Raw genomic sequence first — 72,089 nt, 5'->3', positions numbered from 1 at the left:
TCCAGGAGCTCCCTATGCTATTCGCCTGAGTTTAAGAGGCCAGGTAGACAGGCTCCTCTTCTACTCATGTTATTCCCTCAAGGGGATTGGACCATTCATTAAAAATCTCTTGGGAAAAGAGAGGCATACACCAGTAGATTAAACACTTGACTTATTTTTTCTTCTCCCTTCTTTCTGTTGATTCTCTCCTTATTTTCCCAAGGTCTGCCTTCCCCAGCTCCTTACACCTGGGTTCACTGATGCTCACACACAGACTTAGCCCATCCCTTACTTGCACATGTTCTTGAGTCAAACCTGATTGACACTGGATATACTTACATGCTCTATCTCTCTATTCAAGGACTTGTCTTCGAGTTCATCTTTGGGCAGCGCTGATCCTTAGAAGGATGTCCCAGGGCTGCTCCACCTGTTCCCACCTGAAACCAGAGTCACACCACCTCCATTTTGCTAATGGAGTCCCTATGCTTGGTCTCTGCTATGCCTCATCCTAGGACTTGAGCTTCCACTTGAGTTTCTGATCCTTGGTCGTTTGGGTAACTCCAGTCCCTCAGTGAGAATTGGGGATGTTTCTGACTCTTGACAGTTCCCTTCCTGCCCTCTGACCAGAACTTACCCCAGAAAAAAAAGAAAAAACTATTGGCAATTTTTGGATTTCTCCGTCTGTGTTCTATTTATATAACCCAGAGCCATGCCTTTTCACCTTCTGGAAATATCCAATCGTACCAAAGACCCACAGGAACAACCACTTTTCTGAATCACGTTGAGAAAATGCCAAGCCCATTAGCCACTGGGCCACATCTGGTTTGTTGACCTGATGGATAGCCTTCCCTCAGGATCTGGTGGATGGGTGGTTCTCAGCCGGTTCTCACTGCTCCATCTCACTCCAGAAAGCTGCCATGCCTCACCCACAGATCCAGAGATGTGACTTTTTGTTTGTTTGTTTGTTTCAAGAGCATGGAATTTTAAGTAGCCCAGCCAGCCAAAACACAGGCAGGAGCACACATTGAAATACAGAGGAAACAATTCCATGCCATATGGGTGATGATACTGAAACACATTCAGAAATATATTTAATGCCTCAGATGCTCTTGAGTGTTTTTTTAAACACTTACACTTGACTGAAATGACTTTATGCTTTTGTGTTTCTGTGTTCTCGCTGGCTGTTGTCTATAGATACATGAGTCATGACTTCTAAAAGCTATGCAACGGTGTTTTGAAACACATTTACCACATTGGCTATTACTAATTTGGATTATGCTTCATGATTTTCCAAGAACCTCCTTAGACCTTAGTAGATTTCATTAACAGGGATATACTGCTTTGAAGCAGTCAATGAGGGGTTCTGTTTCAATGTTGTGGCCACTGAAGAAACAGTTTGGAGATTTTAATTTGGGTTACCAGACATGGAAAACAAGGAGCATTATTATGCTAAGTTAGAATGGCAGTGCTTAGAAACGTCAGCAAGCATTAGAATCTTGTTGAAACTGGAAAGCTTGTCAAAACAAACTGTTCTTCCAGTTTCTGATTTAGGAAGTCCGAGGTGAGGCCTGGTAATCTGCATCTCTGGCAGGTGCCTGGGTGATATAGGTGCATGCTGGTCCAAGAACTATATTTTGAGAACTCCTGCCCTGGAGCATCAGTTCTTGACCTGTGTGGATGAGCAAAATAGCTGGAAAACTCTTAAAGCATATCAGTGAGATAGGAAGCATAAACAAAAATGGCAAGTATTTATGTAATTAAGACCAGTTAGAAATAAAGTAAATACCCAATAGCAGGGAAATAGATAACTAAATGTTGGTATATTCATATAGTGAACTACCAAGAGGAAGTGGAAAATGAAGTAGAGCTGTATCCGTCAACGTGGATAAATATTACAAATACAAGATCGAGTGAAAAAAGGAAATTGTACGAAAACGACTCTAGCACATCATTTGTTTAAGGCTCAGCTGTATACAAAATAACGCTATATTTCACTACATACAGTGTAAAAATAGTATAAAGATACGCACATGGGGAATAGAACCCTGAAATGATGAGCACTAGTGAATCTGAACGACGGTGGAAGGATGGGGTGACCCTGCCACTACAGCGTGATGTAGGGGAGGGGCTTCTAATGTATGTGTCAGCCTCTGTTTCTTTAACTAGTGGGTTCCCAAGGATATGCTAGAGCATTCTCCAAACTTTTTTTTTTTTTTTTTACAAAATGAAAGATGATGAATTACACCTCCCCACATTCCCAAAAGGGGATACTTGTTTTTTATAAGCTTCACCTGTGATTCTTATACACAGATTACTTATATACCCATCCTGAAACACATCCCATAGTTTTGACCCCATTCAGGACCACTCTGACCATCCATTTTACCAACCAGATTTGGTAATGGTTACTCTCGGGAATAGGCTTAGGTTTTTGGAAGTAGTCTAACAACAAATTTTTGCCACAATGAAGAAAGTCAAATTAAAGTATTAGCAGTTCCGAAGATGTTTTGCAAAAGGGAGGTAGCTGGGATGCAAACATGGACTATGAGCGAGATGGCTCCGAAGAGACAATATAAACATAGAGAACCTAGGGGGCTTGTTGCCAAACTGGTTGAATTTGTTTTTGATCAGTACTTGAATATAGGTAAAGTTGCCAAACGATACATTGAAAGTGAGAAACCATTCCCATAGCTTCTTTGTTTCTAAGATGTTAATAAAAACCACTCTATAAAACTCCTTAAATTTGGCCCGCCAAATGCACATCACACTTCTAGAATGACTTCCTTCTAATACCAGTTCGGGTCATTTTCAGAATTCTGCTAAGCGTGAAAGCACAGAGGCTTTCTTCTGCAGCAACATGCCCCCTTTCAAGGTTCCCCCTGATGAGGGGTGCTGCCATCAGAAGAAGCCATAAATGTGTGCTATTGGCTTATGTGGGTGGCAGACGTTGAGGATCCTGGTACTGGAGACAGAACAGTGCAGATCCATGGAATGCAACAGACACAGAAAACAATGCTGTCTGGAATGACTGGGAAGGCAAGCTGAGGGCTTCTCAGGGTGTGGCTCTGGTGGAAAAAAATTAGAAAACAGATGTTACTGGTGTGTGCTGGATTTCCTTCAGTAGAGAAGGATGGGAGGGTTTGTTCCATTATTATTATTATTGTTGTTGTTGTTACTATGCTTCTCAGGTTCCTGCCTTATCACTGCTGTGTATATTGAGTGTATGGAGGGTAGATAACTTTCTTTTTGCCTCCTGACTTACCATACCACGAAGAACTTTGTAAAAACTGTATGGAAGTGCCTGTTCTTCATTCCCATGTTTTGCACTGGATGGTATAGCAGGCAAGAGCTAAGGAGGGGGTGGGTATTTGCATGTGTGGAAGAAAGAGGGTGCGTGGATATTGGTGGCCCAAAGAAACAACAGTGGCAAGATGACTCATTGCCACCAACACCTGCTCTCCCAGGAATGAGAGTGTGACTGGGAGATGGCTGCCCAGTCCCCAGGGGCATCATGACATCTGGCCATGGACTATTTGTGAAGTCTGAAGGGGTCTAAAGGGGATTGTGTTTCTCCCACACCCACTGGTTGGCTCACAGGGTCTCTGAGGCCTGGTAGGATAGGGAAACCACAAGATAAAGGGAGCCCGAATCACCATCGGGATGGCTCCTGACCAACAGGAACGCCTGTGCTGGACCAGCGCTTAAATAAGAAATACATTCCTTTTGTGTGAAGTCACTGATAATATAAAAGTTTATTTGCTACAGCAGGTAACATAGTAAGTAATGCGGTCAGAGAAAATTTCAATAGGCTTGTTTAATGGCTACCACAGGAAGGGCAGATAGAACCCAGTTCTAACTGGTACCAAATTTAAAGACAGGAAGAGAATAATTCTTCTCTAAGATGTTTGCTTTGGAAACTTACTCTGCAGTCCTTACTTTGGGCCCCAGCTGATTGTCTTTTCAATGAAAAATCAGCTTTGCTGGGAGACGATGTGATGTCACCCTCTCATTTAAGTGCCCTGCCATGCAGATTTTTACTGAGCACTTGAGTGAACCAGAAGAGCTTTGTGTCTTGCATCAGGGAGCTCCCTATTTTTTTTTTTTCCCTTGGAAGAAACAAGAAAATGCATTCCATTTGCCACTGGTCATGCTGTGATGACAGATAATTAGAAACTTTAATCAATCTTGTTTTGTCAGCATGACTTTCATATCAAAAAGAGACCGCGTTTTAAAATCAACCCACAAATAAATATAAAATTTAGTGCTGTGAAGCATCAATAATGAAGTATAATGATGTTAAGTAATGATATCTCACAGCCCTTCCCCAAACCTCTTGTGTGTATCAAATTCTTGTCTTCCACACCTCTCTGCATTTGCATCTGCACAGAATTTTCATTCATTTATTTGCCCTTCGAATCTTAGGGATCACTGCCCCACGTCTCGTGGACATGGGTGGACGAGAGTCTCTATGGCATAGCCTTCTCTTCCTCAGGTCACATACCCCGTCCCAGCATTTAGCATGTTAGAGCACGTTTCTGAGTCAGACAAGCCTACAATTCTGTTTCTACCATTTTCCAGCGTTGTGATCTCATCTCATTAAGTGGAATCTGTTTCACTACCTGTAAATTATGGATACATTTACCAACCTTCTGAAGCCGTTGTCACAATGAAGGGAGGTAATGCACTCGTGGCACCCAGAGTTCCTAGCCTGCGATCTGATACAGAATGCTGAGGATGTGCTCTTGAAAATGGGAAATCTGTTCTGCTTCACTTTCTAACAGAAAGTAGATTCTCCAGCTCGATGACTAGAATTCATCAGGAATATGCTCGGCACCTCTCCCCTCGCCCCGCAAAGAGTTTGCAGAGGGGCACAGAAGCAAGCCGTGACACCCATGTGTGAAAGGAAGTGCAGCCCCGGGTAGCTTGCCTACACACCTCTTCACCACTTGACTTAAAAAGTTGTTACGTCTGGATCCTACCCTTTCCAAGAGGAGAGGGCAATCCTTCCTTGGGAGACCGTGAGAGATTGAGAGGTGAGAAGGCTCGCGGTCAAGAAAGATGCTCTGCACGTGGCTGCCTGCAGACTGTCTCTGGAGGCTTGTTCCTCTGCCAGGAATTCTGGAGAGGTTCTGGCAGAGAGGCTGGGGCTGGCAGTCCTGAGCATGTGTCATTTCTGGTGTGATGAGGCATGAAGCTCAGTGAAGGGTAGAGCTAGAAGCCAAGGAGTGCTCAGGTTTCACATACTGTTTTAATTTTGTTTGGTTCCACTTGTGATGACATCCGAAGGCTGCACGGCTCCTTTCTGTTTTCTCTGTCTCTTAATTCTCTGTGGTATCACCGCTTGCTTGCAGCTCCCTCACTGCTGACCCAAACCGTGCCCCACTTTTCAGACCCAGTTAACGTCTTCCTTCTTGCCCAAAGTGTTTCTTGGTCAAATCTGCTCCCGAAGTGATGCTTTTTTTTTTTTTTTAATTGAAGTGCCCTTGACATAAGATATAATATCCATTTCAGGTGCACAGCACAGTGAGTTGACACATACATTATAAAGTGATCACCACATGAATCTAAAAATGATGCTTTTTAAAAAACTTTCGTCTATTTACAACATAAGCATGAAGTTTCTATTTCAGCCAGTGCATAATTTAAGGTTATTTTCTCAATGTTTTATTTCTATTTTTCTTCATTTTCCAGCAAAATGGTATGTTTATCCACGCAAGCATTTACCCATTTAGCCACCTGATCAGCTGATATTGACAAAGGACTCACCACGTGTCAGCTTTGCGCTAATTGCTTTCACCTGTTATTTTATGTTCTTCCACAAAAAACACCAGGAGGGAGCTTTTACCCCAGCTTCACAGATTTGTTCTTTGAGCCTTAGATTTCCCAATACTTCGTCCACAAGTCTATAGCCTAAATCACACAGCTAATAAGTCGGATGTCTGGATTTTAAGCTCTGGTCTAACTGTCTATACCACAGTGAATGCTCTTGAGTTTGACTATGTTTGCTGCCTGTTTTGTATTCATCAGCGTCTCCAGTTAGGTGCTTCACGTGTAATTAAAACTTAATAAATCTTGATCAAGTCTTTGAAAAGGACATTGTAGGGACACTTTCTAAGATTGCTTCTTAATTTTTTCCCATAGTTCAAAAAAGCTGAGTAGAATTTAAGATAAGGGATTTAAGACTATGCTGTGGAACTTTGTTAATTCCATGACAGCTTTTATGATAAATACAACTGGGGGTTCACTGAGCTGTTTGTGGTTTGCTTGTATAAACTGGTGCAGGGTTTGGCCTAAACTGGTAAGAAGAAGGACAATGACAGCAGAGTCTTCATCCAGGCCATGCTGGTGCTTTTTGGAGAATTAGACATTATTCAGAAATCACTATCCATAGGTTCAATGACCAGAAAGCCTGCTTAGTAGATGGAGTAAACTTCAGGAATCCCCCAAATGTTTACAGCTGAATGTTTTCTAGCCACACAAGCTTGATTTTTAATTCAGTCAAGGGGCCTGTAACCAGGGATGCTTCCATCACTGCAGAGCGACCCAGATCATGCCCTGCTTGGGAGGCCATGGGGTCTTCGTGGTGGCCTATTGATCATCAATGCACCAAAGGCCTATGTAAGTCTCGAATGATGGCTAGGGCTCAGCACCTGAATCCCTCAAACTTTTCCTGCCACCCTCCCCCAATCGCACTCTATGATGCATCTGAATGAAATACATACCCAGAGAATCCCTGGATGGCTCAGCGGTTTAGCACCTGCCTTCAGCTCAGGGCATGGTCCTGGAGTCTTGGGATCAAATCTCATGCCGGGCTCCCTACACGGAGCCTGCTTCTCCCTCTGCCTGTGTCTCTGCCTCTCTCTCTGTGTCTCTCATGAATAAATAAATAAAATCTTTTTTTAGAAAAAGAAATACATACCCAGAGTGAAGGGCTCAGCAAAATCATATTCTTTGACACCCAGAGGATTTTGATCAGAACCTCAGGGCAATCTCCAGGTGAACTAGACTGGGTCATATGGAGAGACTTTCTTTTTGGCCTCACAGCAGACTCAAGATACAGAGTCACGGCGGGCTGGACAGCCTCTTCCACCTCTTTCCCTCTAAGTGCACACCACTCAACTTTTGGCCCTCTGTATTCTATCTAACAATTGAAGATGGGTCAATTGAAGGAAACACTAGCAAATCACTAGAGAAAAGAATGGAGTGTTTGTCCTCATGCTGAGAGCAGAGCAGACCACTCATCCTTCCTAGAGTGAAACCCTCTCAATCTTTCTTCCATACAGAGAGAGAGTGAGAGTGAGAGGGAGGGCAAGAGCAAGTGAGAGAGAGAGATTGATTGATTGACTGAATGAAAGAACCCCCCCAAAAAAAGCCCAGAAGACACAGAACCCCAAAAACCTCAGGGTGGGCGATTCCTGAGACCTGAATATAATCCCCTTTCCTTTTAGGCTTATGGAAGTAAGGGAGAGAAAATGAAAACCAAGAAAAAAAGAGAAGGAAAACCTATATCTCTAGCCTAATGTCCCAGTGAATGTCCCTCTACCTGACCAATGCACTTGAGAACTTGTGCTTAGAGGACAGGGTGTGTATGAGCAGGCAGAGAGAGGTGATGGGCTACACTTAGGATCCAGTCACAGGTGCTACTTTTAACCAGGTAAATGTGGCAGCAGCAAAGGTGTCATTAAAATCCAGCTTGGAGTCAGAGCTGCATTCATGAGAAGATCTGTACAGAGGGCTAAGGGTGCTTCTCTTGTTTAAAGGAAAAAATTAGCTCATCCATTCGACAGTGTGTAGGGCTCTATTCTAGGCATTGGGAAGAATCTTGGGATGGTGGGAGCACATAAAATATACTTGGGGATAACACAGCTATAGTTCAAAGAAGAGAGAAAGCATCATCAAAAAAAGAAAGGAGAAACATCAAATGTTGTGGGTCTAGCAAGACTGACAAAGAAGAAAATTAAGAAGATGCAAATCAGGAAAAAAAAGTGGGGGATATTAATTAAAAGGATAATGAAGGGATAGCCTGAACAACTCTATACCCATAAATACTATGATGTGGATGAAATGGACCAATTCCTCAAAAAATCTCAAACTACCAAAACTCACCCAAGATATACATGATAAATTGAATTTTAATTATTCAAGAAATTGAATTCATAGTTAAAAATATCTGGAAAAAGAAATCTCCAGGACTGGGTAGTTTCACCAGCTGATATTACCAAAAATGTAAAGAAATAGTATCCATTTGATACAATCCCTTCTAGAAACAAGAGAAGAGGGAATACTTGCCGAATCATTTTATGAAGCAAGGATTACCATGATACAAAACCAGACAAAGTTGGTATTAAAAAAGAAAACTGAAAACCAATATCCTTCATGAGTATAGTTGTAAAAAATCTCCTAAAATGTTAGTGAATCAAACTTAGCAATTTATAAAAGAAAATGTACAACAAAATCAAGTTGAGTTTCTCTAGGAGTGCAAAGCTGGTTCACCACTCAAAATCCATCAATGTAATAAAAAGAATCCACATGGTCAATATCAATCAATGCAGAAAAAGCATGTGATAAAATAAAACATTAATTTATTATAACATTTCTCAGCAAACTAAGAACAGAAGGGAGCTTCCTCAAACTGAAAAAGAGCATCTATGAAAAATTATAGAACATCCTAGTTAATGGTGAAAGATTAAATGTTTCCCTGCAAGGTCAAGAATAAGGCAAAGATGTCCACTTTCACCAATATTCCACCATACTGGAAGTTCCAGCCAATGCAATAAGGCAAGAAAAAGAAATTAAAGGTATATATATTGGAAATAAATAAATAAAACTGTCTCTATTCACAGACGACATGATTTTCTACACATAAAATCCTAAGGATTTTACTTACAAGAAACCTCCTGAAACTAATAAATGGGTTAAACACAGTCAAGGGATGCAAGATCTACTGAAATTCCAATAAAGATCCGAGCGAGAATTTTTTTTTTTTTGTAGATATAGACGAGTTTATTCCAACTTATATGGAAAGGCAAAGGATTCCAAATAACTCAAACAATTCTGAAAAAGAAGAATTAAGTGGAAAGAATCATAATACTCAATTAAAAAATTTGCCATAAACGTACAGTAATCAAAATAGTATATTATTGGTGGAGAGCTAGCCACATAGATCAATGGAAGAGAATAGAGAGTCTAGAAATAAATGCACACAAATATGTCCGATTGATTTTTTGATAAATATTCAAAGGAATCCAGTAAGAAAGGATAATATTTTCAATAAATGATTTTGGGACAACTGGACATCTACGTACAAAGAGATACATCTCAATCTAAACTCTATACCTCACAAAGGGGAGGGATAATTAATTTAAAGTACAATGTAAAACTGTAATACTTTTGGAGGAAAACATAATAGAACATCTTTGTGACATGTGTTGGGCAAGAATTCATGGTCATGAAACCAAAGCATGACCCATCAGAGGAAAAAAAAAGGTACATGTGGTTTCACTAAACTTAAAACTTTTCTCTGTACAAAATATCATGTGAAAAGACAAGCTACAGACTGGAAGAAAATATTTGTAAGTCAAAAATCTGACAAATGATTTATATCCAGAATACATAAAGACTCTCAAAATTCAATGGTTAAAAAGAACAACAAAAGTAAATTTAAAAACTCCCCCCAAACCAAAAAGACACACAGTTAGAAAATGGGTAAGAGACTTGAACAGTCACTTCATTAAGAAGGATATGTGGAAACCAAATAAGCATATGAAATGATGTCCAAGATCATTATGCATTAAGGAAATGCAAATTAAAATCATGATGAGCTATCACCATTTACCTATCAGAATCACTAATTTTATCTATCTATCTATCTATCTATCTATCTATCTATCTATCTATCTATCTGAGAGAGTGGGCATTTGTGTGCAAGTGGGGTGGGGAGGGGTAGAAGGAGAGGGGGTGGGAATACCAATCAGTCTCCATGCTTAGCACAGAGCTCCACTTGGGGCTTGATCCATGACCCCAAGACCACGACCTGAGCCACAATCAAGAGTTGGATGCTCAACAAACTGAGCCCCTCAGATGCCCCAGAATGGCTCATTTTCAAAAAGGGAAATAAATGGTAATATCGATTCCTCATATGGGAAACAACTGGAACTCTCACACAATACTGGTAGAAATAGGAAATGGCACAGATGCTCTGGAAAACATTGGCAACTCCTTATCAAGTTAAATATACAGTCATCATGTGACCTAACAATCTCACTTCCAGATTGACCTAGAGAAATGAAAGCGTATGCTCATACAAAAACCTGCACATGAATGTTTGTAGTAGAGCTACTACTCATCATTGCCTCAAATGAAACAACACAAATATGTTTCCATGAGTAAATGGATAAGCTGTGCTATGTCCACACAATAAATACTACTATGCGGAAAAAGGAATGAACTATTCACACAACTTGAATGTATATCAAATGCATTATGCTGAGTGAAAGAAGTCAGTCTCAAAAATTCATATATGATGTGAATCCATCTGAATGATCATGATGGTTAGTTTTATGCGTCAACCTGACTGGGCCACAGGGTGCCCAGGTATTTGATCCAACATTGTTCTGGGTGTTTCTATGAGGATATTTTTGGATGATATTAGCATCTAAATTGGTAGACTGGGTAAAGCAAATTATCCTCCCTGAAGCAGGTGGGCCTCATCCAATCAGTGGAAGGCCTGAATAGAACAAAAAGGCTGATCCTCCCTGAGTAAGGGAGAGTTCCTCCTGCCTGTCTGCTTTCCAACTAGGATAGACATTTTCCTGTCTTTGGACTCAAACTAAACATCGGCTCTTCCTGAACCTGCTGGTCTTTGGACTAGAACTACACCATTGGCAGTCCTGGGTCTCTAGCTAGCTGACTCTACAAATTTGGGGACTTGCCAGCCTCCACAATTCCATGAGTCAATTCCCTATAATAGATCTCGTTCTTTATATATGTACCTACACATATACACAAACACGTATACATATGTTCATGACTCTTATGGGATAGCATGAGGGATTTTTGTGGGAGACAGAACTGTTTGTATACCGTTTGTGGTGGTGGTTACATGAATCTATACACGTGTTAAAACTCAGGGGTGCCTGGGGGCTCAGTTGGTTATGTGTCTGCCTTCGGCTTAGGTCATGATCTCAGCATCCTGGGATCCAGCCCCTATTGGGCTCCCTGCTCAGTGGGGAGTCTGCTTCTTCCTTTGCCCATTTCTGCCTCTGCCTCTGCCCCTGCTTGTGCTCGCTCTCGTTCACTCTCTCAAATAAATAAATAAAAATCTTAAAAAAATTCATAGATCTGTACAACCCTTTACCCTGGGAAGCCAATTTTACTGAATATTACTTTAAAAATAAAAATGCATTGGGAATGCAAAGTAGGGAGAGAACAGGAAATGGGTTGAAAGCCAGGAGGAATAGAGTATCAGGCAATAACAGGAGAAGAGGCAGGTGGTTGATACTTGGAGGGGCCAGGATAAGGTAGCAGAAGGAACCAGAAAGAACGGGGGGGGGGGGGGGGGGAGGAGAGGCAGTATTCAAGGGGGCTGTTGTTGTGGAGATGCAGACGGGGAAGAGGAGGGAAGCCAGTGAGGCAGGTCAGTGCCCAATTATAATGGGCCCTGAATGTCTGAGTGAGACATCCCTGTGCTGGTTCTTTGGGGGATTTGCAGTTGCCAAATAATTTTGAGCAGTGATTCCACACCAGAAATCCAGGAGGATGGAATTCCAGGGGATTTTAAGCTTCCCAAAAGCCTCCTAAGGGGAGAAAGAGACACCAAGAAAAGGGTTTCTTAGATATTCATTTGTCAAATTCTTAAGTTTACAAACGAGACCCTCTATAAAATATCATACCCACCAGGGAAATAACTCTGGGATTGATCTAAATCCGTGAGTCTCAAAGTATTTATGTAAACATCTGTCTCAGTCAGGGTCCCGGCAGGAAACAGATGGCACACTCCAAAGGAGAAGCTGAAGAGATTTCAGGGACAGGGCTATTTACACAGATGTGGGCTGGGTGAATGGAACCAGTGGGAGGCAGTCAAGTGCCTGGGGAGGCTGGCAGGAAGCTGTCATCACCCCGGCCTGAAGGCTGGGGAGAAGGCAGTGCTTCTAGAACCCTGCAAGTGCTGATGCAGGAGGCAGAATCATCCCCTGGGAGTGTGGCCTTGGGCGGAGGACCCTGCGCTGCCCCCCGCCCACCTCGCAGGGTAGGAGCTGGGGGCTCCAGGCTCTGGCCTCTGGCTCCTCTTGCCCTGCAGCCTCTTGCCGGTGCTCCCTGTCGCTTTAGCTCAGGGGAGCCAGAGGGCCACTGCTGAAGTCCAGAGAGGCCGTCTCCGCGCTCGGGGGTGGGAGGGGGGAGAAAGACGAAGAGTGTATCTAGGGGCAGGGGCAGGGAATAGCCATTACACTGCCATCACCCATTCGGGTTGGGGTCCCAGGGTCCTGGGACCTCAGTTTACCTCCCAGCTGCAGGGAGGAAGGAGGAAGCTGGGGTGTGGAGCGGGACGACCCAGTTAGACACCAACTGGCGCTGTTCTTGATCGAGGACTCAGATGGGCTGTTCTACCCTGATCAGAAAGTTCTTCCTCCAGGGACACTTGGCTGGCTCAGATGGTTGAGCATCTGACTCTTGATTTTGGCTCAGGTCATGATCTCAGGGATGTGAGATGGAGACACCCCCCCCCACCTCGCCCCTGCCCCACCGCCCCACCGCCCCATCAGAGGCACTGGGCTTGGAGCCTGCTTAAGATTCTGTTTCTTCCTTTCCCTCCGCACCCCCTTACTAAAAAAAAAAAGAAAGAAAGAAAGAAAGAAAGAAAGACATTTCCTCCTCTGTGACCTTCTTTAGCAGAGTCAGGTGCTTTCAACACAATTTCCTGGATCTATGAAAGCGCTCATTGTTTCACTAATTGCTTGTTTATCATCTGGTGTCTAGTTACACATGCCAGGCCGCACAGAGGCCCTTCGCACACACGGAGGGGACGGAGGTGGGTCAAGTTCAGGACTCCAAGTCCTGGAGTCCAGATTCTGCTGGGAGATTTCCAGGGAGAAGGGCTCACATTTGGAAGATGGCCCTTGAGGCATTGCCTGGGGACCCAGGCTTGCTGGCTCCTCTCGCTGCATTTGTCTCTCCTCATTCCCATCCATCAGGGATAAGGAGAGCAGCCTGCACTAATGGGATGGAGTAGCAACCACAAAGAAATAGGAGTCATGAGAAATTATGAAGAGAGAGCCCTGGGGACCGGGACGCCTCTTGCCACATCTTTCCTAATTAGCAGCAGAGGTCCTTGGGGGACCCTGGGAGACCAGCTAACGACCGTTAGCTCCACAAAAGAACATTGCCATCACTGTCACTGTCCCAGGGTTGCTCCTTTAGTCCTCATGGGATGCCTGTTTCCTTGGCAGGTTTTGATTTGGGCACAGACTTGATTGGGTGCCACGGAGAATGCCCCAAAGCTATGCCCCCAAACTGTGCTGTGACTGATGAAACTCATAGACATTCAGAATTGGAAAAAACCTCAGAAAGCCTCTGCTCCAATTTAATTCAGTCTACTGACAGGGAACTGAGGCCGAGGTGGACTTAGTTGTCTTTATTGAGCACTTACTAAGAGCCCAGCTCTGCCGAGTACTCTGCAGGTAGGACCTGCCGTAGTGGGGGACAGAAGCTGTCACCACAAGGCATACCTGCAAGAGCTGATGCAGTGGGAGGGAGGAAACACTAGGAGCCTGGCCCTGGGTGGAGGAACCAGCACTGCCCAATGCTCAGGGCTAGAGTGAGTACTCCAATGACAGGGACAAATCCACTCTTGCCTACTAAGACACGTGTCCCCAAAAGGGCCATGTCACCGAATTTGAAGGCAGAGGCCCTGGGACAAGTGTGAAACATCACTAGGCATTCCAGACTGGCTTCTCTGCAAAGCCCTGCCCAGACAGCCAGGCCTTGCTGAGTTGGGGCAATAGTGGAAGCACCTGCTCGCTGGCAGTGTGGCTGATTCCAAGACATCCCGGTGGGGTTGGAAGTTATTAATTCCCTCTCAGGTCCTCCTGCAGCTGTGTGGGATGCTGTATGATGACATTTACCTTGAATCTCTCTCTGGGTCTCTTAATACCAGTGTGATGCCTTGTCACAGAGGCCTGTCTTCATCCTTCTCTCGGATTGTCCAATTCTATCAAAGATAGGCAGCATTGCCCTCCACCATGAACTTCCTACCCACCCACCCACCCACCCACCCACTGATTCATTCCTCTGTTTGTTCCATTCCAAATATTTATTGAGTGTCTACTACATGCCAGGCACTTTGGACAAGAGATGACTTGTCTTTCTCAAACTAGCTTATCAGCAAGGCAAAGTTTCTTGTAAGGATATCAGGGTGTGTCACCAAAGCAAGGGGGAAGGTGCAAGAAGCAAGGCATTAGAACCACCTTCCATCTCTGCTTCTTTCCATATGCTGGCTTTGTTCTTCCGTTTCTCACAAATGGTGGGAGATCATATTTTGCAGATCCAGCCACCCAAAGGGAGTCTTTCTCTTGGGTCAAAAGCCATATACCTGGAAAGGAAACTAACTGGTTCAAAGACTGTGTACCCACATCTGGTTCACTCAGCTATGATGAGGGGATCCAGGTCATGTTAAATAAGGTGTCCGGGGGGCCAGGGAAGCCATCCGTGGGTTGGAATGATAAAGCAGTCCCTGGAAACCGGGGGTCTCAGCCGACAGCCCATTGGGGTCCCCTCCTAGTCACTGCCTTTGAGGAGCTCCCCCAAGAAGTGAGGAGGAAGTCCATAAATGCTGTGCGGGGAGGGGATCTGGAAAGGAAACTTCTTAGAGCTCAGGACCCAAGTCAGTTTGACAGGCACACGGAAGGCTCCATGGAGTACATGCCACTGGAGCTGCATCTTGAACACAGAAAGGTGTGTGTGTGTGTGTGTGTGTGTGTGCATTCGAGTGTGTGTGTGTGTGTGGGCATGGAAGTTTTGGATAGGGAGGCTCTTTAGGCAGAGGGAAAATGTGCTGAAAATAAAGCAGCCTAGAGAGCCATGGCCCTTTGGGGAACTATAGTTTTTGGAGCTGCTGAAGCATAAAATGCAAGGCAGTGAAGATTGGGAGGGTCCAGGGAAGTCAGCAAAGACTCATGCACGAAGGACCTCATGTGCTTATATGTCACACTCAGCAGGTTAGCTTTTCTCCTGTGAGTGATGAATAGCCAGCAAAGAATCTGGGGTAAGGGGGAAACATGATCTAATTTTCTCTTTGGGAAGCTTGCTCTATTTGGGGAACATATAGGGAACTGAAACTAGAGCTGGGAAGTCAGGAAAGGTGGGTTGGTCCTGCTCCTCCGGGAAGCAGAAGTGGAGACAGGATTACACGTGCAAGGATTTTCTAGTAAAAACACCTGTGAGTTTTGGGGGAAGCAGCTGGAGAAGCCTAGGGGAACCATCAGACCCTGAGCAAAGGAGGGAGGGAAGGAAGGTGGATGACAGCGTCCTAGATTGTTTAGTCTTAGGAAGGTTTGGAAGGTTTGGTAAAGCTACCAAGAAGTCCTCGAGTTGGCCATTGGAGGACTATGTATCTCCTCCCAGGAATAGGCCTGAGTATTTACCCATCACCTCTCTTTGGACAAGGGGTTTCCGGGTAGGATTGCTACACATGTAGGCATCGGTGGGGAGCATGGATTAGGCAACAGATTTTGGAGCATTTGAGCAGCCAAGGTCCTTGGTCGGTGACAGTCCTTGCAAGGCACATTTTCATGGCTGTCACTCAAGTATAAAACAATAATCTGAGGAGATTATTTAATTAGACATAAACTAGGTCACCCGCAGTGCAGCAAAAGGATATGAAAGGACTGTTACATACCATTGTGCATGTTGTGTACTGCACAACTTTATGGGTGTGGCCCAGCCTGCCCAAAGGTGTGCAGCACCTTAAAGCAACATTATATCTCATTTCTATATCATGAGTGTCTGGCCCAGTACTTGATACATCGGAATCATTTACCCAAGGCACCAAGGCATTTACCCAAGGCATATAAACAAATAGAACTCCTGCCCTCAGGGAACTCACTGTCCAAAGAGGGTTGTTGGGTAAATACACAAAATATAAAGTGGCCAGTGCTTATTCCAACAGCAAGAGGGGTTCTGAAATTCATGCAGTGGGCTAATGGATGATGGTTGACTAGAATTATATACCCTCTCTCCTGAGCCAATTGGACAACTCCCAGGCCTTGGATCAATCCACATTTGAAAAACTAAGCCAGAAGTCGAATTCTTCAAGCAACTTTGAGGTGGCAGGCATACGCATTAATGATCCCACAAATACTCCTTAGTACCCACCATGTTCTAGGTGCTGATCTTAGGTGATTGGGGTTTAGCACTGAAAGAGATAGATAAAGCCTTGCCCTCCTGGGGGAGGGGGATAGAAGGGATAAATAAAGAACAGAAGAATGGGGCAGCCCCAGTGGCCCAGTGGTTTAGCGCCGCCTTCAGCCCAGGGTGTGGTCCTGGAGTCCCAGGATCGAGTCCCACGTCAGGTTCCCTGCGTGGAGTCTGCTTCTCTCTCTGCCTGTGTCTCTGCCTCTCTCTCTCTCTGTCTCTCTCTGTCTCTCTCTCTCTCTGTCTCTCTGTGTCTGTCATGAGTGAATAAATAAAATCTTAAAAAAAAAAAGAACAGAAGAATGCAGTGCTAGCTAAATGATTGGAGGGAAGAAGGAGAAATGAAGGAGGTGAGGAATGCATATGCATGCGGGCATGTGCTGGGGGTGTATGGGGTCCAGGTGGGGAGAAGTGTGCAGGCTTAAGTAGGGTTGTTACAGAAGCTAAGGGGATATTCGTGTCCAGATCTCAATGAGGTGAGGGACTAGATGATGCTGAAACTGATGGTAGAGAGGGAATACTTCTCTGGAGAGGGGGTAGTAAACACAGAGTGTGCAGTGAGCTTGTTTTAGGATGTGCACAGAACAGGTGTAGAGAGAGGGTCAGAGACAGAGAGGAGATGAAGGAAGGGGGAGGAGGAGGGAGAGAAGGTCAGAGGTAAAGAGATGGGAGAGGACTGGTGGTCTCGGAAGTCTTAGTCGGGACTTCAGATTTTGCTTTGACTGCTAAAGGGATGCTTTGGAAGATTTTGAACACAGAGTGACTCAAGCTGTCCCACTTTTGGAGGATCATTCTGGCTGCTGGCTTGAAATAAGACAGCAGGGAGGCAGGGCCAGCGGCGGCGAGACCCACCTCTGGCGACATTAGAAGTTTGTATTCAGAGTGAAGACTCTGAGCCCCGCCAGATTCTGGAGTGCCTTTTGAAACACCAACACGTGATTAAATGCCATGAAGAATGGTTGGGTGGCAAATGCATTTAAAAAAGGGGCGGATGATTTGAAAATTGGTCATTAACTTCTTGCACCTGTCCACTGTCAAGACCTGGGAGGCTGTTTGGTGACAGGAGATTTCGCATTCCCCCAGCGCGCTCGGGGTAGCTGCAAGCCGCCGGCTCCCTAGTTGATTATCACAAACTATGTTTAACCATACGGTCAAAATCTTTGTTTAATTTTGGTTCTCAAACATTCTGTTCTTGCAAAGAAACAAATGCTTGCAGGAGAAGCTGGCTTCAAAGGCGCCCGGTGAAGAAGTTGTGGGCTGCGAAGTATCGCTGTTGACACACAGCTTTTCCATTTACTTATCACCTTTCCAGCTGCTGCCGCTGGAAACCCTCTCTGCTCCCGAGTTGGAGAGTGATGTTACAGCCTTATCTGTAGAAAAACTAACCGGAGGGATGTTCTTATTCGCAGCAGCATGAAAACATCGTTAGAACTTCACCTCTCTTGGGGCACCCGGGGGGCTCAGCACTTTAGCGCCTGCCTTCGGCTCAGGGTGTGATCCCGGGGTCCTGGGGTCGAGTCCCGCATAGGGCTCCCTGCATAGAGCCTGCTTCTCCCTCTGCCTGTGTCTCTGCCTCTCTCTGTGTGTCTCTCATGAATAAATAAATAAAATCTTAAAAAAAAGAAGAAAGAAAGAACTTCACCGCTCTTGTTACCAGAAAGAAAAAGTGGAAGCGGGAAGTCCTAAGGAGCTGGAATGAAGATTCTCCCTAGGTTGGCAAAGAAGTTCAAAAGTGAGCCATTTCACGATCGCTGACAGTTTAACACAGGGGCATCTGCCCGCGTCTCCGGTGAGGGGCTGGGGACACGTCGCCGGGAGGAAGCTCCATCACCATGATGCTCTAGAGCTTTGGACCTGCCTCAAAGGGTCTGGCGCTCAGCAGAGGGCCTGGGGGTGAACTCAAAGGGAGTGTTGGGCTGAATAAGGCCCTGGGGTTGACATCACCTCAGTCAGTGGCCCGGATAGCTGGCATTGGAGATGCTCCGGCGGATCTTGGTCGTCCCAAGGGGAAGGAATTCCAGAGAGGCTCGAGTTTGTTGCCTACCATCCCAGCACTGGGAGCCCCCAGGGAGAGTGTTTCTAGAATGACACAGAGCTCCTCCTTGCCTCCAGTTGCCGTGTAGGGCTGGAGTGCTGTGTCTGCTGCGCAGGGTGCCGCGGGCCACCTGCAGGCCTGGCCTTTTGCTTCATTTCAGTCCACTGATTGGCAGCCTGTCTGCTTCCATGACTTGGCCACTGGCATGCCTCCTGCTCACTCCTTTCAGTTTCATGGGTTGGCCCCTGGTCCTGTCCCTTGATCCTGGCCATCGTCACCCCTGCGCAGGTCAACTGGAACAGCCGTCCCCAGTGTAAGCATGGTCTTCCTTCATTACCCAGTGGGGATCACTCAGACCATGGTTTATACTCTGAATGGTCTACCCCAAGCATTTCAAGAACATGGCAACCGGGCAGCAGTCAGGTAGCGTCGCTCGGGGAGGCAGCTGAGTTGCGTCAGTACACCCTGTGTTTGGAAGGTGACTGGGGCGAACCATTCTCCCGATTCCCAGCAACGTGAGCAGAGGCAAGGCACTTTTCTGAGCATCTGTCCCAATGCTTGTACATCAGAGTTGTCCTAACAATCCCATGCGGTGGAAACTATGGAAGGGTCATCGCCCATAAATGTTTTTTTTCTGTGCCTATGATCAGAGCTTGCTAACTGGACCACCAGGCTGGTTGACTCATCCAGGTCAGCTCCCGGGCCTTGCCTTCCTGTGGGGATCTGTGCTACCTCCTCTTGTCCTCTGACCTCGTGGGCTTAACAGTAAGGGGCTTTATTTCATGCAAATAAATGAAAATCGGGGTCGTTCTGACGCAGGAATGATGCCTTTTCCTTGTTCGGGGTTTTGCATGTTTTCAGGAATATGCTGGATGGGCTCTGGCCCAGGCGAGCACATGCCCCGGGACTGTCGGGCGCTGTCCAGTGACCCCATCCCAGTTCCACACCCTCATACCCGAGTTGCTATCTGTGGGAAGAGACAGATGACCAGGCTCTCTCGGAGGCATCCAGTTGCCTCCCTGTGGAGACAGTGCCAACACTCAATAGAAGGTATGCTCTGTTTATTACTCTCAGTGGCCTCATCCTTGTTCCATCTCATCAGTAGCCTCCAATACAGACCTCATAATGGTAGGTTTTGTACATTCCTTGTACATTCCTTCCACACGACTGTCAGCATATTGGGCATCTATATTCACTAATTTGAAACAGACACTATTCTTGAGTGCCTTTTTGCTATGAGCAGAAGCTCAGCGTGCAAAAAAGAAATGTAAAAATGAAGCTTTTGTAAAAGATGCTCTGTCCCCCGTTCCCCTCAAACTGGGACAGAATGGAAAAGAATAAGCCATAATGACCTGTGTAGTGTTGGTCAACCTGACCTGCAAAATCTGTCTACGTTTGCCTGGAAATGATGGCTTTCTGCGACCGTGTTTAATTCCTATGCTTTACCACTTCCTTTATGGTAGTGAAAGTGCAGAGCCCATCTCAGGGATGAGTTTTGCCTCGCAGGTACTCACGTGCAATTTTCTCTTGACATCCTTGGGAATTCCCTGCCATCTGGCTGAAAGCACGCTTTTGCCCTTTGCTGGCTAGCTACTCCTCACAGTAATGATCCCATTTTCCTGAGTGAATTTAATTACAAAACAGTAAGTAATTGCCCAAGTTGGTGATACATAAAGATAAAGGGCTGGTGGCTCTCTGGGGCTTTACCCCAGACTGAGGGCTTTGTGTATGGGATTATAGGGTTATGACCCTTCTATTCTGTGATTGGTCAAAAACCCTTTTTACAAGTCTTTTTGCCTATCCCTAATCCAGTCCTGGGGGTGGGGGGTAGGAATCTGGTGATGAGGATCTGGAGCCTGGGATGGGAGTGCTCACCATAACATTCCATTTGCAGAAGGAGGAGTAGAGTGAAGATTCTCAAGGTCCATGAGAGGAGCATGGGGACAAGGTCATGTTGATTCAAGTCCTTCAGTGACCCTAGATCCCTAGGAATCACAATGACTGGGATCCAGGACTATCTCTGGTTAGCTGGATTGTTTTTTTATAACCTATTTTTTTTAATCTATGAGCTGTATTTATTAGGTCATTATAGTCATTATATAATTTGATCATATATCTTTTACAACATACTTATATTACTATGATCATATTTATGATCTCGTTCCAGCTAACTGCCCTCCTATACATGGTGGATTTTCTGAAAAGACCAGTGTCCAACTCTTAAGGTTTTCTTTTGCATCATTGGTCAGGGGGTACCAAACACATACAGAATGTTTGCTCTGCATTTACCAGTCCCTCCGTCATCCTGTCAGTGGTGAGTAATGCGGACTCTGCTTCTCCCAGTCACTGTCCACTCTGGAAGAGTACCATGGGCTCCATGAATAAGTGTTGGTTGTACAAAATTGTCCTGAGAAACCCCAGTTCTGGATAAGAGAGTGGACTAGACATGTGGCTGTGGAGAGGAGGCTTTAGTTTTGGACTAAAGAAGGAGGGAGTGGTCCAATAGCCAAGAGGAAATAAATGGAGCTGGATGGGTAGGATGGGGTGAGAGAGCTGAGAGAGTGGGTGGGTGGGCAAATCCAGAGTTTCTGTTTGTGTTTGTGAGTGTGTCTTTGCCCCTGTGGGTGTCTGGGTGGGGGGTAGTTGGGGTGGGGGCTGAAAGCAGAATGCAGAGGTACAGCGAGGAATGGTAACAAGCAACGTATGAGAATCTGGAGTGGTGTTAGCACCCTCTGGGGGGGGGGGTCTGTGGCCTGTTTTTTGTTTTCTCTTCCTGTAACACTGAGCCAGCTTGGCTTTGCACCCATCTGTGTCAATGAGGGAGCCATGGGAAGGTCATTAACACTCAGATGTCTGACACTGAAATATTTGGAATCCCATAGCCTGCTGGGGCGGGCAGATTTCAGGGGTTGCTTCTTCTCAGGAACCCAGCTGCTCACTCTCTCTTTTTTTTTTTCTCACTCTCTTTCTGGAAAACAGAACAAGATGAGGGCTTAGAGAAGAGAAAGAAGGATTTACTTAGATTTGAAGAGGGATTTCCTGGCTGTGAAAACATAAAGGGAAATATGATCTTCAGGATAGGATGCCTGTGAGAGGTCTGAAATCTTCCTTCCTTCCTGTAATTCTGAACAAGGGGGCAAGAGGCTCCCCTCCTTCACTGTGTTGTTTCTGGAGACAGACACAGTCCACATATTTGTCCCATGGCCATCCCAACCTCCAGTTAGATGAAGAACATTGATGCCAAGAAGAATCAGGGATCATTTTCTTTCTTACCTTTACTGTAGATATGTTGTGTAAAACCGGTCATTGGAATATTTTATTCAATGTTGGAAATAATGATGGCTAGCTTAGAGTTACTCCTGCTTGAACTTCTGAGAAAGAAGAAAGAAAAAAAGGGAAGAAAAAGAAAGAAAGAAAGAAAGAAAGAAAGAAAGAAAGAAAGAAAGAAAGAAAGAAAGAAAGAAAGAAAGATAGGTACCTGGGTGGCTCAGTGGTTTAGCATCTATCTGCCTTCTGCTTAGGGTTTGATCCCAGGGTCCTGGGATCAAGTCCCATATCAGGCTCCACACAGGGAGCCTGCTTCTCCCTTTGCCTGTGTCTCTTCCTCTCTCTGTGTGTCTCTCACAAATAAATCAACAAATAAAATCTTTAGGAAGGAGGGAAGGAAGGAAGGAAGGAAGGAAGGAAGGAAGGAAGGAAGGAAGGAAGGAAGGAAGGAAGGGAGGGAAAGAAAAGGTTCTAGCTGGATGCAGGGCAGTGGTATGCTGCCTTTTATAAAAACAGGGATAACAAAAACAGCATTTGTCAAATTGGCCAAAGTATTATGATGATATCATCCCCAAACAGTTGGTAGACAGCAGGTTGTATAGAAGGTTAAAAGCCAGGAGACTTTAGTTCAAATTCCATCTCCACTCTTCCGAGCCTCATGTTATTATCATCTGAAACACAGGAATAATCATTTCTATTTTTTCTACTTTGAAGAATTTTGCAAAGATCAAATATTATACGTGGAGATGTTTTGAAAACGATAAAGCATGGGTAATATAAGGTGTACTCTTGCTTTTCTTCGAACATTGAATACACTCCTCTAAGGCAGTATTTATGAAAAACATGAAAATTGGTTAGGAGGTGGATAAATACTTAAAGAATCTGAATTTAGCCCAAGATCCTTTTTTTAACACTGAATGTGATGACGTATAGCAATATTAACAGCATTTGTGGCATTGAAAGACAGTCCAGTGCGGTAGATATAAGAACAGAGGCTTGGAGCCAGACTCCCTTGGATCACTGCCTCTCTGATATGTTCTGGCTCCGTGATTTGGGGCACATAACTCTCCTGGTGTCTAGTTTCCTCATTTGTAAAATAAAGATAATAATACTAGATCCAACCTCACCGGGTTGTTGAGAGAATTCCCCGCATTTCCATACAAGTGGTTCTTGGAAAAGCTCTGGACACATAGTCATGTTAATGATCTCAAAGCATGTTAATGATCACTACCAGAAGTGATAAGATGTGAGTAGGAAATGATAAGAAATGATAAACTCTCAGGGTGTATGGGTAGCTCAGTCAGTTAAGTGTCTGACTCTTGATTTCAGATCAGGTCATGATCTCAGGGTCATGAGACTGAGCCCTGCATCAGGCTCTGCACTGGACATGGAGCCTGCTTAGGATTCTCTCTCTCCCTCTGCCCTCCATCCCCCAGCTCATTCTCTTTCTCTCTTCTCTCAAGAAAAAGAAAGAAAGAAAGAAACAAACAAACAAACAAAGAAAAGAAAGAGGAAATGATAAGCTCTCAGGGCTCCCTGCCTCAAAACACTGACCATATTAATGATTTGCTAGGTTCCCATGTGCCATTTTCTTACCTTGAACACTGCTTAAAACATGTTATGACTATGAAAATGGACTCAGTGTGTTAACCCAGAGATGTGATAGACATATTGCTAGTTTCTTAAAGATTTTTAAATAGAAATATAATTTACATGCCATAAAATTCAACATATCATAGTATATCATCAATTTTTGGGGGGCAGATATAGCCACAAGGTTGTGCAACCATCACCACTATGTAATCCTAGAACATTTTCATCACCCCAGAAGAAAATTCAAACCCATTAGCAGTCTCTATTCTCACTCCCCCAGCTCCTACAACCACTAATCTATTTTCTGCTTCTATGGTTTTGCCTCCTTTGGACATCTCATATAAGTGGAATCATATGCTACATGCCTGTTGTATCTGGTTTCTTTTATTCAGCATGGTGCTTTCAAGGGTCATCCATGCTATAGTATATATCAGTATGTTTCCTTTCTTTTTAAAAGCTAAATGATAGTCCATTGCGAAGATATACCATATTTTGTTTTCCATTCATCATTTGATGGATATTTGGGTTGTTTCCACCTTTTGGCTATTGCGAATCATACAGCCATGAACATGCCCGTGTAAATTCTTGCATGGACATAAGTTCTCAATCTCTTGGGCATATACTCATGAGTGGAATTGCTGAGACACCGGGTATCTCTATGTTTAACTTTTTAAGGAATATATTTTGCTTGTTCATCTGAAGTTAGCATTTGATTATTATGTTTTTCAGATCATGCACACATTTTTCAAATATTAAAAAAAGAGAGAACTCTCACTCATCACAGCTGTTCAAATCATGATCAGGACATTCTGCCAAGACTGGCCTTGGAGCATGATATCTTGATGACTCCTCCCTCATGAAGTACCTAAATTTCATGCACTAGAGTCAGGTAGAAGATGGGCTTCAAACACCAAGTGGCAAAGGTCTAGAGCTGAATTTGTAATATTTCTTTTAATGGGATTACTGGGTGATGAGCATTAAGGAGGGCACATGATGAGATGAGTACTGGGTGTTGTACTACTATATGTTGGCAAATTGAATTTAAATAAAACATAAAAAGTGAATCAATCATCAATCAATCAATCTTCGTTGGGAGTGGAGTTGGAGAGAAGAGGGAAACCCCTTAACTATTCCCATATGTGTGGGAGCATGAGCTGTGGGCTGCTTCTGGTTGCACACAGCCTTTCTTGGAATAAACCATGAAGAAATCAGAATTTGGCTGATTTGGAGCACGATGCTGGATCATATGGTAAGAGTATGTTTAATTTTATAAGAAACCACCAAACTGTTTTCCAAAGTGGCTGTGCCATTTCGCCTTCCCGCCAGCTGTGAATTGAAGCTCTGGTTGCTCTGCATCCTCACCAGTATTTGATGGTGTCAGTGTTCCAGACTTTGGCCATTCTAATAGGTGTATGGTGGTATCTCACTGTGGTTTCAACAAATAAATCTCCAAACTATCAAACTCCAGGCAGGAAATGAGCAAGCAAGTTTTGTGATAGAGGAGAGGGGTGAGGAAGATCTAACTTAGTGTTTCCAAGGAAGGCTTCCTGTGGAGATGACTTAAGGCTGAGCCTGGGGGGCGCCTGGGTGGCTCAGTCAGTTGAGTGTCCAACTTGTGATTTTGGTTCAGGTTGTGACCTCAGAGTCATGGAATTGAGCCCCATGTTGGACTCACCGCTCAGCAGGGAGTCTGCTTGAGATTTTCTCTCCCTCTCCCTCTGCACCCCCCCAGTCTGTGCTCGCTCTATCTCTCTCTAAAATAAATAAGTAAATCTTAAAAAAAAAAAAAAAGCTGATCCTGAAGGGTAAACAGGAGTCAGCAATATGGAGGGCATTGGCTGATTTGCTCTCAAATTTATTGCCTGCTCTTCCTCAGCTCTATTCTACCTTGCAAGGGACTGACCCCTGTGAACTACAATTCCCCATCTCCTTTTCCAAATGGTTTCTGGCTTGATTTGACAAGTGAGAGGCACTGGCAGGGGTTTGGAGGGTGGGAAAAGAGACCATCAACGTGTAGTCCTCCTTCTCTCTCAACTTTAGGGGAGTATTTCTGCAGTGACCTCTATACTTCCAGTGAATATTTCTCTCCATGGTCCCACCATCTGTTGCACAGACCCTTCCTCTATACTTTCAGCTCCTGAGCCCCATAACACCACCTCCTCCCTTTGTCTCTCCCTCTTGTCCCTGATGCAGTGACTTTCTGCAGTTTGTAAATCTCTGGGTTGCCTTGCTTTCCCCATTTGTGCTTCCTGCTCTTCTAACACCATTGTAAAACTAACTGAAGTCCCTCCATTGAAGTCCTGGGTGTGTGTGGTTTTCCATGAGTGGACCCTGATTGATATACTGGAGTTCGGTATTCGAGGTCAGGGGGTTATGTTTAAGAAAGAAGGAAGGGTTTGGTCAAGGTCATAGCCTGGAATGAATCTTGGGCCTTCGGAGACCCATAAGAAGTCCAGTGTGGCTGGATCCTGGGGGGTGTGATTGTCAGAGGAGAGAGGCAGGAGAAGAGGTTGGGAATCAAGCAGAAACAGTGCATGTCAGCTCTCCTAGGCTTTTATAGAGTCTTTGGATTTTATTCCGAGTACGATGAGGCCCTTGAAGAGCTCTAAGCATGGGTATGACCCCAACAGAGTCATCACTTCCTCTTTAGTGCTAATTACACCTGTTATTTTCATACTGCATTATGATTTATTTTCTTTTTATTTTTTAAGATTTTCTTTATTTATTTGTGAGAGACACAGGGAGAGAGAGAGAGAGGCAGAGGCACAGGCAGAGGGAGAAGCAGGCTCCATGTAGGGAGCCTGACGTGGGACTCGATCCTGGGTCTCCAGGATCAGGCCCTGGGCTGAAGGCAGTGCTATATCGCTGAGCCACCCAGGCTGCCCTGATTTATTTTCTTATACATGCCCACTAGACTGTGTATTTCTTCTAATTTCAACTGATGATTTTTTTTTAAGAGAGAGAGAGAGCAGGGGGAGAGGCGGAAGTAGAGAGAGAGAGAATCTTAAGCAGGCCCGATCTCATGACCCTGAGATCATAACCTGAGCTAAAATCAAGGGTCGGACACGTAACCTACTGAGCCACCCAGGTGCTGCTAGACTGCAAATTTCTTACTTAGTTTGGTTTCTCTAGCAATGAGCATAATTTCTGGCACACAGTCAGTCCTTAAACATGTGTGATGACTTCAGTTTTCATTTTCTGTCCCCTGGTATTTTCCTCTGACTTAACTCGATCTTTGGAATGGTGAAATAAATCATAGTATCAATGGTCCCTCATGGATCATGACTCCCGGTACCTATGCCTTGTGTACTTCTGTATTGCCTGCCCACACTGACTGTAGGTTTGGCCACATGACTTCTTTGGCTGATAGGACTCTGCAAATATAGAACTTGCCCTCATAAAATGTGGCTGCTATCGTGTAGAAAGTTGGGCTTTCCTGTTGGAGAAGCCACATAGAGATGAACTGAATCTCCCCAGCCAACAGTCACCAGGAACCTGAGGTGTGTACGTGAGGCCATCCAGCTTTCAGTGAGCTCCTGCATGACCATGATCACAGATGCTTGAATGACCTCCTGTGAGGCCAGCACAAAAGCTTTCCAGCTGAGTTCAGCCCAAATTGCAGAACCGTGAACAGAAAGTGATTGTTGTTCTCAGCCGTTCAATTTTGGTGGCTTGTTAAACCACAACAGGTCACTAATAAAGGTGCAAATGTAGAAAGTGGAATGAAAAATATGAGAGGAAAGGGGCACCTGGGTGGCTCAGTGGTTGAGTGTCTCTGCTTTTGGCTCAGGTTGTGATTCCAGGATCCTGGGATCGAGTCCCCCACCGGGCTCCCCACAGAGAGTCTGTTTCTCCCTCTGCCTGTGTGTCTGCCTCTCTCTGTGTGTCTCTCATGAATGAATAAATAAAATCTTTTTAAAAGAAAAAAGAGAAAGATGAGCTAAGAGCAAGTTGGGGAGTGAAGACAGTCTGGGAAGAAAGGTGTTCGGGTCTCCAGGATATTTTCTGAGAGGTAGGGCCACATGTGGGGCGTCAGGGTAGAGGATGGTATAATGGCACCCTGCCCCTCTTCTCTCACACCTCAGCCCTAACCTTGGCTGATTACTAAGGTCTACTTGGCCCCAGTGTGAATTTGAGCCTGGCTGGAAGGGCATGAAGGACCAAGAATCACCTCCCAGGCTGCTGTCTTTTTCTGAGACTAGAGCTTTCCCTGCCATGTGCTGGTGGCTAGCCCTGAGCAAGAGCCTCCCTTGGTCTTGAGTGATAAAGACACAAGCCATGGTTCCAGCACAGAGTTATAAGGCCCAAGAGTGTTATGAGACCCCAAGGAGAGGGGGGCTCAGCAATATTTGGCCAACACAGGGTGGAGATGAGGCCAGCATACAGCAGAGCAGGAAACTCCCAGCCAACTAAAGGTGTTGTTGTCAAGATGTCCTTAGTGAGGAGTTAACAGACATTAAACTCATTGCATAGGTTACCATGTCATGCATATGCTTTCTAGAACATGCTACACTGTATACAGTTCTCCTTGCAGGGTAATAGTATATTCAACAAGCATTTTAATTACCTTCTTAATGTCCCCATGAAGCCTTCATAATCTATACCTCCACGCACCCTTGAAGTTACTTGGGGTGAGCGGGCATTATCAATCAGAGTGGTTTTCAGGGCCCACGAAAAATTCATTTTTAACAGGTGTTTTTATGTTATACCTGATCCTGAGATAATGAACCCCTGACCAGATTTTCAGAATAATAATCATAATAATTAGTTATTACTCCCCCCCAACTTTTTGAGGTAAAATTCACATAACCACTATTCATAATAACCATGCAAAATTAACCATTAGTATCGGTTGAATGCAAGTGAAGGGGGGCCCAGTTCAACTCATATTAATAATTAATTTTATATGGCTATTTATTCTGGATATTTCCTATAAATGACATCAGACAATGTATGACCTTTTGTGTCTGTCTCTTTTCACTTAGCATTATAGTGTTAGATTTATTGAGGATCTTCTGTTTAGCAGCAATATTACAGTTAATCTATAACCTTTGCAACAAACCTGCAAAAGAGAAATCATCTTACCACTTTTCAGATAAAGGAACTGAGGTGCAAAGAGCTGAAGACAACTTTTCTGAGATCTACAGATACCCCTGGTAGTATTTCTGACCAGCCTGGTGAATGTCCCTACAGCACCACTCCCCACCCAATGCTGTCTACTGGTCGGATAGCTCTGCACCCGTGAAAGGGGCACGTGGAAGAGACACTAGGTGTTGCCTTTCCTGCCACAGGACTCATCCTCTATGGCACCTGTGTCCTAGAGGCTAGCCCTTACCCCTCAGATCACCTGACTGCTTTGCCCTCTGGCTTCCAGTTGGCTTTGGCCAATGGGAAGTAGAGGCAGGAGATTGGAGTGGAAGGAAAGGTTGAGCTCTATCCTTCCTGCTTCTTCTCTCTACTTTTATTTTTATCAGAATAACAACTTTAGCTTCACCGTAAGCAATAATAGCCGTGAAATTATGGGTTTGATACGAAAGCTATGTATTTTTTCCTGATCTCTATTAGAATATGGATACAGCCCTTTAAAAGAAGCTGTATCTGGGAAGAACTGCAAATCATCTTGCACCGACCAGACGATCTCTCGGGCCTTTTTCATCGCAGACAAGCTGTGATTCTAGATAAATGACTGAAACTTTGGTGCTTGTCTTAAGTCAAAAGCATCTTCGTAATTTATAGATTTAAATTGTTTTCTTTCTGCCATATCGCTGCCGTAAACAGAAATGAGGAAAATAGTTCTCTTCTTTATTCTTGTGCTGATGAAAAGCTTCTAAGTGCTACCAAATGTGGAAAAATCATTTGGGCTTTCATTGTATTGTTGTGCAAAGAACACAGATAAATCTGGTTTTGTTGCAAGATGAAATTTTCTTTCCTCTGGTGGCCCCCACTGGGAGGGATTTTGGAGGAAGAGAGAAAAATGGAAACTTGACTAATTGTGTTCGTGGCAGGGAAGGGCCCTGGATTCCACGCAGGTTGCTGGCAGAGATATGAGGTGCAGCGTGGCAGCCCTGGGCAAATCCTGCCCCACTGGGGTTTGAGGGCAGGTGGCTCCTTTAAGAAACTGCACAAGGTAGGGAGACTCCATCAAGGGTCAGTCCATAGCTGGGATGCTACTTTCCAAGCTCTCTGAAACTTTGTACCCTTGGGCCTCTCACTATGGCTCTTCCCTTTGACTTTGGCCTCAGGACTCTCAAGAACCTAGATCTAGCCCTTTCCAGCTGCATGCAGCTCCATTCACCTTTCTTAATTAAGATCAGGCTTTTCCCACACTTTTATGCACATCGAAATCTCCTGGAGGGCTTGTGAGAACATAGGTCGCTGGGCCCTGTACTCAGTGTGTCGGAATCAGGGGTTCTAGGGCAGGGCCTGGCAACTTGCATTTCTCACAAGTCCCCAGGTGAAGCTGCTGCCGCTGGCCTGGGGGCCACACTTTGGGAACCCTTGAAATAATATGCCGAGGAGCTGGCACATGGCAGCCCCTTGAGTTGAAAAGATCGATGAAGCAGGATCCTTCCTTTGAATGGCTTGCTTGGCAAATAATTCAGATTCTCCGAGGGTCAGTTGCCTCTTCTGTAAAAGGAGAATAATTATCTTTACCTCACATGACTATTGTGGAAATTAAGTGATATTGAGTCACGGACCTTTGCTATTTTAGAAGGACATGTCTCGAGACCTTTGCAAGTCCCCAATTCTGTGAATACTATTAAAACATGTAATTTTCTCCATAAAATTTAGTTAAGCATAAGTGAAAATTTTAAGTGACCCTTTTAAGCCCCTAATGATTCCCTAAATATAGGATTAAAGCAATTTATAAAGCAATTAAAATAAATTCTTGCTGGAACACTCGCTGAGCAGTTTCAGAAATTTTCTCTTGATTCCTGATAGAGTATTTGATGGCTGCAAGCAACTTTCAAATGTGCTATCTTACCCTTGAATTTGCCCAACACAAATTTCCACTTTCTCCTTATTCCTATTTTTCATCTTTGCAGTTGGCTTATACATAAGGTCTTATTCTTTCCCTACAAAGACACAGAATATCTTACCCATCACGAGTGCTATGGCATATTTGATGCTTAATAGAGGGCGCATCAACGCCGCATCAGGATACAGATGCTAGGCAGTGAGTTAGGTTTGTTCACCAGGTTAGATCTCTGCAGATACACCAACCATACCATGGGGCTACCATGTTGTCCAACTCAGAATGTTGTAAATCATGTCTTCTTGGAGTTGGGCCAAGGGATGGTGCCATCTTGCCATGTGGAGATCTAACTTGTGACCATGCTGTGGGCTCCAGGTTACCCATAAGATTTTGAAACTAATATTTGGAATCCCAAGTTAACTTTGCAAATGCCAAGGCTCTGCTTGGTATGAGAGGGCCCTTCCATGTATCTGGAACATCATAGATTTTCCAGAAAGTCTCTTTTTCAGTTTATACATAAATTTTGGCATTTCTGGCATTAGCATCACTTTTTCTAACCTTGGCTCTTAACGTGACATCTCCCTTCCCCCACCTCTAGTTTATTCTGTAGCCTTGAGTTAGTCCTCCTCATGGCCTTTGGCTGTCTTAGTCTCTAACATACCAGGAGGAGAAGCAGGTTTGAGTTTTGGTGCCAACTGTGCCATTTTCATTGGCACAGGCTCTGGCAGGACCCAGAGCAAAGGGTGCAAGTCCTTCATGCTCCGCTGTTTGGCTCTCCCATTGATTTCATCTGTCTGGGCTGCTGTCACCAAAGACCCCAGCCTGGGCAGCTGAATAACAATAGAAATCTATTTCTCCCAGTTCCAGAGGCTGGAAGTCCAAGATCAGGGTGCATGATCAAGTGAGAGCTCTCTCTCTGGTCTCAGAATTCCTTCTGCATCCCCCACACTATGGAAGGGGAAGAAAACTCTCTGGGGCCTCTTTTACGAGGGCATTAATCCATTCATGAGGACTCCACTCTTGTGACCTAAGTACCACCCAAAGGCCTCATGTTCAAATACCACCAACCTGGGGGTTGGATTTCAACATATGAGTTCTGAGGGGACACATTCAGACCATCGCTCATGAATATATTTGGGGAATAAAATAATAGAGAGTTGCAGAAAGCATGGAACTCATTTGTAGTAAGGGTTCATGTATAACATGCAGATTGGCTAACTCCTTTATTTTTGTAGTGTGCATAAAAAAATTGTCAGACTTTGATTTTCCCAGAAAAGATGAGTTTTAATGCAGTTACTATTATCATCATCACACAAAACAAAATTTGTAATATTTTTATGGAATAGCTTTAAGAGATTTCGAAGTTCTCAATCTACTGCATCATACTGTATATCATGAAAATTAACTTTAATAAAAAGTAGCTTCCTTATTCTCTCCTGACTTTAGGGGATTTTGTTCCTGTTGAACAACAGTCTGCTTTTCACATTAAGGAAAGTCCTGACTTTGCTCTGGATGGGTTTTCAGCTTGTGAAAACCAGAGTTTGTTGGGCAGCCAAGAGTTTGGGCCACGAGTTTGTTGGGCAGCCAGGCTTTTTATGTGTGAACCTCCTCCCCTCTTTACTGGTAATCATGATCATCAGGGTAAGAGCTCTGGACCCCCTTAAATCACTCACCAAGGTGGCTGACCTTTGCTACTCATACATCTGTGTCTTTGGGGTCACTTTTCTCATGTGAATTATAGAGGTAGCTTTGTACTTCTCAGGCTATCTGTTCCCAGCAAGGACCATAGGCATATTTGAGTATTCAGAAAGGGCAGTGCTGTACTATGACTGTTTAAACATGAACGCATGTGTCTTGTTAGGTAAACAGAAGCAGAGTGCTCAGTTCAAGGGGAATAGTCTGGATCCCAGTCACCTTAGATTCTCAGGGCTGGGGAGACCTCCTGGCTCAGCTCTATGCTCCAAGTTAATTCCACTACTTGAGGATCTTTCAGTAGGTATCATTGGGGCAGCTGTTTAGACATTTGTAGACAACTGTCATACTTACCCCATGGCTTTTCTTTTCCTATATGAGAATACTGGTTTCTAAAGATGATTTCTGGTATGACATGGTCCTGGTTTCCGACATCTCCCCAGACACGTTTCCCCACCACTTTGGTTTGTTGGTATTCTTCTTAAAGTGAGGTTTCCAGAAATAATCGTGATGTTCCAGGTGTTGTCTAAATAGAGAGAAGCATTTTGAGGAGTATATGATCTTCCCAATCTTAAATAAAATAATCTGTTTATTTGACACTGCTGAAGGCAAACTAGAGCTGGGATTATATTCATACTTTCAGCAAGAAATTGGTAGATTAGGCTGTATATAATAGAAAACTCTAGTACTCAGAGGTCTGGGAAACCTCCTAATATCATAATGATGATTTTAGAGCCATCACTTATTTGGTACCTACATTTTATATGAGTTAGTTCATCTAATTCTCATAATCCCAAGAAGTTAGGTATAATAGATGATAATAATGCCACCAAATCCCAATTTACAGATAAAGAAACTGAGGTCAGTGGGATTCTGTAGTCTACCAGGTGGCAAGCATAGGATTAAAAGATATCTTTCTTTTATGTTTTCTGCTACACTCCATTCTCCTTTGATGTTTGGGATGATCATGTAAAAAGAGGTGTTTAACAGAGATACTTGCTATCTTCATGGAGTGGATGGGTTATTATTTACAACAGAGAGAAGAGTAAGCCTCACTGGGTAGAATTAGGATGGAGAAAGCAGATGCGACATTTGAAACAGATGCCCTCTAAGACTCTGTGATCAATACAATTCTTTCAGGGTCTAAGCAGTGTAGACTTTCCAGATGGAAGCAAAGCCTATGGGCTTGGATCTCCCTGACATTATAGCAGCCAGAGGATCAAACAGGTTTTGTAAAAAAAAAAAAAAAAAAAAAAAAAAAAAAAAAAAATTGAATAAGTAAATACAACAAAATGAAAGTAGTCAGGTGTCGTGCAGCTAAAACAGAAGATTGAATTATTTTTGTCTTTTCTGGCCCCTGTGGGTCATGGAAACAGAAGTGTTCTCCATCTGGCAGGGCAGAGGAATCACCACAGGGCATGTTTAAAGACAGATTCCCTGGGCTCTGACGCTCACCCAACAGTTTTGGGTGGGACCTGGAGTTACCATTAATGAGGCTCTCCCAGGGCTTCTGATCTGCACGTGGAGTTGGAACTCAACTGTGGGCTTCCAACCTTGGATTACAGGATGACCAAAGTCAGTGAAAGAACTGGCCCCTCAGAGAAAACCACCTGAATTGATTATCTGCTGAGCTGAACAGTTGGCTTGGCATAGTACAATTTCATACACACTTTGCACACGCATCTGACCGCGGGTCTTGAGAACAGCAGCAACGCAAACATGCATGGGCTCTCGTGCCAATAGATCGAAAGAGAGTCATGAAATTATCTTCAAGCTAAGTGGCAAATTCCATAATTATCAGTATTCTTTTTGTGTACGGTATGAGTTTGCATAATTTCCCCGTGGTAGAACGCAGAGAAATCAAAACAATAAACTAAGAGATCTACCAATTCATTGGAGCACAAAATTTAAATCCGTGTTTGCTAACAATATTTCAATTTCTGGGCAAATCTAACATGGAGAGACTGAATAATTATATTTCCATCTTTACTTTGGGAGGAGTCTGTTTATCTATTGCTTTGGTTAAGAATGCTAAAAACCCGGAACTCTCAACTGTGATATTTACCTTTGTCAGATAAATTTATTTCCTAAGATTGTATTGATTTTTGTCTCAGAAACATACTCATCAAGTGATTGCTCTAGGCCTTAGAGTGAGAGAAATTTAACATTCAATTTAGGCTTTGGGGCTGGTAAGTCCTTGTGTGAAGAAAATAAACCAAAAAGAAAAAAAAAACACATACAAATCACATACTAATAATCAGTTGTTTATGTGCCTTACAGTTGACAAAACATTTTAAAATCCTTTACCTGGTTTGATTCCTTCCCAAATCCTCAGAGTAAGGAGACCAAATTTGCAACAGAACTTATTTAGATTCTATAGCCATGATTCCATCTGTGTACACTTTTCCAACAATTTGTATTCAAATTTGTCATTGATGTGCAACTCCTGAGAATCATGTCCCTTAATAGAAAAAGCCTCTATTAACCCAAACTGAACCAGGAGAGGCTATGGTTCATATCCTATTTCCAGAGAGGGGCAAATTAAAATTAAATGAGTGAATATCAAAATGGCTAACATTTCACCTTTCAAATTCATGATTAACTTATTCATTCATTCCTCAAATATGTATTGAGCAGATATCTATTATGTAGTGGGTGTTCTTCCCATCTACAGAGAAAATCTTGAGGTCGTATCAGGATACTCATTAAGAACCCAGGCTTCAGAACTCACAGGTCTGGCTTTTCTTCTTCCATTTTGTCTTCCTTTCCTGTAAAATATGGATAATGATAGTAGGACCTGATGCCATTTTGAGACAAAACAAGAATTTGAAAAATAACGTGTAGGAGTATTTAGAACAGCACTTGGCATATAAAAGGGGCCTAAAAAATATAAACTGAAATACCACTCTACAGTGAAAGTTGCTGTTTGGAAAGTTGACCTCAGCCAACAAGGGCACTTTGGCTCTGGCTGGTGGACCACATGTTTACAGGAGGCAGTGTTACTCAGATTTTAGAAGCACTGTCTACAAAACATCCCAGAAACTAGCTCCTTATAATTAGCCATTGTGTCAATTTGTATTATTTTGGTGTGAATATTATAAGCCACAGAAAACAACTCAGGTTGGCTTATAGTAGGGTTAGCTTTAGGCAAAGCTTGATCCAGCAGCTCAAATAACTGGGAATTGGTTTCTCTTGGTCCCATGGAATGATAGCTTCCTCCTAAAGCTTCATATGGTAGCCTCACCTCAACTCACAAGTCTCTTATCAAATAAAATAAAATGAGCAATGAGCCCTAAACCTCTATGGGGCCAAGTCCAGGCTGAGGGTGTTGAGGCACTCACTTTGGATACAAAATTTAAATGGACACCCAAAGCACTCAGCAATCAACGTATAGAATACTTTCTTGCTCTATGTAAATAAATAAAAATGAGTGCAAAAATCCATGATGAACAAAATATCAAAGATTTTTTAATTTTTAAAAAAACTTTATCTTAATGTCTACCCCCAACGTGGGGCTCAAACTCATGACCATAAGATCAGGAGTCACATGTGCTCCCGACTGAGCCAGCCAGCTGCCCCCCAAACATCAAAGATTTAAATAAAGGAAGAAAAATAAATAAATAAATAAATAAATAAATAAATAAATAAATAAATAGAATCAGCTGAAGAAGGATGGTTTCTTCCAGTTGGTGCAGCTAATGTCTCTTTTTTCTTCTGGGCCCTGACTGCATTCTGCTCCATCCAAGAACCAACTGCCGTGATCAGAGGAATGGGACACATCCCCTGGCTAATAAGAGCCCAGTTGTGGAGTTGGGGGTAAGGCCAGTCCTATTGCATCCAATCAACTATGAATGAAAGAACTGACTGCAGAAAGAAGGACCATAAAAATCGGGGTATCGTCACTCTAGGAAGGGAGCATGGATCTCAGGTGTCAATGAGGTATCACTTTAGTCATTACTTTAATCAACTGATTCCATATTTTCTCCAGCTCCTCCCCTCCAAATCTGTTACTTTGCTCAGCTATTACAAGTTGATATTTATCACGACTGTCAGAAACCTGGGTTCTGTCTATTTTGCCTCCCTACCATCAGTTGGTTTGGTCGGTTCTAACAAGGTCAAGAAAGAAGAGGTGACCATATGGGTAGAAGGGCTCTAGATGTTTTGGTACCCATAGATCTATGCTGTTTGAGTGCGTGTGTGTAGGGGGATCACTGATATTGCCGCCTCCAACATCTTTGGGTCTGTGTGTTGTCATCATAAGAGTAGGAGTGTGTGTGCATGCGTGCGTGTGTATGTGTGTGCAAAGCCATCAAAACAGACACTGGTTTACGCATAACAGGAAGGCTTGTGGGTGGTGGTTTTGTTAGGGGCAGGAAGTGAGCTTTTCCTTAACTGAGCAATCCAGACTGTCTAGCTTGGGGAAACACCCTTGGGCACAGTGGTGATTGTCACAAGCACATTCTCAATGAGGTATTCATGAGTGTCTCTGAAGATAAAGATGCTGTTCACGCCTATGCCCTGTGTGTGCGTGTATTTCATCGATCGAAGGTGTTTTCAGGTGTAATAGCCCAGCTCCTTAGGCAAGGCTGGTGTTTTTACATCCTCTTTTAACAGAAAAAGAAAAAGACTCAGGCTTAGATATGTTGCAGAAGAATGTAACACCAAGGATGAGTAAGTAGAGAGTGGCTGAGATCAGATTCAGATCGAGATCATTCTGGCCCCGAGGCTCACACTCCTTTTGCTGTCTCTGGCCCTAGAGATATTAGACTGAGAGTCAGGAGGGCGGGTCTCCTCCCACATGTGTAACTTGCTGTCCTGCCTTGGGCAAGTTGCTTTCTCTGTCTGGGCCTTGTGTTCCAATATATATCGTGAGGGTCACTTTTAAGTTCTGCTTTAAACATTTTTTTAGAACTTTTATTTATTTATTTGAGAGTGAGGGAGAGAGAGAGAGAGAGAGAGAGAGAAAGAGAGTGGTCATGAGCAAGGAGGAGAGGCAGAGGCAGAGAGAGAAGCAGATTCTGCACTGAGCAGGGAGCCCAACCCAGGACTTGGACCCAGGACCCTGGGATCATGATCCAAGCCGAAGGCAGATGCTACAGCAGCTGAGCCACCCAGGAGCCCTAAGTTCTACTTTGGCAGGACTTTGCTTTACCAGTTCAGCAACCCTTTCCCAATGTGGGAGCTGTTGGACACCCGAGGGACTCCTGGGCCTGCCAGCGAACATGGTTTGTAGGCCACTGCCCTAGACACAAGCCTTTCCAGTTCTATCATTTCACAGCCACAGTTCTGAGTGTTCCTTGAAGGAACCAGAGAAGCAGGGAAACGAAGGAACTGGAGACATTCGGTAAATGCAGAGAGAGGAGAGAGCGCTCAGGAGCCCTGGGTGGCCGGAGCAAACACTGTGGGAAACCCAAGCCATTGGGAAGGAGGTGGAGGGCCCACCATGAACTTCAATCACAGAAACACATCTTGGCGGTCGTTTCCTGTCTTGTTCTCTGAAAGCCTTTTTTTTTCCCTTTTTTTTTTTTTTTTTTTAGGATGGGGAGGGGCAGAGGGAGGGGGAGAGGCAGGCTTTATGCTCAGCTCAGAGCCCAACACAGGGCTCGACCTCCCAATCCTGAGATCATGACCTGAGCTGAAATCAAGAGTCAGTCATTTAACCAACTGAACCCACCCGGGCACGCCTGTTTTTCTCCTTTTTGCAGACACCTTTGTATTCTTCTAGAACATTGTCATTGTCCTCTCTGTGAGTTCAGAACCTGTTTCAGGGAACATCAGGAAGTGTTGGTGTGATAAACGTTAAAGTTGATTCGACCGGGGAGGGGCTAATGAGGCTATTAAACCAGTTTAAAAACGGGTTGGTTTCAAGAGCTGCAAGGAGTTGGTAAATAAAAATAAATAAATAAATAAATAAAAGGAAACCGGGGATCCCTGGGTGGCGCAGCGGTTTGGCGCCTGCCTTTGGCCCAGGGCGCGATCCTGGAGACCCGGGATCGAATCCCACGTCGGGCTCCCGGTGCATGGAGCCTGCTTCTCCCTCTGCCTATGTCTCTGCCTCTCTCTCTCTCTGTGACTATCATAAATAAATAAAAATTAAAAAAATAAAAAATAAAAAATAAAAAAAATAAAAGGAAACCCTTTCTTTTTAGTTTTAAAACAAAATCCATAACGGCTTTTCTTCATAAACCGCAATTATTTTTAAATAGCGCTGATGAATAATTTAAAGACCCACTGGGCGAGGCAATTAGTTTTAAGTGTGGATTAATTGCTTTCTTTATCATACTCCGTATTCCTTTTTTTTCTTTGCATAATATGGACAGATATTTTATCTTCTTTAAAAATATTTTGTGTCTTCTAAAAAGTTCTGATAGGTAAAAAGGAAATTTTCTACAACCTTTATAAAATGTGAAGCACATGCTTCTGAATCTGTGCCCATCCTTGCTTTGGGGGCACGAACAAAATCTTAGAGTTTTCTCTTGCCCTGCTGTAACCCAAAAGGCGTTCCCTGTGGCAATGGCTATCAGCCTTTTGTGAATGTGACCCTCAGTGAGAAACTGGCCCAGTACAAATACCTACATAGACACAGTCACACAAGAGTTACATAGAACAGAAGTTCTTGAATAGGATACTTAAACCCTTTTGCATGCCCACTAATGTTTTCTACTCCACACCACTTAAAACATGGTCCAGCATGGGAGCTTTTGGAGGAAGGAAGTAGGTTTCCGGGGTGGGTGGCTGAGTTCTATTTCTTGTCCGGGAGTGGAATTATAGGGACTTTTACCTTGTGATAATAAGTCACTAGGTGGTACAATCATTGAGTATAGTTACCTGTACTTGCGTCTGATTTTGCTATAATAAGGTTAATAATGTATGTTCTAGCAGTTTGAAAGACACCGTTCCAGGAGCGCAGAAACCTGAATGAACGGTTTTGTTCAGCTTCCTGCTGATCTTCGTTTTGTTTTCAAACCAGACAAAGAGGGCAGCCCGGGTGGCTCAGCAGTTTAGCGCCGCCTTCGGCCAGGGCTGTAATCCTGGAGACCCAGGATCGAGTCCCATGTTGGGCTCCCAGCAGGGAGCCTGCTTCTCCCTCTGCCTGTGTTTCTAGCTCTCTCTGTGTGTGTCTCTCATGAATAAATAAATAAAATCTTAAACAACAACAACAAAAAAAACAAAAAAACAAAAACAAAAACCCAGAGAAAGAACTAGAAAATCCAAGGGTGATTTTAGGGACCATAGGGAGCATAGCAGAGCAGCAGAACCTCCCCTCAGGCCCTGCTGCAGGCTGAGGGAATGGTGAGTGTGGGGAGAGCTTGAGAACCAAATCTGTGAGTCTCAATTTCTGAGCCAAGTCTATCCCCCTACTAGTGGCTTTTCTGAGTCATTGGTCAGGCCAGGTACTGAGCCAGATGGGACTCCTTCAGGTTGGGGTCTATAGTAGTTTTCTTTGGAAGGAGACATTCATACACAGAAGACCCAGCATGCACGAGTGAGAGAGAGAGAGAGAGAGAGAGACCAAGAGACAGAGAGGGAGCATTTTACTGTCATGGACTTCAAACTTTGTCTTTTCTCCCCTTCAGAAAGAAGTACATTCTCTTTAATCTTCTGTGTGCTAACCAGTTCCCTTTAATTGGTGCCTAGGAGTTAACATTGCATATTTATTTCCCTCATTTTATTGATCTGTCTTGAAACTGTCTTAAAGAACTAATCGACCTTTAGGATACAATGTCTGGAGCATGATGAGAGCTGAAGTCTTGGGTTCTAGCCTTGGTTCTGAGCTGCAGTAGCTTTATGGTCTTGGGTAAAGGGAAGTGGATGTCTTTTCATTAATCAGGAACAATCAATTTTACTATTTTTGTTCTCCAAGGACACAATGGCATGAGCTTTTCTCTCTCAAGTACCTTAGTTTTTTATTTAGTGTTAAGACAAATTATTCAGAACCTGCACATAAGGCGAGTGGCATGTCCTCTGAATGTCATGCACAGCCACAGCCCCACTGACGGTAGAGAAGATATTTTTGTATAACCTTCTGCTTACTATTGTTTAAAGATCCAGATATGTTAACGTGGAGCTTTTTGTCCCCAGAGAGACAAGTAATTTCTATATGATTGAATGGATAACACCAAATGTTACAGTTTATTACCTGGTTTAACTTTAAATGGTTTTGTATCTAACCCAGAAATCATATCCCAACATTTCTTTGGTAAAGTGTCTTTAAATATCTAGCCCTTGCAATGCTCTTTCAGTGAGTCTTAATGTATTACTGTTTTCTTCATTAATTAATGAATTGAGTCAAACCTTTGACATATGTTCATTTTATATTTACTCAAGAGTCAAAGTTTTATCTTTTTGAAAATTATGCTTTTTGTAGGCTGCTGTACAGAGGTGCCTAGGTGGATTAACCTGACAGAGCTGATTAAACTGTGTTGCCTGAGATGAGCATCTGAAGGGCAATGTGAGCCCAGGCTTGTCTTTTCTCGCTTCCACAATGAATCCCAAGTGACAATAGAACTCTATCTAACTTGGCTGGCTTTCTGTTTCTCTAGATTTCTTCTTTCTTTTTTCATACTTTCAGATGCTGGATTTTTGTTTAGATTCTCATTTGTTGTTCCCATTGTGGGCACTGTAACTGGGAATTTGGTTCTACCGTGCAACCATTTGCTGGTCTCTTGTGAACAGACAGTGGGTATCTATTCTCTAGTGGTAAGACAGACATTTTCATTTGATGGTCTTTAAAAAAAAAAAAAACTTGATGTTTATTTGTGAGCACAAATGACATACCAATGTCGTTTCTGAATCAAATTCAATTAAAAATTTCAATTAAGAATTTCATGTTCATTAGAAAGAAGAGTTAAGATCTGAACAGGTGGATTTTTAAAAAATAATATTTTATGCATTTATTTATTTATTTTAGAGAGAGAAAACGTGAGTGGGTAGGCAGAAGAAGAGAGAGACACAAGCAGACTCCCTGCTGAGTGCGAAGCCCAATGCAGGGCTAGATCTCACAACCCTGAGATGATGACCTGAGCTGGAATTAAGAGTTGGTCCCGTAACCGACCAAGCCACCCAGGGGCCCCTGGATTTTTGTATTTTGGGGATTATTTTTCACTGGAGGCTGGGTGAAGCTGTAGCCCTGAAGCCATGAGCTCTCTCTGTGTCTGGAGGCCTATTTGTCTTTGGTTCAGAAACAGCCTTGGTATCTCATTGTTCAAGTATGAAAGCTTTTCTTACCTCCAGGTCAAATTGTTCCATCTTAAAATCAAGGAGCGGTGGTCCAGCTAGTTTTCAGAAATTGATAAATCTTATATAAATTTCGTACCTTCCAAATTTCTTTTCTAATAAAGAAACCTCACTTTCAAGTAGTAGATTTTTTTAAATGCTCCTTAATGGCAATGTTACCTCATAAATACTTTAATATAAGAACCCAAGATCACATAGTTAAGATAAATCTTTGGAAAAATTAGACTGGTTTAACAATTTTGGTTTAAAAAATAAGAAATAAGTAAAGATCTTTTCCTCAATTTTATTAGTTTGGAGATTTTGTTAAACATTCTCATGAACTTCCTAGCCTTTTAATATTGGTTTACTGATCAAATAATCTAACATCACTCCTACATGGCATTTAAGATTCTGAAGATAATAAAGTTTATTTAACTAACTCGGATGGTAATTCTGAAAAGAGTTTCTATCACAGTATGTATGCTCTGTAGTACACCAGGTTGGACATACTTTACAATGTCCTCAGGTAACTTGAAACCCTGAATTAATACTATATTGAGTTATTTGGTAATTATCATTTACCTAGATAATTTGTAAGAATGAATAATGAAACATTAATTACTAATCATAATTTTAAATTTATATGTTTGACTTATTATTTTTATATACTAAAGAGTGTTTATTTTTTTATTTTTTTTAAATTTATTTATGATAGTCACACACACAGAGAGAGAGAGAGAGAGAGAGAGGCAGAGACACAGGCAGAGGGAGAAGCAGGCTCCATGCACCGGGAGCCCGACGTGGGATTCGATCCCGGGTCTCCAGGATCGCGCCTGGGCCAAAGGCAGGCGCTAAACCGCTGCACCACCCAGGGATCCCTAAAGAGTGTTTATAATTTTGGGTCATTTTAAGGCACCTGGCTCATTTTTATCACATGAAGGAGGAGCAAAGAGACATGTAAGCATAGATAGTTCAGTTATATCTATTTGTGAACTTTAATAGTTTACAAAAATGTTTATGTACAACAGTGACTTTTCAATGACCTTCCTTCCAGTTTTCTCTGTGAAATTATTTTGGTTCAAGTGAGTTATTTTGATGAAGTGTTATGATTAGCATTGGTGTTAGCTACTCTAACCCTTCCCATTCAGCATCATCCTGGAGGTGCTAGTCAGTGCAAGAAAAAAGCAAGAAGAAATAAAAAGCATACAGATTACAGAGAATTGATAAATATCTTCACTTTCAAATGGTAAGGTCTCCTACATAGAAGATCCAAAAAGGATCCTAAAACTAATAAACGAGTTATTCAAGGATGCAGGATACAAAGTCAATATATAACAATCAGTTATATTTTCATATGTATTAGTAATGAACACTTGGATTGAAGCTTAAAAAGCCTTACCATTTACATTGGCACCAAAACCCAAGAAATACAGAGGTATAAATCAAAGTAATTAAGTTAAACATTTATTTGCTGAAAATTATAGTACAAAAGAATAAGAAAAGAAATAAATAGATGTTAATGGATGGAAAAAACTCAATATTGTGAAGATGTCAATTCTTCCCAAATTGACCTATAAAGTCAATGGAACTCTAATCAAACCCAGAATGACTACTGTAGAAGTTATCAAGCTAATTCTAAAATTAAAGAGAAAGGCAAAGAATATAGAAGAGCCAACGTATATTTTTAAAAATAACAAAGTTGAAAAAAATAAAATGTAAATAACACAGTTGGAAGACCCATACTCCCTCACTTCAACATTTATTTTAAAGCTACACTAATCAAAACAGGGTGCTGTTGGCAAAAGTTCAAACACATCGGTCAATGGAACAGACTAGAGAGTCCAGTTGGAGACCCTTTCTTCTACGGTTAATTGAGGCTGACAATGGTACAAAGGCAATACTAGAGAAATTTTAGTTTTTTCAACAAGTACTGTAATAACTAGACATCCACATATGAAAGAATGACTCTCAGTCCATATCTTGTGGAAAGCACAAACTACAAAACTTATAGAAGAAAACACAACAGAAAGTCTTTATGATCTTGGGTGAGAGAATAATTTCTTAGATATGATGCTTATAAACTATGGTTCCTAGAAGAACAAAAATGGTAAGTCGTACTTGATTGGAATTAAACACATTTGCTTTCAGAAGACACTATAAAAAGAATGAAAATGCAAGCCACGTATTAGCAGAAAATGTCTGCCAAATACATATCTGATAAAAGACTTGGATCTAGAATATACAAGAACTCTCTAAACTCAACAAAATGGAAAGAAACAGCTCGAATTGAAAATGGTCAAAAGATTCGAACAGACTTTACTAATGAAGATATGGAAGGCAAATACGCATATGAAAAGATGCTCATCATCATTAGTCTCTAGAGATATGCAAATTAAAGCCAGCAAAGATACCAGCGTATAATTATTAGAACAGCCGAAACACTACCACCAACAACAATGGAAGCCAACCAAGCAATAACAATAAAAACCTGACAATACCACGTGCTAGTGCAGATGTGAAGCAAATGGAAGCCTCCTATGTTGCTATAAGAATGAAAAATAGTACAGTCACATTGGAAACAGTTTGGCAGTTAAGCATTTACTTACCGTAAGACCCAGCAGCCTCACTCCTAGATATTTCTGTGTAACAGGAAAACTTAACATTTACACAAAAACCTGTATGAGAATATTTGAGTCTTTATTCATAATTGCTCAACGAAGGGAACAATCCAAGTGTCCTTCAGCTTCCAAACGGATAAACTGCTGTTCATCTATACAATGGAATACTACTTAGCAATGGAAAGGAACAAACCACGGAGGCACACAACCACACATGGAGGAGGCTCAAGTACGTTATGCTAACTGAGGGGAGCCAAACTCAAAAGGCTACATACATGCAGTAGGAGTCCATTTATAGAGCATTCTGGAATAAGCAAAAGTATAGGGACAGAAAAGATATCAGTGGTTGCCAGGGGCTGGGAGTACAATGAGGGGTTAATTGAAAAAGGGTGTGAGGGGATTTGGGGGTATCTGTAAAGAACTGTTTTATGTCTTAACTATGGTGGTGGTTACCCAATAATGTATTGGAGCTCCACAAAGAAAGGATGAATTTGATTATATAAATTATACCTCAAAAAATAATATTGGTGCTCAAAAGTATACAAGGAGCAATAGTGATAGAGAAATTGAACTATGTATGCAAGGTGATGGAATTAGGTTTTGTTTTCACAAGAAAAATAGACAGTTGTTGATTTGTCCTAAAATGTCAGTGTGTTCCAGAATACAAGAGCTTAGTGAATATGTACAGCAAGATGTAGAGGATATGAAAGCAATGGATTTTATTTGTCTAGGTTTTATAATACCAGAGTCTGAAAAGAGGATACAAAATGTGTTAAAATTTTGGCAAAGTTTGCTCAATTTTGATGGGCTTATTCACAAGATTATGTAAAAGAAAAAAAATTCATGTAAGCTTTTCTGCTGCTACTATATTAGCTCATAACTTTAATTTGGCATTCTCTCTGTGAAAATGATAAATAGGTTTTACAGCCCTTATCCATCTAGATAGCAAAGATTCTGGGTCTCACTAGAATAATTTGCTGGCCTTTATGTTGACTTTATCTCATCTTTGATTATCTAAAAACTAATAACAACAACAAAGGCCAAAATGTCTTCACTCTAAAGAAGCTTGGGTTGCTTACAATCATGTTGCCTTTAAAATATTTACAAATATTATATTGCCACCTAGATTAAATAGGTAACCATATAGTTTCCCCTCAGGCACCTGTGACCCCACCTTAATCAAGGCATTGAATCTCCTTTGATAACCCTTGATCTGGCCATATTTGAAACCTAAATTGAGAAAAATAAAATGACATGCCCAGGATATTTTTTTACATCAGAACAATATTTTAGGGACACCTGGGTAGCTCAGGGGTTAAGCGTCTGCCTTTGGCCCAGGGCATGATCTGGGGTCCCGGGATTGAGTCCCACATGGGGCTCCTTGCATAGAGCCTGCTTCTCCTGCCTGTGTCTCTGCCCCCGCCCCCTCTCTCTCATAAATAAGTAAAATCTTTAAAAAAAGAAACAATATTTTAGATTTTCAAGAGGTCCCTTGGAAATCATAAGGGTATGTTATTTCACCCTGTAAAAAACAGGTGCTAGAAATAATTACGGTGTTTTCATTTTGCTTTACTCCATACCTTTCAGTTAATTCAACATTATCATAAGAGTTACATGGCAAAAACTGTCAAAATCAAACTGTCAAATGTTTAGCTTTCCCTAGGTTAAGTTTCCATATTTAAGAATGTTATTAATTCAAATATTTCAGAGGTTGTATAGAAATGCCCCGGAGATTGGTCAATATTCTTGCTATCCATAACATGTTCTTACCCTCAGGGGAAACAGCAATCAAAGTCTGATGAGATACTTATGCACTCTACCCTGGTATAGAATTTTCTTCTCCATTCTGATATTATTGATCACTGTAATGAATTAACCATGGTCATTCAGTTTCATAATCAAAGAGGCTTCTGCTTTCTTCTGATGCTTGCCCAAAGGTTGTACAGCCTCATATTTGTGTCTTCAACAAGAAAGGTCAGCCGCAGAGCCTCCAGGAAAAAGGATCGTACCAAATACAACTCGGTTTAAGAATAGATCTTGGGTACAGGTCTCTGAGTGGATGTAGCCGAAACAACTTTCAGATTGTATCAGTAGACCGAGTCAGAATTTCAAGGACTCTAAAGAAGTCTACTGTATGAAACCAGATTGCTTACCCAGACCCAGCAAAATGAGAATTAATTACATGGGACCAAATGGACTGGTGAGGGAAATTTAATTTGTGCTCTGTTTGCAATACTGTGGATGTTTTTTTAATGTTCTATATTTTATATATTTTATGGACATAGATGAAAATAGGAGAAAGTCTTTTCTCCTTTATTCTTCACTAACCCTCGGTTTGGTAGACTATTTTTAAATCAAAGGGAAACCTCTAATGGTATCGGATTCTTACCTGATTCCTCAGAGTTCAGTAATAAATACTTTTACGGAGTCTCCTTATTTTTTTATGGCAATATAGTTTCTGCCTGAGTTTGTAAGAATCTGTCCTCTTTTTTTACCAGACTATAATTGGACAGGTCAATTGTACAGCCAAGGCCATAACTGGATGTCAGATTTGTGCAGGATTCTCATTTAATTAGGTATGACAAACGCACTATTAAGGAGAATTACTGCTATGCTTATTTTATGGCTGCCCTATGGCGTACTTAGATTAAATATTATTTCTGGGTGTGTCTGTGAAGATGTTCCTGGGTGGGGTTAGCATTTAAATCAATAGACTCCATAAACTAGATTTCCTTCCCCCATGTGGGCAGCCATCATCCATTCTGTTGAGAGCCTAACTAGAGCAAAAAGGCAGAGGAAGGAAGACTTCATCCTCCTCTTGCTCCCAGGCTGCCTCCTAGAGCGAGAACATCAGCTTTCACCCTGGGACTGGGATTTGTACCATGGGCTCCCCTTTGGATTCAGACTAGAATTACACCACTAGCTTTTTTGAATATCCAGGATATAGACAGCAGATCACGGAACTTCCTTGTCTCCATAATTACATGAATCAATTCCTATAATAAATATATTTTTTTAACATATACGTACATCCTATTGGTTTTGTTTCTCTAGAGAACCCTGACTAATACAATTACTGACCTGCTAAGTGGAGCCAATGCCTACAAATCACTCCCAAGGAAACCAGTGTGATATCTGGCTTACAGTCTCAGCATCACAGCTAGTAAGGAAGACCACCTCCTGGTGGCAGGGGAGCTGCACAGATTTGGAAGCCCTCAAGAAGAGGGGAACCCACTCGCCAAATATAGGTACACATACCACCAGGTAGAAGCTGGTGGAGAGACTGCCTTGTACTTCCTTTCCTAGGCTGGAGATGAAAAAGCAAAATAATAGAGGCTTTCAAACACTCAATCCAAGATATTTTTTAAGATTTTATTTATTTATTCATAAGGGACACAGAGAGGCAGAGACACAGGCAGAGAGAGGAGCAGGCTCCCTGCAGGGAAACCAATGTGGGACTCGATTCTGGAACCCTGGGATCGCTCCCTGGGTAGACGGCGGACACTCAACTACTGAACCACCCAGGCACCCCAATCCAAGATTTTTTATTGAAAATTTCTACACAGAAGTTGCTCCATACTGAAGGGCTCTAGATTTGCAGATTTAAGAAGACATGCATTATTAATAAACACCTTTTCTGCACATATGTGAACAATCGGACCAAACATACTGACACCAGCCTTTTTTGGGGATTATTTTTGATACTAGGAGGATGGTAGAGAGACTGCTGAGTTATCCAAAATTTGGAAATAATGTCAAAAAGAGGTTGAAATGTTCTTTCAATACACTACAGGAACGCAGACCCACGCAAATATAGAGGAGTTTATCTTGTTCGATTTATTGCTTAATATTGATTAAAGTTTAGATTTAGTGAAGTTACATGTTAACTTTTATAGATTTTTGTCCAGCAGAGTTACAAATGATTTCTGTCCAATGAAACAGATAACTCCAAAGTTTATAGCTTGTCGCCTTCGTGGACATTAAAGGGTTTGTGTCTAGTCCAGAAATTCTATCCTAATAGCCATTTAATTAATTGCCCATAAAGACTTGGTGCCTTAAATGCTATTTGAACCAGTCTCAACATCTCACTTGTTCCCTTAGTAATTAATGAGTAGAGTAAAATTTTGACAAGTGTTCATTTTATAGTTGCATGAGTTATGATTTTAAAATTCTGAAAATTATAATTTAACATAAATAAAGATCTGTCTTTTCCTTCTTTGTGATCTCAGAAACAGGGGAAGGGATCCCAAAGTCAGTGTAACTGAAATGATGCAATTTCAGAAAAAAGCAAAGAAATTTAAAGCAGGTAGATTTTGCCACAGTCATTGTGTGGGTTTGGCTAAGCTTTTTGGAAAAATGTGTTAAAAAATCATTCACGGGTTCCTGGGTGGCTTGGTTGGTTAAGTGTCTGACCGCAGGTCATGATCCAGGGTCCTGGGATCGAGTCCTGAGTTGGGCTCCACACTCAGTGGGGAGTCTGTTTGAGGTTCTCTCTCTCTCCCTCTCCCTCGCCCCTCCTCCTCAGTCGTTTTCTCTTTCCCTCTCTCTCTCTCTCTCTCTCATAAATAAATAAATAAATAAATAAATAAATAAATAAATAAATATCTTTTAAACGAAAATCATTCAGGCTCACCTGGGTGGCTCAGTCAGTTAAGTGTCTGGCTCTTGATCCCAGCTCAGGTCTTAATCTCAGCATTGAGTTCAAGCCCCATGTTGGACTCCATTCTGGATGTGGAGCCAACTTAAAAAAACAAGAATAAAAACAACTAAAAAGATAAAAAAATCATTCATAGACTACCTTCATGAACCACCTAGATGTCTCAAAATGAGGTACCTCTAATCCTCGATGAGGTATGATATCATCATGATATCCAAACTATTGTTTGACACAGAGATCTGAAATTATCCATAGTGGATCCTAAAAATATCTGTTGAATAAGTGTCAATACAGCATCAGTGCCCTCTAGAAGTAGAGAGTTAGTGTTCTTTATAGTTGGACCCCTTGGCCTTTATATTCACCTGTTCCAGAATTGAGTTTGCCATACCCTCCTGGACATGTTCTGTTGTTAGCCTGGCTTGTCACATGGGGCCCATTTCTCTGTCCTCACATAGTCTTGGACAGTCTTTAGTTGATTCAAATTCACTCATTTTTCCCAGGCCAGAGCTTCCAGCATGGTGTGTCATTATGATTACATTGTTTATGAACAGACAAATGCTGGCAAATCCAGGGAAGCTTAGCAAGTTATTTGGTTTATTAGGGTCAGGTAGTGGAAGCAGAGTGAAGAGGAAGTGGATTGAATGGCAGCTGGGCTCAGATTCTCCTCCAGTTTGCAAAAATGACCAAATTCACCTCATTCATACTTGTTCTACTCTTTTTTTAAAAGATGTATTTATTGATGAGAGACAGAGAGAGAGAGAGAGAGAGAGAGAGAGGCAGAGATACAGGCAGAGGGAGAAGCAGGCTCCATGCAGGAAGCCCGACGTGGGACTCAATCCCAGGTCTCCAGGATCACGCCCTGGGCCGAAGGTGGCGCTAAACTGCTGAGCCACCCGGGCTGCCCTTGTTCTATTCTTAATACAGGAAAATAAAATGACACCGCTTGACTATGGAGGTGAGAGCTCTTAAGCACACAGTCTTTAAGAGAAACTTAAAGTTAAAATCCAGTCACTTTGGGGGAACAAATTAAACTGCATTCAAATGCTCAAAAGAAAGGGTTAGGAGGAGGCTGCTACAGGCACCCAGGAAGTAGGTGATAGTGACTTGGACCAGGCTTGTAGCAGTGGAGCATGGTAAAAAATGTCAAGTTCAATAATGTGTATTTTGGAGGTACAGCCAAAAGAACTTACTGATGAATTCATGCAAGGTGTAAGGGAATGAGAGGAATCCAGACGATACCCAGGTTTGGTCTAAATGACTAGGTGCCACCCGATGATGGTGCCCTTTACTCCTTTACTGATGTGAGTTGGTGGGGGGTGCATGGCAATGTGAGCAGAGAGGAAATATATTTTTGTTTAGGACATGTCTGTTTGGGATGCCCTTGAGACATCCACATGGAAGCATTAGAACAACTGGAGCTCAGAGGCTAGGGACCTCCCCAGGCGGGGAGAGAAATGTGAGTTGTCAGCCCATTCAAAGCTGTAGGATGAAACATTATGCCCTAAGAAAAAGGTGTCGATGGGAAGAGAAGAATGTGAGACTAAGGCCTTGGGGATGTCCTACCTGGAAGAGTCTGAGAAAGGAGGAGGGCCTGGTGAAGGAAACTGAGAAGGAGTGATCTCTGAGGTAGTAGGAAAACCAGGAAAATGTGGCATCCTGAAGCCTAGAGAGGAAAATATTTCCAGGAAGAGTGTTCAGCAATGTCAGATGCTACTGAGAGCTTAGAGATGGGGTAAGGAGAGACAATTGACCATTCACTGGCCTTGGCCTGATGTAGGTCATCAGTGACGTTGCTAAGAATCCTATCAGAGAAGAGATAGGGAGGCAAGCTCAATTTATACCAAATGGTTAATAATACAAGTTTTGGTATTAGCCAGAAAACAGTAGTAGCCATTAATTATGACTCAATATGTACCAGGTGTTTTACAAAAATTACCTCATCTGATCATTTAAGCAACTCTGTGAGCTTGCAGTGCCATCAGACTCACTTTATAGAAAAAGAAATCGAAATTACAGTATGTAAACAAACTAGTGTCACACCCCATCAATGGCAAAGCCAGGATCCACGCAGAAGCTATTTGACTACCTTAACCATTTTGGTAAACTGCTTCCTATAGCCTGGGTGGCTCAGTGGTTGAGCATCTGCCTTTTCCTCAGGGTGTGATCCCGGGGTCCTGGGATTGAGGCCCAAATTGGGCTCCCCGCAGGGATACTGCTTCTCCCTCTGCTGTGTCTCTGCTTCTCTCTCTGTGTCTCTCATGAATAAGTAAATAAAATCTTAAAAAAAAATAAAATTCAGCTGCTCTATCAGCCCACCTGTATAATTTTGGGTGGCACTTAACTTCTCTGTAAGATTCAATTTCTTACATATTTCATAAAATGGATATATTATATAGAGAGAATGCTTGTGAGCATTAGTTGGGTTATTGTATGCAAAGCCTTATGACAGAGCTTGACCCACTGTTATTATCTGGTGCAACCTCGTCATTTCACAGATAAGGAAGCCAAACCCCAGAGAGCCCAGAGTACTTGTCAGAAGTACATGGAGTGTCAGAGGAAGACTGTGCAAATATCCTGACCTGCTCCAGAGCTCTGAGCTGTAAGGACCTTTGACCAGTTATCTTTCTAGGAAGCTCCCTACCTAGGGACCAAAATACTCTTTGATATAGTTCCAATGCACTTGTGAGCTACTCAAAACAGTTCCCGCTCAGGCAACAAATAACTCACCATGTCATTCCCTGCCTGATGCCTTTTGAAACAGCACTGTTCCCATGAGTGCTCTGTCACTGGAGTGACAATCCCTCATGTTGTACATCTCCCCAAAGCTGACACTCTGCTTTTGTGTTTTAAAATGCCCAAGACAGATCACAGAAAGTGCCAGTTCATTCCAGAAAGCAGATGGGTATCCTTTATGCTGCCCTGTGGCTAAGTGGGGGAAATGTCTGATAATATTTATTTATTTATTTATTTATTTATTTATTTATTTCCTTTTCAATCTACCCCAGTTGTGGTTTGGTTAGGATAAAAGTTCTGAAAGATGGACTTTGATTTCATAGAGTTCTAAATCTTGGAGGTTTTCATGGTCCCTTAGACTCAGAATCATGGATGGCAACTGTAGAAGGGACTCAGAGAGTAGCTTTACTACTTGGGGTTGTGGGGGACTGTGAAACCCCTTTGGGAACTGTGTAGCAAGGTGAGGCGGGGTTAGAACTCTGGCTTCCGACCCTAGCCCTTAGTAGAATAACTTTGTCTTTATCTGCTTCATACACAAGGCTTGCTGTAGGAAAAGCGTTCTCATTTAAAAATCATTGATCTAATCTAAGTTTATTATCTTATAGAGATGGAAACTGAGGTCCATGTAGGCGAACAGAGTTGTCCAATATACAAGAGTAAGCCCATCCCAGAATTTAGACTAGAGCTCAAGTCACTGACATGCCACAGAGATTGGTTTCCCCACTCAGGAGGACTATATGTTGGCTTTAACTTTTGACCTAAGTTCCAGCATGGGGATCAGTGATATTTTCCTGTGAAGGGTTAAACTATCAATATTTTCAGTTTTACAGGTTATGCAGCCATGGACAATATGTACATGTTTAACCATGTGTGTGTTCCAGAAAAACTTTACAAAAACAAGCATTGGACTTGGTGCTTGGCATGTAGTGGGCTGACCGCATTGTAGCACTGCGAGAAGCAAATGGGGTGTGGATCAGTAGCAAGAGATCACACACATACACAATAAGAATGGATTAAGGATTGATTGATTTCCTTGAAAGCTCAGCATGTTGGAGGGATGGACAGCAGACCCGGTTATGAAACAATGGACAGTTTATAACAGATGGAAGGGGAGGACCAGGTCTGCCTGAGGTCATGGGTGGGACATCTGAGAAGGCTTCACAAAGAGCACTTCGAGTCAGCCTTGGCCAATTTCGCCAGGTCTGGAAGAGGCAGACCATCTCAGAGAGAGGAAAAAGCACATGGAAAAACCTGGCAGGTGGGGGTGGGGTGCAGAGGTTAGGACTTGTTGGGGTGAGAGGCTGGGGGAAGATGGTAAAAGTTCTATGAGTCCTGTGGAGAAGGCTGAATTTTATTCTTATGGATGATTGGGAGCCATCGAAGGGGCTTTAAGCAGGGGGGTGATGTGAAAATGAGGCATTTCATAGAGATGGATGTAGCACCCTGGGGTGAATAGAATGTTGAGGTTTGGGGCAGGGAGATATTAGCAAGTTACTGGAACTATCCAGGTGAGAGATGATGGGTCAGGGTTAGCAGCAATCTGGACAGTTGCTACTTCCCCACAAACACGACTGTCTAGAAGGGTCTGTGTAACAGAACAGATGTTTTTTTTTTTTTTTTTTTCCAAAGAAGGTACTCAAATGGCCAACCGGTACGTGAAAAGATGCTCAACATCATTCATCATCAGGGAGAGGAAAATCAAAACCACAATGAGATACTACCTCACATCTGGTAGGATGGCTGTTCTAAAAAAAAAAACAAAAATAAACAACAAGAGATAACAGTGTTGGTGAGGGTGTGGGGAAGGGAACCCTTGTGCACTGTTTGTGGGAGTGTAAATTGGTGCAGCCACTGTGGAAAACGGTATGGAGTTTCCTCAAAAATTAAAAATGAGATCTACTGTATGACTAGCTGTTCTACTTCTGGGCATATATCTGAAGGAAATGGAACCACTGTCTCAAAGAGATATCAGCAGTCCCACATTCATTATAGCATTATTCACAGTAACCAAGGTATGGAAACTAAATGTCCACTGACAGATAAGTAGATAAAGAAAACGTAGTGTATGTCTACAGTGGAATACTAAAACCATAAAAAAGAAGGAATTCCTGCCATTTGTGTCAACATGAGTGAAGCTTGAGGGCATTACGCTAAAAATGAGATAAATCAGACAAAGAAGGGCAAATACTGTATGATCTCATTTATACATGGAATGCAAAAAGGCCAAATGGATAGAAACAGAGAACAGATTCTTGGTTTCCCAGAGTAGGGGGAAATGGGTGAAGGTGTACAAAGTTCCAGTTATGAGATTAGTTACTTCTGAGGAGGTAATGTACAGCATGGTGATTATTAATGATGATACAGTATATCATTGAAAGCTGCTAAGAGAGTAGTTTTATTATTTTTTCTAAAGGTTTTATTTATTTATTCATGAGAGACACACAGAGAGAGGCAGAGACACAGGCAGAGGGAGAAGCCGGCCCCATGCAGGGAGCCTGAAGTGGGACTCGATCCCGGGACTCCAGGATCACGCCCTGGGCTGAAGGCGGCGCTAAACTGCTGAGCCACCCAGGGATCCAGAGAGTAGGTTTTAAAAGTTCTCACTGCATACACACAAAAATTGTAACCTGAATTGAGGTGATGGGCCACCTTGGTGGCTCAGTATGTTAAGCATCTGCCTTCAGTTCAGATCATGATCCTGGGGTGCTGGGATGGAGCCCCGCATCAGGGTCCCTGCTTCTTCTGCTCTCTCTGACCCCTGCTTGTGCTCTCTCTCTCTCTCTATCTCAAATACATAAAAACAAAATACTTAAAAAAATAATAAAATTGAGGTGATAGATGTTCAATTAACCTCATCGTGGTAATCATTTTGCAACATGCACATGTTTAAAATCACTGCGCTGGCCACCCTAAACTTACATAATGTTACTTGCCAATTACATCTAAGCGGAGCTGGGAAAAAAAAAGAAGTAAAAAAAGACAAAGTTCTGTGTATATAATAGGCGATGCATGTTTGATTGACTATTGATTGACTCAGAGCCAGGAGACTTAAATTTAATGCCTATCTACTTCTCATGAGCCATGTGAAGTTGGGAATGTCATTTAGCCTCTCTGAGCTTCAGGCACCTCATCTTTTGAGTGGTGATTATAATACCTCCTGCCAAAGATTGTTGTGAAGATTAAACAGGATAATGTATGAAAGCTCCACTTTCAATCCTGGGTTTTTTTTTTAATGTACAAATACATAGCAAAGTGTTTTTCTTTTAATATAAATGGAATTCTCAAAGAGATTAAGCCTGCAGAGAGATTTATCCTTACAGTGATAGGCGCTGCTCTTGAAGTTGTAATCCACTGTGGAAATCGGGGATCATTTTGACATTTCTCATGGATCATCAGGATATCCTCGAAGGCCAGAGAATAGGTTTTAAGATGTCTCCAAGGCTGGAATTTTAATAAAATGTGCATTCCTTGTAAATTACACTGCTCACATGAAAATTTGCTATATGCTACAAATAGAGATTGCTGCTAACCTTGATGCCAAATGAGGATTGCATTATTTTAAATTTGATTGATGCCATTCTCTTGTGCATTCCTGGAAGAAATATAGTGAAGTCAGGTGACTCCCTACCAGTCTTAAGTGACACTTAGCATGATGGTTATTCAATAAAGATGTTCTTCTTAAATGTGTAGGAGGCACCCGCGCAACTAGATTCAATTGCACACTGAAGGGTGTGCATATTCATTCTTCCCAATTGTTACCGAGAGTCCAATTTTAATTTGTTTGCTATTTCTGTTATTACCAAGCCCTACTTAGTATACCCATTGAAAGTCCTTAAGAATATTAACAGGGAATCCTCCTAGAATTGCTACGGAGTTTCTAAATGTTTGTGAATTACCCTGACAAGCTTTTAGTTCTAACTCACATTAAGTAGATTTCATTATTAACAAGAATATGTGCAAATTAAAATGAGTCTATTAACATCTTAAATACACTGCATTTTTTAAAAGAAAGCAAGTGGGAAAAAAATTGAGAGAATGCATTTTGCAAAAACAAAGTTGCCAAAAATAGAGAAAAGAAACCAAATTTAACCATACTAATAAGGACACCCTGATTGTGTTTACAACCAAGTACTGAGAAATATTATGAAGAAGAAAGTCAATTGGACCAGAAATCTGGGGCCTGAGTTCCAGTTTTAGGTCAGTTTAGAAAACAAAAACAAAAACAAAAACAAAAACAAAAACCATACACCGATCTGTCAACAGTCTAATTCACCATATAGACAATTTGCCAAATAGAAATTCAGAGAATTTCCTCAGACTGTATTTGTTTTAGTTGGAGGATTGCTTTAAAAAACATGTTTAGAAGATTTTGGTGAGGTTTTAGGTGACTGGCTTTCCTTTTGCCTCCAGAACAAGAGTTCAAGCTCTGTTCCTGTCCCAAGCTGCCTGTGGCAGGAGCTCGCGTAGCGGAATCAGAGCGGGGAGCCCCTCTGCAGGAAGAAGCGTGAGGCAAGGGGCAGCTGATAACCAGGTCTGGGCTACGCACCCCATCAAGAGCTCCTAAAGGAGCAGAAGGCAGAGGCCAGAGACGGCCGAGGGGCAGAGTCCAGAGGGTACAGATGGGGAAGTGCAGAGCCCTGAAAGGAGAGGACGAGCCTGGAGCAGACGGCGGACTGGGACTGCCCAGGAGTTCAGTACGAATTGCTGTAAATCTTATCAGTAGTGAAAACTGGAGCAAGTTCCTGATGAATTTCAAAAATGTCATTTGGTGACTTGACATTTGGTGGACTGACATTCAGTGCACTGGCTTTTATCAAACTGACCAGCAAGCTTGCCATTCGATGAACTGGTTGTTCAGGAACCAGACTCAGCCCCAGGCTGGGAGGCTGGGGGGCATGGCCCCGGCCAACGCAGCCCTCCTCCGGGGGCCTCCCCGCGGAGCGGCAGGGCCAGAGCAGGTTGGAAAAGCATGAGGAAGGCCCTTCTCCGGAGAGGTGCCCTGCGGGGAGCAGGAAGGCCCAGCAACGTAGGCTCCTGGCCTCGAACCCCCAAACCAATCAGGCCTGCCCTCTTTTACCCTATGAGGTTTTTATTTGGGGGGGGGGGATATTTCACTGTTAACAACAGAAACACATTTTGACATCAAACCACTAAAAAATACCGTCATGCATTCCTGGGGAGAATTATAGTTAATACTTTTGGAGCACTGGCTAGATCTATCCCGGACAGTACGTCCTCACTCTCACTCCTGCCCTTTGAGGAAGGTGACTGTCATCCTCACCTGGCAAATGAGGAACTGGGCTCCGAGTGGCACCAAGTCAGGGTCCCTGACTTTCTGTAGAAAGCCACACATTCCCGAATGTCTCCAGGCAAGCAGCAAGTGCCCTGGTGCGGCTCTTTTGATCTCACTCATCTGGGGACTTCCTAGGGGACTTTGGGCGGCCTTTTGGAGCACTTTGCAACTTGGCCTTGAGCTGTGTTCCCCAGCGGCTACAGGTCCCCCCAGGTGAGCGTGGTCAGATCACCCACTGGGCCCTTCCTGCTCCCGAATGGGTCTCGCTGCCTCTCCTGTGTCTTTCTCGGCTGTCTAGCCTCATTCTCACCCTCGGCGGGAAACCGACCTATACTTAGGGGCACCGTGGCGGGGCAAGGAGGCGCTGGCCCCCGCACACCGATTGACAAGTCGGCAATCAGCAATCACCGGGCCACAGGGTGCCAGCGCTGAGCTCCGAGATGCAGCGCCGGGCGACAGGGACAATACCGGGGCGACACTTACAAATCTGTTAGGAGAGTGGACCTTCCGTTAACTCCTCACCGCGAGAGAACAAACACAGAAACAAACGCTGACACAGAGCTGTCCCCTGGGATCCCAGCGCTGTGCCTGGGGGTTGCTTCAACAGGTACGACCCTGGAGTTCTGGGGTCGCAGACTGGGAAACTGAGGCACGGGAGGGCAGTCACCTCCTGAGTCACACAGCTGATAACTCCCAACCACCTGTTGCTTCCCCACCTCTCGCTGCTGCACTCACCCCCGAGCCCTAGGCCACAGGACCCCCCCGCCCCGCCCCAGCACCTCTTCCAAACAGCTCATAGTCCTTTGGCTCTTGGACTCGTGTGTTTGCGATTGTTGAGTTCGCCTCTCAGAGGGTATTTCTTCCCTCTCCCGCTAGGCCGTGTGGCTCCCAAGGCACCTTCCCTCATCCTGCTCCCCCAGGGTGTCACCGCAGGACCCAGCACGTTCTTGCGCATCCTCAGCCGGGCCTGAAGGCCGTTTCTGCCCAGGAAGTTCTGTCCTTCCATTTGTCTTTATTGACTTGCAGGGGGATCTGTGTGGGGTCCTGCTCCGTGAGTGCCTCATGGGGTAACCAGGGCCCTTCATCCGCCTGCTCAGCATCCAACCCAGGTGTCTCCAGCCAACAAGTCAGTGGCTCTGAGTCCCCTCTGCTTCCCTCCCAGCCCCTCCTGCCCTGGCAGGTGACCTTGCCCTTGCCCTTGCTCCTGCCTCCAAACAGGACTGGTTGTCTGGGCCCGTCTCCCTAATGCCCGACCCCACCTCCCTGTGGGCTCACCTTGTTCTAGGGGCCTCTCCTCACCACTAACCATTGCTATTTGGGGCAAAGATTGGGGAAAAGACTGTGGGTCACATTTTTTTTTTTTTTTACCTTCATAAGGATGTACTTTAACCAAAGCCAGGATATCCAAGAGGGAGGCCAGAGGGATCCATGAGACTGAGGGGCCGGAGGTGCTGTGCTCCTGGACACCAGAGGAGAAGTCAGAGCCGAAGCCCCACCATTCACTTCCTCCTCAGGAACACCTGCCTTGGCTGCTCTATCCACTGTGGTAGAACAATGGCTCCCCAGAGATGCCCGCATCCTAATCTCTGGAACCTGTGGATGTATTAGTTAACAAGGCAAAGAGGAATTACGGGTGCAGATGGAATTAAGGTTGCTAATAAGGAGATTATCCTGGATGATCTGAGGGCCCCGGGTGATCAGTGTCCTTAAAAGTGGAAGAGAGGATCGGAAGAGATGTCAAGGGAAGGGCTCAGCTCAGTATTGCTGGCTTTGAGGAGAGAAGAAGGGGATCATTGGGCAAGGGAAGCAGACAGCCTCTAGAAGCTTGAAAAGACAAGAAAAGGAATCCCTCCCCCTCCACTAGAGTTTCTAGAAACTAGTGTGTCCTGACAGCACCCTGAGCTCAGCCGGGTGAGCTCTGTGGCAGACTTCTGACGGGCTGAATTGCAAGATATTAAATTTGTCTTCTTTTTAAGCCAGCAAATTGGTGATAATTTGTCACAGCAGCAGTAGAGAACTCAATCTATAAGCCTTAAATACTCACAATTTGTGAACCTTTTGTCAATCAGAGGAAAATTCACATTTTAGAGTTTACCTATTGTTGGTTTTTAGATTCGAAACAGTATCCTGGACTGCAAACGTGGGTGTCTCCTATTTTTTTTTTTTGCCCATTGTTCGGGCTGGTGGAACTGCTTTCCAGCGGTTTTCAAATCTTGCTATGATTTTCTTAATCTGTGTAAAAAGTTAAGCTCTGGTCAATCGGTCAATTTGGTTTTGCCTCCGAAAACTCTCTCAAAAAGCAGTTTCGTATTTGTATTTGAACCAACTTTGTTACAATTGTGAAAGATAGCCCTGGTTGCTAAGAGAAGCTGCCAGGGTGTTGCCATGGGAACAATTGTTTTAAAATCAAGAATAACAAGCTCTAACCCGAATGAGCTAAGGTAGGGAAGGCAGGGGAGACAGCTACCCCTTACCTGCTCCTGATTAGGGAAAACAGCCTGGGATTTCCTGCTGATTCCAGAAGTCCTGCAGACATTGTCCTGCTACTCGGAAGGGCAATAGTAAATGCACAGCTTTCAGGTTCAGGCCGAGTCGGGTCTGAATCCCTGCTTTGCCCAAGCCACCTGCAAGACCTACAGTAAGCAACAGGACGACTCTGGGACTCCTTTGTGTTAATCATGAAATGAGGATGACAATAGTACTTACCTCCTGGAGTGGCTCTGATTACATGAGACAACACACCCAATTTGTCTAGCACAGAGCCTGGAAAGTAGTAAGGTCCTCATGGTGCTATTACAGTTAGGCAAGAGGGCATGGCTGCTGGTCTCTAGATAGATCCTCCAAACCAAGTTGGAGGAGTTGCTTTTTAAAAGATTTGCAATCCAGCAGGCCGGGCAAGTGGTCCTCCTGCATGTTGCTGGTGGGCAACTCAGCCCCCATGAGACTCACCTTGAGTCAGCCACACCTGAACTAGTCTAGTCTCTATCCGGCACAATGAGCAAGTCCAGTGCGCTCGTGCTCTGCTCTCCTGGCATCACTGTCAAAGCTTTGACAAGCTTGCTGACAACTTCTGTCCTTCTCTCTGCAGGCCAATAACAAGCAGTTTATGTGCTGGTGGCAGCCAAGGCACCAGCTTTGAGGAATGGCTGTCTAGTCACCCTGGGCAGCAGCTGTTTGATCTCTTGATTTCACCCAGGTGATGGTCAAGAAGGACAGGAGGCAGCGTGAGACCAGGGGCAGGCTGTAAGCAGGCACAAGGACTTTGAAGACTGGCTGACCAGCTTGCAGAGGTGCCACCATGAAGGAAAGTGCTTGAAGGAGTTGGGGGAGCCAATGTATGATGTGGAGCCTGGAAAGTAGCTTCAGGCTGGATTGCACTGGGAGGACTGGGCAGGAGAGGCAGGGGAGGAGGACCAGCTGTCAGCAGAAGGACCACAAGGGGACAGGGTAGGGTAGCAAGGATGGAAGAGGTGGGCCTGGGTCAGCTCTTTCCTGGTGTGGACATGTGTCCCTGCCTCAGCAGACCCGAGGGCAGTGGTAAGATGTTGGAGAGACCCCTGGCCAGTCACCCTGGGCTACCAGAGACACCCATCTCACCACCAAGTAGAAAACCAGCCTTCCTTTAGACCTTGAGGAGAAGTTTCTGGGGCCAGAGTCAGGAGATGTTGTCCCTGTCAAGAGTAATCAGTCTATTGCTGTCTGAGGTCAGAACTGTGGAATTACGTAGGTGACTTTTCACATTGGCTGCTGAAAACCTTCAAGCCACACGTCGGCCCAAGTGGAAGAATCGTGGAGGCACGCACATTTGTTTGATTTTGATTAAGTCCTAGATTTGCTTCATATTCCTACTCTGGTCTGTCTTTCTCACTTACACCTTAAAAATGTTGGATCTTGTTTCTGAAATAAAAAGATGCTTTGAAATTCCATTTTTCTTCATTTTACAAATAAATTTTTTCTCATTGTGAAAATAGTATAAATCCACGGTGTAATTTGTGATCAAATCTATCTGCGGCTGTAGTATATCGATAGTATCCTAACTTATGCTATATCTGTAGTGTAATTTATAATCATATCTACAATCAAAATAGCACAATCCTTGTGCTAAATAAAAAATTTAGGGAAATATAAGAAAAACTCTTCTCTAGTCCTACCTCTATTAACATTTTAGAACATATGTCACCACTGAAATGGAAACCAGTCTTTGGCCTTGATGGGAACTTAATGGTCCAGCTGTTCAGGCTAGGGAGGATTCCCAACACGAGGGTTTACTGTTGGAAACGTCACTGCATTCAGGAATAATGTCAAAGGCCTGACTGTGGCAGACTGTGTCCCCAGACAAGGTGGACACCCAAAAAGACCTGAGCTAAAACCCATTCAACAATGGGCTCCTTTTTTTTTAATGGATATTAAATATAGCCGCTGGTTATCCAATTTATTTTATTATTTAATTTTTAAGGATTTTATTTATTTATTCATGAGAGACACAGAGAGAGGCAGAGACATAGGCAGAGGGAGAAGCAGGCTCCATGCAGGGAGCCCAACATGGGACTTGATCCCGGGACCCTGGGATCATGATCTGAGCTGAAGGCAGACGCTCAATGACTGAGCCACCCAGGTACCCCAGTTATTCAACTTCAATGAATTCTAGAGTTTACATGGATGAATAGCCTGATACTAGGATGGCAGCAAAGGTAAGAAAAAAAGAATATCTAGGTGCAATTTAGTATATTAGTTGTTGTGTTGTTGTGTTGCATCTCTTCATGCCCTGAAGAGGATGGGTATGAAAACTATGAATTCCTTAGTATGGCCTTGTTTCATTTATTTAAGCTTTTATTAGCATATAATTATGTAATGCTTTGGAGTCTAAAGAATGTCAGAGGAGAGGTGGCTCAGTCAGTTAAGTGTCCGACTCTCGGTTTTGGCTCAGGTCATGACCTCAGGGTCATGGGATCGAGACCTGTGTTGGTCTCTGGGTTCAGCGCAAGGTCTGCTTGAGATTCTCTTTCTCTCTCTCCTTTTGCCCCTCGCCTTTTCTCTTAAATAAATTAAAAAAAATAAATGTTTAAAAAAATAATGTCAGAGGAAACTTTTTCCTACCTCTAGACTCGTTAATAGCATTAGTTCATCTAGTCATTCTACTACTTGTATTTACTAAGCCCTGATTTTGTGGCTACCACATCAGGGAGGATGGCTTATTCATAGTCCTCACCTTCAAGGAGCAACCTTTCTGGCAGAGTGACAACCCAGTGGATGACGACTCATCTACTGCTTTGCCTCCCTGAGGTTTTGGAAGCACAGAGAAAGAAAGAATAGAGGCTGCCCAGGGAAGCAGAGGACAGGGTCCCCAGGTGACCAGAACTTCCCCAGGCCAAGAAGGGCAGTGTGGCAGTGGGCAAGGCTATTAAGGTAGTGACCAGCACATGGCGTGAAGTTCATGGTTAGAAAGATCACAGTGGGTCTGAGTTACTCTGAATGTGGTTGGAGGTTGGATGGAAAAAGCACCAACTTCCTGTTGGTGTTCACCTCTGGGATGCCTCACCCCCCCCCCCCCATTTCCACACCTTAGTATCAGGCTCTCCACTCAAGCCTGCTCTTGTACTCCTGATATGGACTCTGTTTTCTCCACTGGCTGTAGCTGAGAGAGCATGCAAGGAATTCAGCAGTTAGTAAGTGCTCAATAAGCATCAGCTATTCTTATGATCAGTATCACTGGGTGCCATATTTCTATAAAGTTACAGTCACTTGAATTCGTGTGTCTCTTCGAGAGTCTGCGTAGAAGCTTAACAGCCAAAGGGAAGTATTTCCACTCTGGATTAGACCTTTTCATTGTAAACAAATCCTTAAAAACAAAAACAAAAACAAAACAAAACAAAGAGGGCACCTGAATGGGGCAGTTGGTGAGCTGCAAACTCTTGGTTTCTGCTCAGGTCATGATTTCAGGGCTGTGGATTTGAGCCCCATTGCCAGCTCTGCACTCAGCGTGGCGTCTACTTGAGTATCTCCCTCTCCCCCTGCCCCTTCCCACTACTCCCCACCTCCCTCCAAAATAAATAAATCTTAAAAAAAAAAACTTTTCATTGTGATCCCAGGAAGGCTTCTCTGTGTGGTTGAGGTAAGAGAGAACACCTTCCCTCACAACAGCTTGCTACAAGAGAACCTTGGCCCCTCTCCTGTTAGGTCCAGGATCCCTGACCCTCGCTCAGTTCCTGAGTTCCTGGGACATGACCGTGAACCAGGCAGGAGGCTGCCGTGAGTTCTGACACAGGAGTTCTGATGTGTGGCATCACGTTCCACCAGAGTGTGGATTTACAGGTGAGCGTGTGAAAATGGAACCATTTGGCCAGAAGGCATCCCTTCAATTGCTTCTGTGGGGAATTGCTGACGTGTCAGAAATTGATGCCCGACAGGCGTACCAGACCACAATCTGCAAACCTACAATATTTATGTTTTGAAATGTCAGACTTTAAAGAGTTTGAGAAACTGGCAATTAATCAGAACTCTGTGCACAGAATTAAAGCACAGAATGGTTTTGGTTTATTGTAGCTCCGTACACAGATGGAAATGGCTGGATATAATTATTTTCTCTCGCTGGTGCTCAAGCATCCATTCGGTTTTATAATTTACTGTTTGGCATTTGGTAGGTATAGTCCAGCATTGTAGTGGGTCTGCAAATCATTTCTTTTTCATTGGTGCTGCTGTTATATTCAGAATGAAACCCATGGCATGAGGTTCTTATTGTCTGATGGTCATTGGTTGACTCATGGACTGACAGACCCATGACCTGGATTCTGCCCCTTTGGTCTCTTGATTTCTATCTGAGCAAAGTAGAAGGGACTCTGTGCTTTAAATAGAATCTTAGAGGGGCACCTTGGTGGCTCAGTCAGTTAAGTGTCAGACACTTGGTTTCGGTTCCAGTGGTCATCTCAGGGTCATGAGATGGAGGCCCGGGTAGGGCTCTGCACTAAGGGTGGAGTCTGCTTGTGATTCTCTCTCCTTCTCCCTTTGCCCCTCCTGCTTGTGCTCTCTCTCAAATAAATAAATAACTTTTTAAAAAATAAAATAAATAGCATCTTAGATTTCCTTGCATACTGTTCCAGTCCATGGAAATTCCATCCTGCTAAGGCCTCTCAAGGCCATTTCCTGGATAGTCAAGAAGCACTTCTTAGGGGCACCTGGGTGGCTCAGACGGTTAGGTGTCTGTCTTCAGCTCAGGTCATGATCCCAGGGTTCTGGGATCAGGTCTGTCCCGTGTTGGGCTCCCTGCTCAGCAGGGAGTCTGCTTGTCCCTTTACCCCTCACCCTGCTTGCTCTGCTCGTGCTGTCTCTTTATCTGTCAAATAAATAATTTTTTTAAAAGAAGCATTTCAATAAAAAGCTCCTACTCTGTCCTGGGCACTAAGGATGTGTATGTAGAGAAACAGGCCACTATCACTAACACCACTAACAGGAACTCACACCAGGGAGGACAGGATTCTAAGCTGTAGAGAGGCCAGCACAGCTTGCGTGGTAGAAAAGGTTGATGGGGAGACTTCAGGATTTGTCTGTTTTAGGAACTTGACCATAATCTGGTTTAAAATTCAGACAAGGGATCCCTGGGTGGCTCAGCGGTTTATCGCCTGCCTTCGGCCCAGGGCATGATCCTGGAGACCCGGGATCGAGTCCCACATCAGGCTCCCTGCATGGAGCCTGCTTCTCCCTCTGCCTGTGTCTCTGCCTCTCTCTCTCTCTCTCTCTCATTGTGTGTGTGTGTTTGTGTCTCATGAATAAATAAATAAAATCTTTAAAAAAATAAAATAAAATTCAGACAATATCATTTAAGGCAGTGGAAGTTCATTTCCTTCCATGTATGAGACCAGAGAGGAGTCAAACACACTACACGTAGTGCTATTCTGGCAGAGTGGAAAGAACCTTAAGCATTTTGGGTATCAGAGGACCTGGGTTTTTGGTTCATGTTCCACCAAATGTCTTTTTTTGCCCAAGTTTTAGGTTTTATTTATATTTAAATTAACACATAATGTATTATTAGTTTCAGGGTAGACTTCAGTGATTCATCCGTTGCATATAACACCCAGTGCTCATTACGTCACGTGCCCTCCTCAATGCCCATCACCCAGTCACCCCCACCCTTCTTCCCTCCAGCAACCCTCAGGTTGTTTCCTGGAGTCAAGATTCTCTTATGATTTGTCACCCTCTCTGATTTTGTCTTCTTTTATTTTTTCTTTCCCTTCCCCTGTGTTCATCTGTTTTGTTTGTTAAATTCCACATAGGAGTGAAATCATATGGTATTTGTCTTTCTCTGACTCACTTATTTCACTTAGCATAATATCTTCTAGCTCCATCCACACGATTACAAATGGCAAGATTCCATTCTTTTTGATGTGTGAGTAATATTCCAGTGTGTGTGTGTACACAAGGAGTCAGCTTGAGGATTCTCTCTCCCCCTCTCCCCACTCTTGCCCTCTCTCTGTCTCTCAAAAAAAAATAAAATCTTTTTAAAAAATTGCCTCATTCACAGCATCTGAACAGCTGTTGTCCACTTCCTCAAATAATAGCTAAAAAGTGTAAATGCTACTATTTTGGAGGAGCGGGCTCTTTGAATTTTTTTGATGGCAAAAAGGGGACCCCATACTCTGGAATGTTGGGCAACTTTTCAGATGCAGTGGGAAGTGTTATTGTTCAGTGCGGGTCTGTTCTCTGCTCCTCATGGGACATGAGCCTATTAATGATTTACTGCTCTGAAAGTCCCATCAGCTTGGAAAATGACCAAGAAATGTCTGTTTAGCTATAGCCACGTTGTGTTTTTTAACCCTGCTGCTCCAACTGGAAGGAACCAAGGCACCGAAGGACATTGGCTTTTCTCAGATCCCATTTGTCCAGTTTGCTCTGAGATGGCATGAGTAGAGAACTAGCACAGGTGTGATGGGGTGAGAAAGCCCCTGGTCAGTAGACCTCCTTAGGAGCATGTCTGTGGCCAGTCCCCATTCCAGGTTTCTGTTTCTTATCTCATTCGGGAATTGGATTTTCAAGACATTCCTTTTATGATTCTCTGTGAGTCCTAATGATATCCTAACACCTGTGCTGACACTCTTCCCAGAGTGGCAGACTGGACCTTCTGCTTGCTTGCTGACATTCTGGCACTGACCCGAATGTCTCTGGTCTTCATGAACACACAGCCCAAACCATGGCAGGTCCACCATCAACCATCCCTGGCTGGAATCTTAGATAATTCATCGACTAACAGGGATGGAGGTGTTGGGCTTTAGACTATGATATTTATCTCTCAAGACATAAATGCTGTCTGTTCTCTATCACCTTGTATTGCAACCTAATGCAGGTCATTTAGCCTCCCTGGATCTCAGTATCCTAATCCTATCCTCAGTATCCTATCCTAAGATGATACTGTACCAATTCAGGCCCTGCTGATTCCAGGAGTTTACTCATGAGAGATAAATAGGTGGAGCCAGGTAGGCCTACAGACCAGTATGTCAGGGGCAGAGGAAGCTGTCAGACCATTACCCAGGCATGATGCACATAGAAGAAGGAGGAGAAGAAGAGATAAAGGGTGGGAAGAGTGTGACACAGTGGTGCAGCTCCTGGAAAATCTTAGCCAGCTGAATGGGGAGCTCCAGTGCAGATTGCCTATGGAGAAGTCCTGTGTTGGGGCAGAACTGCCCAGGCCCTGGTGCCCCCTCCGAGCTCAGTCATTGACTGGGGACTCTCTGGGAAGACTCTGGCCTTAGCCAAATATTGCAGCTGGAAGCTGTCATCTGGTTGCACTCCTTATAGTGGAAGAGTAACTTCTTTCTTTCTTTTTTCTTTTTAAAGATTTTATGTATTTATTCAATGAGAGACACAGAGAGAGAGAGGCAGAGACATAGGCAGAGGGAGAAGCAGGCTTCCCTGCGGGGAGCCAGATGTGGGACTCGATCCCTGAACCCCGGGATCATGCCCTGAGCCAAAGGCAGACACTCAACCAGTGAGCCACCCAGGCACCCCAGCAACTTCTTTCTTAAAAGAAGAATTGAGTAGTATGTCTTCATGGCTGCCTTTTTTTTTTTTTTTTTAAATGAAGGGCCAGAGCAAAACTGTCTCTTACTGTTTTAATTCAAGCTACATGTACCTTTTCACGAGCCTCTTAACTGTGTGAACATTTAAGTGCAAGCACAAGAGAAAACATGCCATGTTTCCTGTAGCCTAAGACACGCTTTCTCTGTGCATCTGAATGCATGTCACCAAGGTTGGCATCTCAGGCCTACACTTCACTATGAGTTGGCCAAGTTAGAGCCCCAGAGATGAGACCTGGAAGATCTCTGGACCTGCACAGATGGAGAGCAAGTTCCAGAGCCGCCTGCTGCCTCCGGAGGAGTTGTAAGTCCAGGGAGAAGCTGGCAAGGAGGCTGATTCTCACTTCCCAGGAAGGGCTTCACTCCCTCTGTATCAGTTCCTTTCTGGGCGCCCATCCAGACCTAACAGCCGATGATGCCTTACGATCCTCACTGATTCCCGATTTGCCATTTAGGTTTTAGGAAGTCAGATTTTAGAAAAACATAATATGCTTTCACTGTTTTAGATGGTTCCATTGAAGATGGGGCTTTAGAAAGAGGCTGCATGGGTCCCAGGCCAGAAGGCACTACCCTAGAGTAGAACTGAGTCAGGTCATCCATTGATGATCCCAAGGATGGTCCACGGTCCCATAGCAGTTGTCTTGCCTTCTGCCCTGAGGCCAAACTATAAATGTCCTGCTCTGTTCATCCTCTCCTTCCAGCTCTTGGCATCCTCCATTGATCCCCCATCTTCCCACCCTGGCTTGTCTTGCCTGGTACTGCCTGGTATACAACTGCTCCCACTTCTCTGGTCTGACCTCTATGCTATCTTGGTTTCCATCATGCTGTGCTCTAGTATACTGTGTTCTGACATCCTTCACTTCTTCATCAGCTGCTAAACCTGCCATCTGCTAATCTTAGAGGGGGAATAGTAGTATTGCCTTTTCTGATTTGACAGAAAGTGTTCCCTTAGAAAGAAGATGAGACTGTGACATTCAAAATCATGGGTCGGGGGCATCGGAAAGGAAGAAAAGATAGGAAGGGAATAGTGGTGAAGAGCCATTTTGGATGCATTTGGGATCTGGGACATCTGTCATTCATCTCTGTGCAGCAGTTCCAGGTTGACTTGCTGAGTTGGTTTGTTGAAGGATAGAGGGCATTGTCTGCCTCTTTGCTGGATGATGAGAGATGCCACTCAGGTCCCCCTTGAGGGATGAAAGATTTATTCCTCTGTTGGTAGAAGTACTGCCAACGGACAACCTGTAGCCTTCAGTTTTCTATAGAAAGTACTTTGGCTGAAGAAAGACACCTCACCCAACATCACATGTCCATTCTGGGGCAACCTGCACCCAGGGATCAGCCAGTGCAAGAATTAAAAGCTCAATCTCTTTTCCTCAATTCGGGACAGCTCTGCTGTGCCAGCCCAGGTTGGTAGCTTCCCAAGTTGGCTTGAGGTTTGCTGGGACCTTCCTTCAGATTCCTTGAAGGCTCACTCTTTTCTCTGTCGATCTCATTTCCTTCCCTGGCCTTTCACAACTATGATCCCCCAGAGGGGGGGGGGTGCTTCCTAATAAACTTGCTCTGCATTTCAGAAGCTGCTTCTCAGGAAACCCAACCTCTGACACCTCTATTTACGATTCCACCATATTTTATACAAGGGATTTTAGTAGTGATGATCTCCAGCTTGTAGCCACTATTCGTCACCGTGAATTATAACTGTTAATGGTTCGAATCAAATATTCATTGAAAACCTATGCTATGTAAAGCACCGAGCTGCGTGATGTCACTAGGCATTTGCAGATTACCACAGTATATCCTACAGAGAGGGAGATGCTCTAATTAAAATGAAATATTTTGAGTCACAGCTCAGGGGAAGATGCCAGGTACAGGTAGGGCCCAGGTTAGCAGAACGAGTCCAGACGTGAGATTTGCCTCAAAGAAGTAGAAATTCTGATATTCAAAGGGCACAGTTGGCCATGTAGAGCTGATTTGGGTCAGCACTAAGTCCAAGGCAGGAAAACCTAAGTGATTGAAAAGAGAGAAAGAATAGGGAGGGAATAGTGGTGAATCGCCAGCCACTTTGGATGCATTTGGGAGCTGGGACATCTGTCATTCACCTCTGTGCAGCAGTACCAGGTTGACTTGCTGAGTTGGTTTGTTGGAGGAGAGAGGGAAAAGGAACATCAGGGTGCTTCTAGTTCATTGGGAGTGGAAGCCGAGAAACAGCTGGGGGCTCAGCCCTCTGGGAAAGAGACTGACTGCAACTAAGCAGAATGCCAAGGTCCAGCCAGCTGGTCTGGGAGTCTCAGAGGCTTCCTGCAGCAATAGAAAGGCATGTGCCCCATCTGCTAAACTAACACCTCCAAGTATACAGTAGGCAGAGTGAGGTGGGTGCTGGGGAGGCAGGCACGTGGTTCACCCTCAGAAGCATGGGGGCCCTCTCTGTGATGAAGCTGAGCTCAATCTGTAAGTAAAAACCTCAAAAGAGATGCACGAATCCTAATGAGGGCAATGACCGAAGTATCTTCCAAGTTCACTTCCCTGAGTGCTGCTGTTTGGAAGTCAAAGTTGCCTTTTCCTGTGGTGCTGACTGTGGTTTCCATGCTTCTGGAGACCCCCAGATGACTAGTGGGTTCTGTGTGTTGCCTATTCAGTAGTCACTCATGGCCAAAACCCCCATGGTCACTCAGGATCACTTTGGTCAATCCCATGCAACCATCAAGTTGTCATAGAGACAAAGTGGAGGCAGTTGCTTTAGGTTGACTGCTGATCCTTGTGCCTACAAGTGGCATTTGATGGAACCAGAAGAATGAGGACAAGTTTGCTCATGTCTGGTCATCACTACAGCTTTATCTGCCCAAGGATCTGAGGGTGCCACACAAAGTTCTTGAGGGTAAAGAAATCACGTGCACTTGTAGGCATGCTGATGAGTCATAGTTGGTGGAGCACAGGGAAAGGAGCAGCTTGGAGACTGGTGGGCCCAGAGGGAGCAGGGCCTTGGTGTATCGGGGCTGGATCCCAAGAGCAGTGGGGAACTGTGGGAGGCTGCGGAGCAGATTTACTTCTAGATCCCTCTGGCAGAAATGCAAGGAGTCAAGAGTCAAATCATTAAGAGGTTTTAAGAGTAACCCAGGTGAGGGAATGATGAGGACCTCAGTTACACCTGCATCTGTGCAAGGGGAAGGTAAATGCAGTGCTTGCACAGAGCAATGAACAAAGTGCAATGGGCACAAAGAGGCAAACCACAGTCTGTGGCCAGCTCAGACAGCAAAGCCAGCAAGGAGTCCTCAGGAAACGGGATTAGCTTCTCATTAGATCAATCCAGAAGGACCTGTTGGATCAGGACCTATTTTGACCTCTGATGCAATGGTGAGCTTCCGCTGGTTGTAAAAATTATTTTCCTGGGGCACCTGAGTGGCTCAGTGGTTGAGTGTCTGCTTTTGGCTCAGGTCGTGATCCCAGGGTCCTGGGATTGAGTCCTGCAGCCGGTTCCCCACAGGGAGCTTGCTTCTCCCTCTGCCTGTGTCTCTGCCTCTCTCTGCATGTCTCTCATGATTAAATAAATAAAAGCTTAAAAAAAAAAAAAGACTTTTTTTCCATCAGGTGTCAACGTCAGCAAGTCCAGCAGAAGGACAGGATAGAATGTGTGTTTTATGCTTAGTCAGTGAATATCAGCGAGTCTAGATGAGGCCCCTGAAATTGGATGGTTTGGTTGATTCAATCAATGATGACACTCATTGATATTTTGATATTCAGTGCATTTTGGCCCCTTGACGCTCCTTTCTTCTGCTTGTGGCACCGGCATTACACCTGTTCATCAAGGCAGTAGGCTCTGGCTGTGGCTCTGGCTCTGGCATCCAAAAGGCCAAGATAGGTTCCTTTCTCTTTCTTAGTTTCAGCTTTCACACCTGCAAACTGAATAATAGTAGTGCCTGGCTGTGGTGAAGTTCAAATGAGTCCCGGTCCCAGTGCGCAGTGCCCACCTTGCAATAAACTCCAGAATGTTAGCCTGTGTGAGGCTCATTACAAGGGCCTTCGCTTTGGAATGTTTTCATCTCCTTGTATCCAGAGGGCTCCCTGGGATGTCTGCATTTTGGCGAGCTGTGTCAATGCCCGGGTTGATGGTGGTGAGTCCCTGACCGACCAGAAAGGCAGCCACCACACCATTGCTTGGCTAGCTCCCCCTCCCCTGCCCCGCCTGCCTGCCCTTCCAATCCTTTCTCCTCTAGATCCTTGCAGAATGTCTGGAACAATGGAAGGAACCTGTTTGATTACAGTCAAAAGTCTCTCCGGGAAGCTCCAACACTTTCAGGGTAATTTGGCATGATTTCATGGAAGTGAGCCTTGGGGAAAATTCAAATGTCAAGCATAATTTGGTACTTGAAACATGAAAGAAAAAGCCTTCTGATTTCTTTTCATCTACATTTTCCCTCCTGCTCTCTGTCCGGCCTTCCCTCTTCTCTCTCAGGGGTCATTACCCCACAGCGGGGGTTAGAGGTGAAGCAACAGCAGCAGCTGGCAATCTTTTAACTTGCTCTCTGTCGGCGTCTGGCATGGGCAGTCAGCTTCCCCACTCACCCGGGCATCTCTGCTGACCCCATTTTCTGAAGGCCGGCTGGGCAGGAAGCTCTAATGAATGTTCAAATCTCAACAGGAAGATCAGCGATTACTTATACACGGTAGATGATGATCTACAGTTCTATTAAAATATTATCTATGTGTTTATTTTATTGAAAAGAGCACAAAACAGAGGGACCTTCTATCTTTTTCATGTTAAAGACAATGCATTGCCAGGAAGACCCTCTGTGCACCTGCCACATGACTTTGGACTACCTGGTTCACCAGACCTTGAAGGTTAGGATACCAGATCTACCATTTCTTGGCTGTGTGACCAGCAAGTTGCCTCACTGTGCCAACCAGGTGCTCCAGAGATGAGCCACACTACACTTAAGCTGAAATAGGTGCCCCAACCTAACAAGCAAAGAAGGAATATGGCAGCTGTTCAGGGGCGTCTTGTAAATCTCACACCAAATGTCTGCTCTGGTCCACACTAACCAACAACTGCAGGGAAGGAGACTCTGGGACACATAATTCCATCTTGGCTAAATTGGCACAGAAAAGTTGTGGTATGGTACAAGGACTATAAAAAAGTATATTGGTCAAGGTGCTGGGTGGTTCAGTACGTTAAGCATCCAAAGTCTTAATTTGGCTCAGGTCATGATTGCAGGGTCATAAAATTCACCCTGTGTTGGGGTCTGCATTGAACATGGAGCCTGCTTAAGATTCTCTGCCTCTGGCCCTCCCCTGACTTGCACATGTGCATTCTCTAAATACATATGTATATATATTGGTGAGGGGCCTCGCTGGGTAGGATGTTCAGTTATCATCAATTGTCATTCCTCTTATGTTTCCCTCCTATATCAGCCATACTCAGATAACAACTGAGTCTTTGACTTTGACTAAGGGGTAGCAGTGAGGGGAGATGGAGAGCAAGATGGGGATCCTGTGTGTGTGCGTGTGCACGTGTGTGTGATACTGGAGGTGGGCAGGAGATGGGTGCACGCCATTCTGAGACTAAAG

The 72,089-nt window shown here is 43.8% G+C and overlaps 2 long non-coding RNA genes across 4 annotated transcripts; one reads left to right on the top strand and one right to left on the bottom strand.

The window, feature by feature from the left end:
* Window positions 1-22,222: 22,222 nt before the first annotated feature.
* On the bottom strand, window positions 22,223-58,844 carry LOC140639106 (uncharacterized). 3 transcript variants are annotated; one of them, XR_012035958.1, is made up of 7 exons: window positions 58,562-58,844; window positions 57,835-58,059; window positions 54,704-54,765; window positions 54,492-54,614; window positions 34,681-34,717; window positions 32,304-32,475; window positions 22,223-22,359 (listed from the first exon to the last, which is right to left on the bottom strand). It is a non-coding gene; the product is annotated as an uncharacterized lncRNA (long non-coding RNA). The 3 variants fall into 3 exon arrangements; XR_012035957.1 differs by lacking the exon at window positions 22,223-22,359 and adding an exon at window positions 28,383-29,908; XR_012035956.1 differs by lacking the exons at window positions 22,223-22,359; window positions 32,304-32,475; window positions 34,681-34,717 and having other exon boundaries at window positions 54,384-54,614; window positions 58,562-58,837.
* A 69-nt stretch (window positions 58,845-58,913) lies between these two features.
* On the top strand, window positions 58,914-60,387 carry LOC140639107 (uncharacterized). The gene is made up of 2 exons (XR_012035959.1): window positions 58,914-59,104; window positions 59,555-60,387. It is a non-coding gene; the product is annotated as an uncharacterized lncRNA (long non-coding RNA).
* Window positions 60,388-72,089: the final 11,702 nt, after the last annotated feature.

This window comes from Canis lupus, chromosome 8, assembly GCF_048164855.1.
Source record: "Canis lupus baileyi chromosome 8, mCanLup2.hap1, whole genome shotgun sequence".
Taxonomy (NCBI): domain Eukaryota; kingdom Metazoa; phylum Chordata; class Mammalia; order Carnivora; family Canidae; genus Canis; species Canis lupus.
The sequence above is the reverse complement of the archived record's forward strand: the minus strand, read 5'-3'. Positions and strand labels throughout refer to the sequence as shown.